This window comes from Mercenaria mercenaria, chromosome 10, assembly GCF_021730395.1.
Source record: "Mercenaria mercenaria strain notata chromosome 10, MADL_Memer_1, whole genome shotgun sequence".
In the NCBI taxonomy this organism is placed as follows: domain Eukaryota; kingdom Metazoa; phylum Mollusca; class Bivalvia; order Venerida; family Veneridae; genus Mercenaria; species Mercenaria mercenaria.
Genome location: NC_069370.1, coordinates 18255742 through 18314688, shown reverse-complemented (window position 1 = coordinate 18314688; position 58947 = coordinate 18255742). Strand labels below are relative to the sequence as shown.

Genomic DNA, 58947 nt, shown 5'->3' with positions numbered 1-58947 from the left:
GCTTGGGCATCTGGGACCATCCTAGCATCAGTTGCATGCAAAAAATCGGGGTCCGAAATTTCGACCCAAAACTGCTATTTTTCCTGATGCCCCTGGTAGGAAAATTCGCCGATTTGGGAGGGTCCTATTCACGTCACTTTCACTGCCTATATCGAAAAGTTAATTGGTGCTTGGGCATCTAGGACCATCCTAGCATCAGTTGCATGCAAAAAATCGGGGTCCGAAATTTCGACCCAAAACTGCTATTTTTCCTGATGCCCCTGGTAGGAAAATTCGCCGATTTGGGAGGGTCCTATTCACGTCACTTTCACTGCCTATATCGAAAAGTTAATTGGTGCTTGGGCATCTAGGACCATCCTAGCATCAGTTGCATGCAAAAAATCGGGGTCCGAAATTCCGACCCAAAACTGCTATTTTTCCTGATGCCCCTGGTAGGAAAATTCGCCGATTTGGGAGGGTCCTATTCACGTCACTTTCACTGCCTATATCGAAAAGTTAATTGGTGCTTGGGCATCTAGGACCATCCTAGCATCAGTTGCATGCAAAAAATCGGGGTCCGAAATTTCGACCCATTCTTCTGAAATATTTATTCTCTATAACGAAGTAATAAATCGAACAGAGACAACTGTAGTTGCAGATTTAGCCCTCGTTAAGCCGAATTTTAATTCGGATTTTGGCTTAAAATGAAGAAAACAAATTGTTTATGCAAACTGTGTGACTTTTATTCAATTTTGTCTATTTCTTTAGGCTCCTTACCCGGGCCAATATTCGTATTTAGCCTACCTCTACGTGTTGACTGTATTCGATTTACACTTCTTACGTGAGAACATTAAGATCAGAGTAAGAATGACACGCCGTACTTAGAATGAAAAAAAGATACTGGCGAATGCTTAATAAGATGTCTTTTACTACTGTGTACCCTTAATGTCAATCCAATTCATGACGGAATTTTCATCGGAAGTACCGACAGCGGAAGTAATTAGTGTCACAGATATGGAATTCCTAAGTGTATACTGTGCAAAGGCAGATTATTTTGTGAATGATAACATCAAAGAATTGGATAATATGTGCGGAATGGTGTTAGTGTTTTAATTCCACGGACTATTTATGAAATACCTTCTCACTAATTGTTTGCTCAATAGGTATATTATACGCAGCTTTTTATTTTAAGTTTACTTATATATGAATAATATTGATAATCCTAGCGATTTCTTTCAAATACTTATGTAATTTTTCAACAAATTTCTCTTTATTCGTGACATAAATTGATTTTTCGCAGACAATTTGCAATCCCTTTGTACATTGTAAGAGTAACGATATTTGATTCATTGAATTGAAACATGAGGAAGAATTGACCTCATGACCGATGTTGCAGAAAATCGATATCAGGGGGGACAACAGCTATATGGTATTGGTAAGGCTTATACCAATAAAAGAAACTGTTCTTTGTTTCATATAAAATTCAGCTACTTCAGAACAATTTTGTTACAGTTTCTAGATTTTCACTCCGTCGTAGACATATTTTCCACAAGATATCCATACATTTGCTTCAAGAAAACGAAAAGAAAAAGGGGTGTTGAATAGTATGTAGTGAAATGCAAGTCATCTGAAGTGAGGTAGATCTACCCTCATATTGCCGCATTTCAGAAAGCGGTCCGCAGAATAAACACCTTACTTTCGTTTTCAAGAAAACAACTCCAAAACATGCGAATATTAGCATGAAAAGTGTCCTATTTTATGTAAAATTCATTCCACGAGTGAAATATTATGCCCATTTGGCCCCCGATTTACGCGCAAATGCGCGAAAAATGGAAAAATTGAGATCTATTTATTTGGGACTTCTTTCCACTACACAACGGAAGCACATTTTTGACCGAATTACTGCAATATAACCGTAACAGGTTATAGCACACTAAATAGTTGTTGTTCTTTATTCTTTATAAAACTGACCTAATTCCAATGACCGCAGCACACATCAGGACCGATTTTAAATGTCTGTAACCTACATTTTCTTGAAGAATATTGTCAGTACTAACGAAAAATCAAAAGAAAAGTGGGGGTCATGTTTGATGCAAGAAAAATAATTTCAGTCAAACACACAAACTGCAAAATCAGCTAAAAAATAAGACCCCAAATTATACTGGTGGTGTATGATCTAAGTTTCCATGAAAAATTTTGTAATGTTGTTATTTCATTATGAAAATGCTACCTACATGTCAAGCATAGATCTGTCATGTGATTTTAGCAAAAAAATTGCAAAGAAAATAAGGAAAATAGCTCTACAGAGCAAAAAAAAAACTGAGGACTATTTGTATCCGCCATTATGCGACTACCATTTTTTTCGCGCCATTTTTCTTTTTAGTGTCTGCATGCCTAACAGGTGACCGGTATTGCGATGTTGATATTTATTGCTTTCCGGTATTGTCGCTTAGATGTTTATTTTAATATCAAGTGTTATAAAACAGAAGGCTTTCCATAAGATAATTAAACAAGCTTAAATTAATAATTGAAATGTCACTTGAGTTACAAACTATGGAGAAGAGATTTTTCATTAGAAATAAAACAAGTGATTTTTACCAAAAGAACATTTAATATGTAATTGTCTGAATCATAGCATTATAAACATGTTATTTTATAATAATTAAATTAAATTTTAATACTCCATATAACATATCTATCAGCAATAAAAACCACGTTTTCCTATAAAAATCATATTTTCATACATATTCTTATATAAGAAGAATGTATAATTCAACACTTAAATTGTAGGAAATCTAAAATAGGGCTTTGCTCTATTGCTCATTTTAACATAAAAAGCTGCATACTTAGTATAAAGTTACTGCAAGTCTGCAACTGTTCATATGTCTAACATATTTACATTGTGTAAACTTTGACAAATATCATTGTTAAAAATTGACATTTTCTACCTATGAAACCTCATTGCAATATCAGTGCATACACATCTTGTGTATTTCTTGACTATTAGTATTACTGTTTTGACATTGACTGTTTCAGTATAAATTCATACAGTTTTTCCTTTTTCCTAAGTTTTGTTTATATACCTGATTCATCCAATATCTGTTTGATATCATTTACTGACAATTCATTAGCATCACACATTGAAATGACCGATTTCTGGTATGAACAGTCTGCTTCTTTTAATGTCACATCTGTTTTGTAGTAATTCTTAACATATTGGCAAAATAGGAAATTTAATGAATCGGAAATTATGATATACTGCCAATTTCAGAATAGTGCGCCGATCCATACACATGGAGTGACTGGCTGATATCGATTTTCTTATTTTGTAACAGTCATTTACATAAACTCCGCCCAAGACGCGAGACAAGTTATGTACATTTATATGATTTAATATTATGTGCGTTTTTCCCGTTAATTGTCTAAACAACACATAAACTGAAAAGTCAGTCATGCAATGTATTTACGGTTTTTAAAAACTGATGATATTGCAGTTTTTAGCCGTGTCTCAGAATCAGTTTCAAGTCAAACATTTTTTACAATCTCTATCCAGAACGGTACAGAATAGATTTTCTTTAATTGATAAACATTTCCTTGTGACAAATTCATAAAAAAATCACTCACTACAAAATGCAAATTTAGTCAGCGGGTGCATATAAGTTTTAAGATCAAAAGATGTCTTTATACATGTAAAATTACACATGTCCTAAACAACATGTGTATTTCTGTCGCTAGGTCATGGACTTTTCATGTTGAAAGTACAATATTTGATTTAAACATAAATGCGCTGTTCATATACGTAACTCAAGTTATAAAGGTAATAAAGTTTTATGTGTTTGAGAATCTAGTAAGCATGCGATTGAATCAACTGGAATCATTTATTTTTGTACATTGAACATGTATTTACACCTAATCATCGATTCAACTTTCGGTCCTGTAGCCGTTGTACATGAAATCAAACGCCGAGTGGTTAAGGTCGCCAGCTTCAAATCACACCCCCCTTATCGAAGTGGGTTTGAGTCTCACTCGGGGCATTGAATTCTTCATGTGAGGAAGTCATTCAGCTGGCTTACGTACGGAAAGTCGGTGGTTCTACCCAGGTGTCCGCTCGTGACGAAATAATGCATGGTGGGGCACCTTGGGTCTTCCTACCATCAAAGCTGGAAAGTCGCCATAATTATGACCTATAAATGTGACGATGCAACGTTTAAACTCAAACAAAAATAAGTGCTGGACTCCTTCATTTAACTTTATATAATAGGGAATTAAAACTTGATTCGGGATTCATGACTAAGTAAGTTTCCTTGCCAAGAAACTTGCTCACGACGGAAAAATCTTTTTTTTTCTTGGGTTTAACGCCAGTTTTCAACAGTTCTTCCTGTATGTCGGGTGGGCAGTTTACCTAACCATCGCTCCTGGGAAGAACCAGTACAAGGCTCCCGTCCTCCGTAAGAATCTGCCAACCGTTCTCACATAAAAAGATATGGCCGGTGGCAAGGCTCGAACCCACCCCCGACATGTTACAGTGATTTCAAGTCATCGACTAACCACTCGAGTACAAGGGCGATCACACGATGGATGGTTACTACAATTCGGAATCTAGAAACAACATGGGTACATAGTTGCAGTAATGCCAGACTGAAGTCGACATAGAACTTCCAAATAGATTTATGTCGATGGGTTCGACTAACAGCTTATTTTTATCTCTACTTTTTTTTGTTTGACTAAGGTTTTTATGACATCGCATACCACATGTCTTCAGTAGGCAGTAATTATTTGACGGATTTCTATGAAATAATGTATATCTTTTCTTGTCGACGTTAATTCTTTGATTTGGTATTCTACAGTTTGAGTGAAAATATCGGTAAAAATGCAAGACTGGAAGTAGTAATCAGACTCAGATGGACGTATAGTTATAATGACCGCATCACTTTGTATTTTTTACCGACGATTGTTGCGTAAATTCATACCCAGGAAAGGAAATGCATATATGTTTAATGAAAATTGGCTGCGTGTTTATCTGCACCATTTAGCAATTTTTGAAGCAGTCTAAAAATAAAAGTGCTAAGACCGCACGCGATTTACCCGGTCGCACTCAGCGTGCGTTGTGGTCCGATACACATGTGTAGAAGAAATGACTTACTGAACTAGACTTAGTGCTATTGTATTATAGTAACCTGAAAGCATATTCAGTAAAGTAATATCAGTTAAAATAGCAATGCATCGAGTGGCGCCTGCGCAATAAACTTTTTATTACAAAATCGTGTGCATGGTCATAGATTTCCATTCTCTATGTAACAAGAGCCTAATGTTCTATTATTTGCAACAAGCTGCAACAGAACTATGTGCCTTTTAAAACAGAAGGGCACTACACATATTAGTACAACTAATTTGAAGCGATCCTAGGAAATACTGAGATATTTTTTTCAAATGGGCAATATCCCTACTCGCGTCAAACACTCGAAAGACCAAAATAATTGAACAATTTCCGATGAAATTTTCATCGCTGCCTGACGCTTTACATGCTATAAGTTAAAATGCCGATTATTTCACGAAATGGCCATAAATTCAAATAAAACTTACATGCATCGAAAGGGGATTCAATTCCTCATTGACTTGTGTAAAAAATATCAAAGAATGTCCAACATTACGAATTTTCTGGTGATTAAAACCTATGTATGTACTGTACACGATTAACGTTTACCGTGCTGACACACTAATATGCACTATTAGACCTTTATCACGGACACGGACATGGGAATGTAAATGTAAACGTACTCTGTACTTCGTTCAAATATGGGGGGTTTTCTCAAACATATTTTAGGAACTATATTTGATAACAAATAAAAGCGCATAGTGAGATAAAGGCTTAGTCCAGTAAAGTCGCATTTGTATAGGCTTACAGAAATTTATTTATTTATTTGGGTTTTACGGCGCACCAACACAGTATAGGTTATATGGCGCCAAACAGGACTACAAATTTTGGTTGCACATCGAAATAAAAACATGAGGTATGGAAAGGCTTACAGAAGGCTTACAGAAAGCACTCATTGTGGTAGAAAAAATACAGATCGTTCACCTATTTGTTATTGTGTGGGAAAGGGTAGGCTGTAAAAAAAAAAGAAACGCAAAGAAATGAAAAAGAAAGTAATATGAATAAAAAATACAATGAATAACTGAGGATAAGTGTAAAAGTGTATCGGGGGCGGGAGGCTGGGGGAGGGTGAGGGGTTTACGGTCTGTGTGTCTGGAATTATAATAAAAAAAATATTCAAATCTATCATGTTTTAGTGATCAGCGTGGGATCAGTGTGTTGGAGGAAAAATAAAAACTTAGAAACAAAGTAAGCTGCAACACGGCCTGTAAACACTGGTTTTGGTGGCAAATGAGGTGAATCGAAAAAAGAGCTAATGATACTTCCGAGGTGGCGCTAAGTTATAAAGAAAGTCTACTTTGTGTATCAACATGAAACAGAATTTCAGTTAAACGGGCAGTCGGTTCCATATATGTAGAGCGGTTTGCAGAGATTATTGTCTAACTTAAACAAAAGTTGAAATAGTACCGAAATAGTTTGGTAAGGAGGAAAATAGAAAAAATAAATTAGAAAAATAAATTATGTAGTTTACTGATTGTATTGTTTTAACTTGTCTATTTCCGTTTTTGAGATGCCAATGCCACTTGTGTAGGAGTTAAAAGTTGGAGGATACGAAATCTTTACCCCCTAAACAAAATCAAACCTTAAGTAATGCTTTTTGATTAAGAAGGTATCGAGAAGCGTGATATAAATATCTAACCAACATTATTGCAAAATATGAGATTTGATAATCATAGGGGCAGTAGAATGTGAAGTTTAGAAGGTGACCAACTTTTACCCAACGCCGGTGTGATAACAATATAGCGCTCCTATTCGTTTAAATTGATTGGGCCAAATAACTGTAAATAAAAAGGAGATATTACGGTAAAACTTTGTTGATAGGAAGTATATAAGATTGAAAGGCTCGGATGTATTGGCAAGTGCAGCTAATTTAAACTTATTTGATACTTAAAATAGAGACAAAGGTTTGAGGTTAAACTTGGGATAATACATGCATATAAAAACTCCAGCTTAAGATTCATTTCAGGTTGTTTAGATCAAGATTGCTGTGTCTAAAACGATAAATTTTGTTCTCCGAATTGCTATACTAATTTGATTGACCTAGTTTGACCAAACTTGGTTATTATGCAGAGGCATAGCTCTGGGCTATTTGAATTGGGGTCAAATTTATGGCACCTTAACAAAGAAACAGCCACCGGTAAATGAATATAGTTCTGGTTGAGACATATTGACACAAAACTTGGTGTATTGCTAATGTATATCAGGACCCACCTTAAGAATATCAACCGTTCAAAATTTGTTTTACTGATTGCGTTAATTGTTGTCAGACTGACAAATTAAATATCGTGAATTTACAAAACTAGATCAAAAGAATATTTTATCAGATGGCAGACAACAAGTAAAATTAAAGGAAAATGAAGTTTTATTAAACTGAACCTGGTAATTTTTCGTAAGATGTAGATATATGTGTTCCTCTATGTTCTTACACGGACAAGATTTATTCACAGCAGGGTATAACACTGTCAAGAATTATAGAAGTATGCTGTGTCCTTATTTTTGGGCAAAAACTTCGGTGTCTTAGAAAGTAAACGCATCTCTGCGGTTATGTTTTTCGGTTTTTATGTTTTGAGAAACCCCCCGGATTTTGACCATAGTACATAGTACGTCTACATTGTCCGTGTCCGTTGTAAAGGTCTATTATTACATACTCGTTTCTATTCCTCGTTAAGTTACAATGGTACCGGAAACGTCAATATTTTTCCATACACTGACGCCTGAATTTCATATCGGGTGCGTGACGTAATTCAGTGTTGGTTGTTGCACTATTTTTTTCTGTTTAGTTCAATATTGTCAATCCTATTCAGGCTATTGAATAAATTTATGATATTTACATTATATTTATACGTGTAGATGTGTATGTAATAAAAAGGTCATTATCTTTGCATCAGGAAATATGCACTCGTTCTTCAGCGGAAGAATATTGCGCTCCTAAAGTCGCGCAATATTTCCGCTGAAAAACTCGTGCATATTTAATAACCTATAAATATGCACAAACGATAAAACCAATAACTTTACATGACTGTGTTCTGTGATTTATCCTCCATTATTTTGGTCCTTCAAAGTTTGACGCATAGATTGCCCGTCACAAATATAAAACAATCTGAACGTCGAATTGTTTTGACTAATACATGTACTAGGTATTACCAAACGTTCACGAGTCTAGGGACAAAACTTCCAGTTTAATTTCGACATGATACTGCGTGTAGTTTTAAATAAATAAATGGATGAATATTACTTATAGTTCAATGTGTAAAGACAACATCGAGTATGCGATATTTTCCATGACCGACATTCGTGGACATTTTACGAAGACTGGATACATGTACATCAATTTAAAATAAATACATGAAACCTACGAGACAAAATCTGCGGTAGCAGTTTTGTGTTATTTCGTCGAGAGTTGCTATATAAATACATGTATACACATCAATGTTCAAATCTATAATCTACATAGATTTAAGTGTATATGCTGCACATGAATGTATTTATTATGCAGAATCAGAGCTATCTTGAAATAAATACCAGTGATATTTTGCTTTTGTAACTAACCCGTAACGATCAATAGAAAAATACTTTAGGGCGGAGCAAACTTCAAGCGTGATCAAATTAACCTCTCACCGATAACTAGCGTGACACCAACGTCATTTACTACCAGCGTTTGATGTAAACGCCCATTCGGCGAGCTTTTTTAAAATTGGCAGTATGTCTATAAAATTAAAAAAAAAAGAAAAAAAAAGAAAGATAGATCTAGTGGCAATCTACGGTGGCATAGAGGGGGCATAGGAAATATTTTATTTATCACGTGCGCACGTGTTAGCTTACACGTATAACTATCACGTTCGCACGTGGTAGCTAACACGTTCGCACGTGATAGCTATCACGTTCGCATAGGAAATATTTTATTTATCACGTGCGCACGTGATAGCTATCACGTTCACATAGGAAATATTTTATTTATCACGTTCGCGCGTGTTAGCTAACACGTGCGCACGTGATAAACAAAATATTTCCTATGTCCCCCTCTATGCCACCGTAGGCAATCAGCGTGGTACAGGTATTTTTCCGTATTCAAGCAGAAATTACTCATTTTAATATAACTACACATATTTCACCAACATATGAAAACTACGGTGGCATAGAGGGGACATAGGAAATATTTTATTTATCACGTGCGCATGTGTTAGCTTCCACGTGCGAACGTGTTAATTACACGTGCGCACGTGATAACTATCACGTTCGCACGTGTTAGCTATCACGTTCGCATAGGAAATATTGTTTTTATCACGTTCGCACGTGATAGCTATCACGTTTACATAGGAAATATTTTATTTTTCACGTGCGCACGTGATAAATAAAATATTTCCTATGTCCCCTCTATGCCACCGTACTTATCAGTGTCGTAAACGTCTGTGATAGTACATGGCCATTGGTAATCCCGCTCGAAAGTAATTGAGAAATATAGCCACATATACCAAATTATTCCTTGGTCTAAGACAAAAACAATATGTATGTATCTCTTCTGGGGACCGCGACTGGATCCGGAAATGACGTCATCAACATGGCGATCGATTATGAAAATAATGCTGCTAATAATATCTGAAATAAATTAGCAAAATTGCTTATAATATCGGATATTATGTCATTAAACAAGCCAATGGGACATTTCAAATATTTATATTTATACTTTCTCAGGAAAAAAGTATATTTAATTTATTTTAACTGTTAAATTTGTACCCCACCCACTTAATTTACAATGCATTTTACACGTCGCTTCTGCCTCTTGATATTAATTATTTTCGACTATTCTTTTGGTGTTAAACTTGAAATAAGAATATTTCAAAATTTACAAGAAAAATAACATAGATTCAGGGAATATATGTTACCAATATCTGCTTTTAACAAGTGCCTAGAAGGAAAGGAATTTGACGAAAATACTGTTCAAATCAGTGTCGGCAGAAGTAGTTGTTAATAAGTCTATATAAGATTATGTGCATATTAATTATTACACGCACTGTTTGCAATTTCATTTTGATTAATTTTAAGCATAATCAAGACCATTTTGACAGTAGAAGTTTAATAGATTTTTTTTTAATTAATGCAAATGTAAAATTCATGATAGTCTTCTTAATTACTCAGAATTACTGGCTAATTATATTCATTCAAACTTGACATCAACACTGAAAGTGTTCTACTTAATTCGTTTCCAGCCCCGCGATAACATAGATATCTATAATCAGTATTATGTATTACCCCTGCATTTAAAACGTTCTGAGTTTAATATGGGCTTTCCTTAATTACGTTCAGCTAATTGCAGAAGGAGGGGAATCAGGAGCAGGGAATAATCTTTCATTTTCTTTCTTTTTTTATTCTTTCTCTGCAGCTGAAAATATTTCTCAACAGTTCCGATTTGTGATATACACTGATTCATGTCAACTCATCTTTAAACCGTATCACTGCAGCAATACATGTATAGGTTAGAACATGATTAATATAAGAACAAAGTATTAAGCCTATAGACAGAAAGCTCAAAACGTAAAATAAAGGAACATAGTGCGACAACGCCTTGGAACGGTCAGTTGCAAAACACGCTTGTGTGATTAAAAGAGTAGTTTGGCAACAATGCTCAAACTCTACATCCCCTCCATATTCCAATGTTATAGCTAGATCAGTATACATAAAATTAAGCTCCCGACTGCTGAATGTCTTTTTTCACGCAAGGGAAACTAATGCCACGCTATTATGTGAAACACAAAAATGATAATGGTAATTACCTTTTTATTAATATAATTTACGTGACATTTATTGACTTAAGAAATGAACATATTGCATATTTATTTTTTTAAATTAATAATTTTCTTCCTAACGGTAACGGTGGTGATTTTATATTTCCATGAAGCGTTTCATACTTTGTATACTTAAAACATATATATTATTAGGTTATTAGTCCCCTATTGGTTGAAAACCAGTTTCAGGGACTATAGGAATGCGCTTTTCCGTCCGTCCGTCATTCCGTCCGTCCGCAATTTCGTGTCCGGTCCATAACTCTGTCATCCATGAACGGATTTCAATATTACTTGGCAAAAATGTTCCCCATGATGAGATGACGTGTCATGCGCAAAACCCAGACCACTAGCTTAAAAGTCAAGGTCACAGTTTGAGGTCAAAGGTCAACAGGGCTTTTTTCCTGTCCGGTCCATAACTCTGTCATCCATAAAGGGATTTTAATATTACTTGGCACAAATGTACCTTATAATAAGACGATATGTCATGCACAACTTTCAGACCCATACCTAAAAGGTCAAGGTCACACATGGCAGTCAAATGTAAACATGGCATGAACAGGGTCTGTTTCCTGTGCGGTCTATAAGTCTGTCATCCATGAAGGGATTTTAATAATACTTGGCACAAATGTTCCCCATGATGAGACGACGTGTCATGCGCAAAACTCGGACCCTAAGCTTAACGATCAAGGTCACAATTTGAGGTCAAAGATCAACAGAGCTTTTTTCCTTTCCGGTCCATAACTCTGTCATCCATAAAGGGATTTTAATATTACTTGGCACAAATGTACCTTACAATAAGACGATGTGTCATGCACAACTTTCAGACCCCTACCTCAAAGGTCAAGGTCACACATGGCAGTCAAATGTAAACATGGCATGAACATGGTCTGTTTCGTGTCCGGTCCATATCTCTGTCATCCATGAAGGGATTTTAATATTACTTGGCACAAATGTTCCCCATGATGTGACGACGTGTCATGCGCAAACCCTGGACCCGTAGCTGAAAGGTTAAGGTCACAATTCGAGGTCAAAGGTTAACAGAGCTTTTTTCCTGTCCGGTCCATAACTCTGTCATCCATAAAGGGAATTTAATATTACTTGGCACAAATGTACCTCATAATAAGACGATATGTCTTGCACAACTTTCAGACCCCTAGCTCAAAGGTCAAGGTCAGACTTGGCAGTCAAATGTAAACATGGCATGAACAAGGTCTGTTTCGTGTCCGGTCCATAACTCTGCCATCCATGAAGGTATTTTAATATTACTTGGCACAAATGTTTCCCATGATAAGATGACATGTCATGCGCAAATCTCTGACCCTACCTCAAAGGTCAAGGTCAGCATTGGAGGTCAAAAGTCAATAGGGATTTTTTTCTGTTCGGTCCAAAACTCTGACATCCATCGAGGAAATTTTAATATTACTTGGCATAAATGTTCCCCATGATGAGCCCTAACTTAAAGGTCAAGGTCGCACTTGGAGATCAAAGGTTAATGGGACATTTTTTCTGTCCGGTGTATAACTTTGTCATGCAAAACAGGATTTGAATATTACTTGGCTCAGATGTTCACCACTATGAGAGGGAGTGTTATGCACAAGAACCTGGGCCCTAGGTTGAAGGTCAAGGTCACACACAGATGCCAAATGTCAGATACAAGAATGACTTTGTCTGGAACACTTCTTCTTCATGCATGGAGGGATTTTGATGTAACTTGGCATAAATGTTCGCTGTCATGAGGCAGATTGTTGTGGGCAAGAACCAGGTCCCTAGGTCTAAGGTCAAGGTCACGCTTAGAGGTCAAATGCCAAATTCAAGAATGACTTTGTCCGGAGCATTTCTTCTTTATGTTTGGAGGGATTTTGATGTAATTGGCACAAATGTTCCCCACCATGAGGCACTCTTGTTTTCTAGAATTGTTTCCCTTTGTTTTTACTATAAATAGATTATATTGTAACTTACTTATTACAGGCCGTAGGGAAAAATCGAGACCAGTTTTCTGTGGTACAACATGCATGTTACATTCAATTTTTAGATGTATTTTGACCTATCTCTACCTGGTAAAGAGTTTTGTGTGGACTTATATGGACTTTTCTTTGATAATCGGCCAAAAATGCTATATGAAAACAACTATAGGGTTTTATATATACAAATTTTAATCCAATTCTTTTGTTTATAACATACTGTATATATAGTACAATATTGTTTATACATCATTGACAGATATCAGTTCATTATGCTATACTGCAGTAGAGAAAATTAGGTACCTTTCAGTAGGGGACTTTGTATTGCATGGCAATAATTTATTCACTTGTTAAACATTGTTCTGTACAATACGGAGATATATTTGGACGAGTATCAAGCTGAGAAACCCATACTGGACGAGCCGTGAGGCGAGTCCAATATGGTTTTCCCAGCTTGGTACAAGAAAATAACCGTTTTATTCTATATCTAATTATTTTAGTTTGAATAAAAATGATTCACTGAATATTGTATTTCTGCCTTTCTGATTTCAAGAAACATAATCAAGCTCTGTACATAGAGCGCCTACTTCACCCGATTTACAATCGGAACATTTTCACGCTCTTTGGGCCTTATCGTATGTTTAACATGGGACATTTTGGTCCGTCCAAATACAGAAAAATGTAGGTTTTTTAGTTGCGCGTTTATCCCGCTACCAAAGTTACAAGTGTATTTCTGACAATCATATAGCATCTTTATTTTATTTCGAATCACATCCAAAGATGTTCATGTGCAACACAAAGTCCCATTCATGAACAATGCGGATGAATTATCAATGAACAAGCAGTTATTATTCAGCCTGTATCAACTCACACTGACCATTTAGATTATATAAGATCTATCAATGATAAGGTATTCTAGCCCATGGTTACATCACAAGCTAGGTCAGGCGAGTTCATTTTAGATTGAATCTGTATTTGTTTCTCATTCATGTATATTCGTAGACTGGCATTTAAACAGAAAATACATCTACCAAAACCCGCAACCATCAGACATTTCAAGGCTTTGATTGTACGTGCGTCCAATAAGGCAATATATTGTACGGTCACGTGCTGCAGATGAACGTTTGCGATTGTATAGATAAAATGGATATAGAATAATGATATAAATCATGACATTTAGTAATGGACTTTTTGATGCAATTTACATATAAGAGGGCCAAAATGGCCCTATATTGCTCACCTGTTATCATTGCACTTAAGGAGAAGAAGTAGTTTCATGCCCGAAGGATTACATCAGAGAAGGATAGGAGAAAAATTTTGACTGATGAAGCCCAAAGGACAGGAACAACAAAGGGAAGAAATTAAAAATAAATCTAAGTCCTCAGAAAAAATATCTAAGTCCAAAGGACAGGAACATCAAAGGAAAGAATTTAACCAAAAGGAAAAAAAATCTTACAAGGTACAGATATATCAAAATACACCTAAAAATTGGTGGTACCATCCATGTTGTACCACAGAAAAGTGGTCTCGGTTTTTCCCTACGGCCGATAATAAAAAAGTTACTAAATAAGCTATTTATAGTAACATAAAAGGGAAGTAATTAAAAAAAATTATTGTAAGTCAAAAAAAGAAGGATCTGCCAAATAAAAACAATAGCACTGCAATCGAAGCAAATGCAGAGCAATATACATAAAAAACAAAGTCATATGACCTTTGACCTCTAAGTATGACCTTGACCTTGAAGTGAGCCATCCGAAATATGCGCTCTGCACGTCGTTTCGATGAGGTGAACATTTGTGTCAGGTTTCTTTGAAATCCTTCAAGGGGTTCAAGAGTTACAGAGTGGAAGGGAAATTGCTAACCAACAGACATACAGACAGACGGATACTGAGGCGATAACATAATATGTCCCTTCGGGCGTATAAAAAGGAGTGATACAAGTTGTGTGCAAGTTTCAAATCATAAATAAAGCTGCTATCAGGGGCCATAACTCTGGAACCCATAATGGAATCTGGCCATTTCAAGAAAGGAACCAAGATCTTGTGGTGATACAAGTTGTGTGCAAGTTTGGTTAAAATCAAATCATAAATGAAGCTGCAATTGTGCAGACAAGGTCAAAAAAGCTAATTTTGGCCCTTTCAGGGGCCATAACTCTGGAACCCATTATGGGATCTGGTCAGTTCAAAAAGGAACCGAGATCTTATGGTGACACAAGTTTTCTGCAAGTTTGATTAAATTCAAATCATAAATGAAGCTGCTATTGTGCAGACAAGGTCAAAATAGCTAATTCTGGCCCTATCAGGGGCCATAACTCTGGAACCCATAATGGAAGCTGGTCAGTTCAATAAAGGAACCAAGATCTTACGGTGATACAAAATTGTGTGCAAGTTTGGAAAAAATCAAATCATAAATGAAGCTGCTATTGTGCAGACAAAGTCAAAATAGCTAATTCTGGCCCTTCAGGGGCCATAACTCTGGAACCCATAATGGGATCTGGCCAGTTCAAGAAAGAAACCAAGATCTTATAGTGATACAAGTTGTGTGCAAATTTGGTTAAAATAAAATCATAAATGAAACCACTATCATGCAGACAAGAAATTGTTGATGCATGAAAATAGCAAATTCTGGCCCTTCAAGGGGCAATAACTCTAGGACCCATGATGGGATCTGGCCAGTTTTCGGAAGGAGCTGAGATATCATGCCAATACAAATTTTGTACAAGTTTGATCAAAATTGCTTGCAAAATGTGGTCTCTATCTTGTTCACAAGAAATTGTGGACGGACGGCGGACGAAGGGTGATCACAAAAGCTCACCCTGTCACTACGTGACATGTGAGCTAAAAATGTGTTACTAAAATATCAAATGTCACATTTCTATGTATTCTTTCCAACTCTGGTCTATTAAAATGACATTTTAGATCTTTTAAAGTAGCTTTTAAATTATCATTATATTAATTCAATTGCCAATATAAAACATCATCTTCATCTTCCGTCACAAAATAATATGAACAATAAACTCAATACAATAATGGATATTTATAAACTAGTGTTTGAATGTGATTACCCCACCCATCTTAATGTAGCATGATTTACAAAACACCAAGAACTCTTTAGCTAATTTGAGAGGTGTTTTCTCCAGATATAATATAATAATTCATATACAGTTAAAATTTCAAGTTAAGTCCAATTATCAGTATATTTAAAAATAAAAAATATGCTATTATGATGAAAAAATATGTTCGTTTCGTTGTTGTATTATTCTGTTGCAACAAAAAGTTGGGTTTTTTTAAATTATTTCTCGCCATTTTGAAATCATTTGATTTCAGACCTAAAGCTGTGCCATACTGACAGTAATTTACAATTATAGCAGATTCATAAAAAAGACATAATATATCATTTTTGATGCAAACGGTGACGAGGTGAGCTTACTGATATATAACGCCGGCGGGCGGTACCAAGAATGGCTGGTCCCTATAGAAAAAAGATTAAAAGCCCTGCTCCCGTCCTACCTTTAAACCTTGAATTGTCACTGAAAAAGCTTGAGAATCCAGACTATGAACAATGACGCCTGTCAAAATAGTGTCTATTTTATTTAATGTCTATATGAAATACCTGTGATTTTGCGTGCTAAAGTGTGGCACGTGGCCGTTAAGTGTTACCTATTGTAATCAGGGGTTGAATATACACAAAAGAATTTGAATAGCCTCGGAGCAGGGCTTTAAAGAACCGAAAACGTTGGATAAAAGCCTCCCGGACGAACAGTTGAAGGCTGAACGGATGAATAAACACGTCGCGATCTGCTCAAATGTATTTCTGATTATCTTTATATTTAAAACATTGTGTGTATGTAGTGTATATGTTACGCGCATATAGCCAATCTGCGCATTTGGTAAATCGCGCAGCGCAAATAACCAATTTGTTATCTGCGCAACGATTTGTAAATCGGGCAACCTTATATATTTCTTATATGCGCAGGGTAACTGTCTTGCGCGTTTGGTAAATGAGTCTTCTCTTTTAACATATGGATGATATCTCCCGATAAAATTGAATATCATTAGAGGGTTAGACGTGTAGGCCTACATAAAACTGTTTAATTTTAAAACTGACGATGATCAGGCACGCGTAAAAGTGTGAACTGACTGTGCTTAATTTGTAAAGAACAAGAAAAACATTTTGTTTTAAAGTAAATGAGCGTATTTATGCGGTAATTTTAATGAGATGCTCACGTCCCTGGTAGTTTATGGACTAAAAATTTCTGTTGACGACGGTATTAAGAGTCATTTGTCATAGGTGTTAAAAAATTTAAAATGATACAAAATATCGAAAGTATATTTAATAACACAGGTTTTTTTTTTATTTTTTTTTTTTAACTTTTAAACGCCGTAGCCTGTGCGGGATGTCGATCCAGCGCTTGTTGATGACAATATAATATAACAATATAAAACGGTATTATTCCGATCGTCTGTATGGCTTTACTCATTCGTCTGTGCTTGAGATTTTAATTTGAACTAGTCCAATTTATTTTATATCATGCCGATCTCGGAATTATTCAGTTTAAAACATTAAATTTATAACATTTTTGTATTGTATTTCATACAAAAGTGACAACTATCCTTTTTCAGAAATATATTCTCCCAATACTCGTTATGAATTGACAGAAAAGTTTAACTGGTAACTCATAATTGTAATACATTTATTCGTGTGGCACAGCAAAATTACATTCCTTATGTTTATTGACATTCCTACAGTCGCAAAACTGTACATGAATATTTGAGACTTGAACATTTTCGTCTGGCATGGACAGTTAATTACTTGCAACCTACATACAGAGCAATAAACAGATTTGTAGAACTCAAAATCAACGGTATTAATTAACTTTCTATACATAAATACAAGAGAATGTATGTTATATCATCAGTCAGTTGAATGCATCCTATATTAAGCTACTTTTGCAATGACCCTTTTAGTCTGTAAAAAATAAGACTTACATACGAGGACAGAAAATAAAATCTGTATTGTACACGGGGTCAATTTTCATGCTATCTGGACTACTTTCATTAATATTTATAATCCATAATGTTTAGCAGTTCTTTGTTGCAGGGGAGTTTAACTCCCTGAGGCCGATATCGTAACATACTTGCTGCGGCGGGATAAGAATTACCACCTGACGTCGAAGAATATTATCTAACCTTATCATAATCACACTCCCATACAGTCAGTTGAAATCATGCAGGGAAACATGATTAACTTGGGTGTAAACTGAAATATACATTGAAATTTTCACTTCGAAATATTTATAATTTTAACACACCTACTGCGTTTAATAGATATTTGAACATTAAATTCCCATAAATAGAAATGCACCATTAACACTGAATATTTACATCAGCATTACATAAATTTACACCCGATTTTGTGTGAATATCAGTGGTTTATTTTGAAGTATAATCTATTTCTAAACATGTACACAAATGTTGTTTGTCACGCGCTGAGACAGTTAAGTTGTAATATTTACATCCAACTTTGAATAATTATTAAAGTTACAAACATGCGTTTATTTACATATACTTATTTGTATTTTATGAAACATGCTTTGTTGTGTTATTTTTTATCCATTTGTATCGTATGTAATGAAAGTGTACCAATATTTCAGCCTTCTAAAACTTAACATTTTCCGACCATTCATTTATCTGATAATGGGATCGCATCGTCGAAATCATCATCCGAAGGAACTGATATTTCAGAATCAGCATGATAATAAATAAATATTTTCATCTTTTTAAGAAAGATCTCTGGCCGACGACATTATTTTACTCTTTTGAAATACAGTATGAACGAAACACAGCGGAGATCGTCTTTTTATTTCATTTACATTACCGCATAGTTACGGACATTTATTTTAACAAGGGAACTAATTATTAGCACAACTAGTAATTATTACATCAAAGAAATAATAGCCAGTATGCAAAGTAATTTTGCTTTTGTCAAGATTATCAAAAATTAACAAGTACTTATCGCAATCATCATGATCTCGGTGCCGCGACTATACTCGTCAATCGCCGTCCTGGGGAGTCCTGATAACGCGCGTATAGTCGCATATCGACGCTACAGGGTAGAAAATATAACGCCTATAGTCGCATTTCGGCCCCAGGGAGTTAAAGTTATTTTGGCTAAAATAAAAACAAAACAAGAAATAAGTAGAGGTATATATGTAAAGGATCATTACAACAGAAGTCTCATCTGGTAGGTATTGCGCGCTTCGTGAATATTGAAAATCTAAGGCATTTTTAAACTGTTTGATTGCCTGCTTATAAGATAACTTGCATTATTATATATCTATATAAATTCTGTAAAAATCGACTTGTTTCGCAATTAAATTTGTATTGTATGCTGCCGACAACTTTCATTAATAAACATGACCTGACACAATAGCACACATAAAAACGTCACTTAGTTCCATTTTAATATCGATAAACATGTGCATTTAAGGTTTTGTTCAGTTACAAAACAACAAGCAAAAAGGTAGAAGAATATAATAAAGGGGTCAATATAACAGTAGCTAGATCTGGGATTTTGCATTCGGCTGTTGTGGATTTTGCAAGGCTGGATCACTTTCGGTGCTCCTCGTGAGATCCGATCTGGCAAAAATCCCCTCGAGTCGAATACAGCATCCCAGATCGAGATACTATTTTAATAAGTAAACTCTATTTCATTTTTTTCATACCCAGCTATGAGCCTGTATGAGCCTATATAATGACTCAACAAGTTTTCTGTCAGCAATGGGATCCCGACATTTGCCCCCATCTCCACCCCCACCCACCCTCCAATGAAAAAGTGGACTGCTTGGCATTGACACCAGAAGAAATAGCTGATAGGACTTATGCTCCCTTTGTGCATATTTCTGAAACGGGCATTTGCCTCCTTCTACCTCCAAATTATTGTGTAGATCTAGTACCTTAGTAACAGATAAATATTGTGTTGTAGGTAGCAGTATCTTTGTTTCACCGTGAACTAGATTTGGGAAAACCGACAATAGCCAAACACAATATCCCAGATCATGCCATAATCATAATAACCTTACTATTATTTACTAAATACTAGATGTATGTAACTAATGTATAAAATAAATGTTCATAGAGACAAATGTGTTACCGCCAGTATACTGCGGTGCTTCGTCATACTATTGTATTCATAGGGAGTGCTCTGACAACGCTGGCTGAACATAATGTTAAACATCCTGTCGAAAAAGCCCAACATGGAATTTCAGGCTCCAAGACAGAAGTAGGCTTATCTTAGATAAGGCATTAAAGTTTCAATAGGCTGCGTATAAGATAACTTACATTATTTACCTGCATAAGGACTCAACAATGTTTCTACAAGCAATAGGATCTAAACATCTGCCCCCTCCTCACCGATGAAAAAGCGGATTGCTGGACATTTGTCCGCTCCCACCCCCACCTACCCCACCTCGAATAAAATGTGAAATGGTTGATAGGACATTTTCCCCTTATGATTTCGGACATTTGCCCCAAAGTTTTGTCCCCAGATGAATATGTAGGAAGTTAGTAAGTTACTAGCACAGATAAATATCGTAATGTACGGGTAGCTTTTTCAAATTTACAAGCTTGAATGATAGAAACATTTCACAAAATAATAAATTTTTAATGTTGTCATTAGCACTTTTATAATGTGTATGTGTGTGTGTGGGGTGGGGGTGGGGTGGGGAGAGGGAGCAAGTGTCCTACAACTTCCAGCAATATCCAGCGAGTGTCTACGGTTTTGTATGCTTGAAATCACTCAGAACGTCAACGTCAACAATGAGTGGTAACTTTTACAGCAAGTTTTAAAATAATTAAGTCCCTTTGAAAACTTAATTTGGTACAACCTTTCCACAATTTGGTTATTGCACGGAAAAATCATCAAGAATCCTTTCTAGAGAGTCCACTGCAACTGTACATCAATCAGCCATTTGGAAGAAGCTTCTGGAAAATAGCAACAGAAACGTAGGGGCAGAGTTTATTGATCAGTTCACAAGTCAATGCATTATAGGGTTTATGGCGACTTTGCAGTTTTCCGTGGAGGTGTTCGAGGGGCCATGGGAACCGTAGGTGCCCCTCCTGGAATAATTTCCGGCACAGACTGGCAACTCTGTAGAACCACTAGGCTTCCACCAGCCAGCCTTATGGCCTCCTCATATGCAAGTATTCTACACTAACATTACTTTTGTTCACAACACAAACCTGCAAGCAATGGAGAAGATGTTAAGGGAGATGCCACTCCAATACTGATATATGACAGAATGATGTAAGATGTTTAGCAACCCACTAATACTGGAATATCTAAGTGCTCAACTCAAAATGAAAGACTTGAAATGAACCGCCTCGATAGCCTAGTGGTAGAGCGTCTGCTTCGAGTGCGGGAGGTCGTGGGTTCATTCCCCGGCCGCGTCATACCAAAGACATCACAAGAGGGTGAAGATGACCCTGGATCGCTCACCTGAGTAATATGAGCTACATGTTTCAAATGTCAAACTGATGAATTTTAGAATTTTTTTGGAAGATTTTCTGATGTACAATCAAGTAACCCCTGTGTGTGTGTGTGGGGGGGGGGGGGGGGGGGGCATTTTACCCCGGGGGTCATGATTTGAACAAAGTTTGTAGAAGTCTATTAGGCAATGTTACATATCAAATATCTAAGATCTAGGCCTTCTTTTTAGCAAATTTATGAAGATTTCCCTATGTACAATCAAGTAACCCCTGGGGCTGGGTCAATTTGACCATGGGGGTCAAGATTTGGACAAATTTTGTAGAGGTCCACTAGGCAATGCTACATGTCAAATATCTAAGCTCTAGGCCTTCTGGTTTATTTTTAGAAAATTTTTGAAGATTTTCCTATGTAAAAACAAGTGACCCCTGGGGCGATATCAATTTTGACCCCGGGGTCATGGTTTGAACAAATCTTGTGAAGGTCCACTAGGCAATGCTACATGTCAAATATCTAAGCTCTATGCCTTCTGGTTTATTTTTAGAAAAATTCTTAAGATTTTCCTATGTAAAATCAAATGACACCTGGGGCAGGGTCAATTTTGACCCCGGTGGTCATGATTTGAACAAATCTTGTAAAGGTCCACTAGGCAATGCTACATGTCAAACATCTAAGCTCTAGGCTTTCTGGTTTATTTTTAGAAATTTTTTGAAGATTTTCCTATCTAAAATCAAGTGACACCTGGGGCGGGGTCAATTTTGACCCCGGTGGTCATGATTTGAACAAATCTTGTAAAGGTCCACTAGGCAATGCTACATGTCAAATATCTAAGCTCTAGGCCTTCTGGTTTATTTTTAGAAATTTTTTGAAGATTTTCCTATGTAAAATTAAGTGACCCCTGGGGCGGGGTCAATTTTGACTCCGGGGGTCATGATTTGAACAAATTTTGTAGAGGTGCACTAGGCAATGCTACATGTCAAATATCTAAGCTCTAGGCCTTCTGGTTTATTTTTTTTTTAATTTGAAGATTTTCCTATGTAAAATCAAGTGACCCCTGGGGCGGGGTCAATTTTGACCCTGGGGTCATGATTTGAACAATTTTAGTAGAGGTCCACTAGACAATGCTACATGTCAAATATCTAAGCTCTAGGGCTTCTGGTTTTTGAGAAGAAGTTTTTAAGATTTTCCTATGTAAAATCAAGTGACCCCTGGGGCGGGGTCATGATTTGAACAAATTTGGTAGAGGTCCACTAGGCAATGCTCACACCAATATCTAAGCTCTAGGGCATCTGGTTTTGAGAGAAATTTTTGAAGTTTTCCTTTCAGTTGCCATGGCAACCAGAGTTCTGCATGGAATTCAATTCTTTGAACATTTTGAAAGGGGCCACCCAAGGATCATTCTGTTAAGTTTGGAGTAATTATGCCCAGTGGTTTTCAAGATTTTTTTACAAATTGTTGACGCACGACGCACGACTGACGATGGACATCAAGCGGTCACAATAGCTCACCTTGTCACTTTGAGACAGGCGAGCTAAAAAATAGTTCCAGTACCTCCCTTGCTTGGCGCTCAGCATTAAAAGGGAAACTGGCCTCATCTCTCATACCCTCGTGGCGATGGATTCCATCAGGAATAAGGTGTCGAGAGTGATTAATATAAGTCGTAGAGCTTCCTTCACAATCGACCTAAAATATATTCTGTATAAACTAAAATGAAAGACAACTTAAAGTCTTGTTATCATCAATTTATTCCATTTTTTCCAGTTGTTTTTTGTTCCTCAATTCTGATAATATACAGGTTTGGTAAAATTGGACTGGTATGACAAATTTAATGATTTCAAAGTCCAAAAAGGGCTTAATTCAGCAAAATAGTTGACAGGTGTAGATGGCAATTATGATGAAGAAATGTTCAGTTTATTAAAAACCACATTTTGACAAAACATGTACGAACAGTACACAAAAAGGCCATAATTCAGCCAAAATACTTGACAGAGTTATGTACTCTTGCCTACAGGTAGCGGACGCTGTTATGATATTAAACAAGTGTTCCAAATTTGAAGCAAATATCTTTGATGATACATGGTATACAATATTTTACCATTTCATAAAAACTTCAACCAAAGCTTATGCCTGGGCGAGTAGTATAGCTCTCCATATTCTTTGAATAGTCAAACTCTGCTGGCTCGAATTAAGGTAATACACCACCCTTTTGCTCGAATCATTGTCAGTTGCCGGCAAAATATCCATACAATATATACGTATCGATGACTCAAACTACCCACAACTCGAACAAATTTTGCTTGTCCTGCAAAGTATGAGTGAGTGAAGTAAGATGTATACTGTTATGGCTTGTTCATTTTGGTCAGGAATAGGTCTCTTAAATCCTTTAATTATGGTTCAAACTTCTTTCCAAAATGTTACTTTTGATGTGCTTTAACTTATGCACTGGATGAAATATTTCTGTTTCTTTGTCATTTCTGCAAATTATGTCTGTCTTTAGCAACAATTCATCTGCAGAATAGTGCAATATCTCTTTCTAAAATATAAAGTCGAGCTTAGTTCGCTGAAATTCGGATAATTCATACATCATCCATTGCTCAAACTCATCATCAGGTCCGATCAAAATATATTTATATAGATGTATACTTATCAGGGCTCAAACTACCGATAACTCGTTTGCAGGTCCGGTCGAGTTTGAGCGAATGAAAACAGACTGTAAAGGCTTCTTTCTCATAAGGAATAGGTACCGTCTATAAAATGCTAACTTTAAATCTTTCAATAACGATCATGCCCTCTTTCTATATTGCTACTTTTGATATGCTTTAATTTCTGTAATCTACAAAATATTTCTATCTTTTTCTTTTTGGATTTAACGTCGCACCGACACACGATAGGTCACATGGCGACTTTCCAGCTTTAATGGTGGAGGAAGACCCCAGGTGCCCCTCCGTGCATTATTTCATCACGGGCGGGCACCTGGGTAGAACCACCGACCTTCCGTAAGCCAGCTGGATGGCTTCCTCACATGAAGAATTCAACACCCCGAGTGAGGCTCGAACCCACATCGATGAGGGGTAAGTGATTTGAAGTCAGCGACCTTAACCACTCGGCCACAGAGGCCCCTACAAAATATTTCTATTTGTTAGCAATTTATGCAAATTACAATATATTTGCTCAATCAACAAACTAAAGCCTTACTTCATTGTTCTCTACTACTTTTTCGTCTCTAAATTATCAATATCAAAATATCAAAACAAAAATGGAAAACATGCCGCAGTGTGATTTTAATATGTCTTAGCAACCATTATAGCGCATTCTGGTGATATTTTTGGCAGACCACTGACTGTGCTAGACAGTGTCTTTCTACATAAAACTCATTTGATTAGGGATTACAATGTCTCACCTAAATAAGAGTTTTGAGCACGGTCACACAAGTGTGTTACATATTTTACCATACTTATATAGCGGCCTTTTCATGAAAAACATTTTCAGAGGTACTGTCTTTTTAATACTAACTATAATTCCTTTAGTTATGGTTAAAACCTCTTCTCATAATGTAACTTCTGAAATGTTTTAGCTGTTGCAGTGGACAAAATGTGACTTGTTTTGCCATTTTGACCAAATTATGCCTGTCTCTAGTAACAGATTTACTCAGTCAAACAAATTAAATCATTACTTTACACATAGTCATTGTTTTGAGAATTTATCAGTATAAGAAAAGAAAAAATGGAAAACATGTTGCGACTTTAATAAGTTTAGCAACCATTAAGAGTGCATTCTCATGAATATCTGGCAATGCTCCCAGTAAAATAGGGTTATTGTAACAGTAGCTCGATCTGGGATGCTGTATTCGGCTCGAGTGGATTTTTGCCAGATTGGATCTCACGCAGAGTGTGACCAGACCTTGAGAAATCCAAGAGAGCCGAATACAAGACCCCAATCTAGCTACAGTTATAATGACCCTTTTATTATATATCTGCTTTTTTGTTGTTGTTGTTACTGAACGAAATCTTGAACGTTTATCGATATTAAAATGGTATTAAGTGAATTTTTCTTAGCGCTATTTATAGAACTGTGTCAGGTCATGCATATTAATGAGAGTAGTCCGGCAGCATACAATACGGAAGGTACAACATGGAATTTAAAAGGTACAATACGGAATTTTTCTGCCTGTTCATATTTAATTATGAAAAACAAACAAACTTTTTTTTACAGAATTTATATAGGTCAAGGGCTGGGTTTCATATTCAATCATTTGGACAGACGAAACATGCAGGTCACACGATCAGTTAGAACAAACAAGTTCAAATATTCCAACAATGTATTTTGTGCATTGCAAGATAAAGCCATTACAAAACATCATTTTTATCTCAACCTCACCGTTTGTTCAGTCTGGAGGAATTTCTAGGTTTAAGTGGTTCTAGTCTGGAGGGAATCCACCGTACATTATTCCTTTCTACTAGATCCACATTTAATATACAGCTGTTCTAATAATTACAGGTTAGATTAATATAACTGAAATCATCCCATTTTCTTGTACTTTGCCTACTATAGTCTGAAAATATATTTGTATCAACTTTCTGGAGTTTGATAACATCATGATTTACTTATATGCCACAACAAAATGTGTATTTTGCTGTTTAAATGACCTTGTAATTTTGAGGTCTGAAAGTAAAAATACCTAATACATCTTTAAAATTCAAAACAAGAGGGCCATGAAGGCCCTGTATCGCTCACCTAACCTAGGAATCATCAAGTTTAATATTCTGACCAAATTTCATTAGGATATGGTCATGAATGTGGCCTCTACAGTGTAAACTAGCTTTTTCTTTGATTTGACCTGGTGACCTAGTTTCTGACCCTAAATGACCCAGATTCAAACCGGAACTTGAGATCATCAAGAGTTAAATTCTGACCAAGTTTCATGAAGATACATACAGTCATAAATGTGGCCTCTACAGTGTTAACAAGCTTTTTCTTTTATTTGACCTGGTGACCTAGTTTTTGACCCCAGATGACCCAGTATCAAACTCGTCCAAGATTTTTTTGAGGGTAACATTCTGACCTAGTTTCATTAAGATTGGGCCAAAAGTGTGACCTCTAGTGTGTTAACAAGCTTTTCCTTTGATTTGACCCAGTGACCTAGTTTTTGACCCCATAAGACCAAGATTAGAACATAACCTAAAGATCATCAAGACTAACATTCTGACTAAGATTCATGAAGATACAGTCATAAATGTGGCTTCTAGAGTGTTAACAAGCTTTTCCTTTGATTTGACCTAGTGATCTAGTTTTTGACCCCATCTGACCCAGATTTGAACCTGACCTATATATCATCAAGATTAACATTCTGACCAAGTTTTATTAAGATATGGTCATAAATGTGGCCTCTAGAGTGTTTACTAGCTTTTCCTTTGATTTGACCCAGTGACCTAGTTTTTGACCCTAGATGACCCAGATTTAAACTGGACCTTGAGATCATCAAGATTAAAATTCTGACCAAGTTTCATGAAGATACATACAGTCATAAATGTGGCCTCTACAGTGTTAACAAACTTTTCCTTTGATTTGAACTGGTGACCTAGTTTTTGACCCCAGATGACCGAATATCAAACTCGTCCAAGATTTTATTGAGGGTTACATTCTGACCAAGTTTCATTAAGACTGGGCCAAAATTGTGACCTCTAGAGTGTTAACAAGCTTTTCCTTTGATTTGACCTGGTGACCTTGTTTTTGATCCCAGTTGACCCAATATCAAACTCGTCCAAGATTTTATTGAGGGTTACATTCTGACCAAGTTTCATTAAGATTGGGCCAAAATTGTGACCTCTAGAGTGTTAACAAGCTTTTCCTTTGATTTGACTTGGTGACCTTGTTTTTGACCCCAGATGACCCAATATCAAACTCGTCCAAGATTTTATTGAGGGTTACATTCTGACCAAGTTTCATTAAGTTTGGGCCAAAATTGTAACCTCTAGAGTGTTAACAAGCTTTTCCTTTGATTTGACCTGGTGACCTAGTTTTTGACCCCAGATGACCCAATATCAAACTAGTCCAAGATTTTACTGAGGGTAAGAATCTGACCTAGTTTCATAAAGATTGGGCCAAAATTGTGACCTCTAGAGTGTTAACAAGCTTTTCATTCGATTTGACCTGGTGACCTAGTTTTTTACCCCAGATGACCCAATATCAAACTCGTCTAAGATTTTATTGAGGGTTACATTCTGACCAAGTTTCATTAAGATTGGGCCAAAATTGTGACCTCTAGAGTGTTAACAGTCAAATTGTTTATGACAGACGGACGACTGACGACGGACGAACAACGGACACAGGGCGATCACATAAGCTCACCTTAAGCACTTTGTGCTCAGGTGAGCTAACAAAGATGGTACAACAACACATGAAAACAATGAGATTATAAATCAACAACATCTTAACATGTATGTAGAGGTAATCTAAGGGATTGATTGAAAGTGACCGCTATAGACATGTGTCCCCTATATCCCAGGCTGTCACTGAATGAAATCAGATCTGTTCAAAACCAGTATGCATCATGCTTATTTTTAACAACATGTAAGTTCTTCACTATAAAAATAAAAAAAGTCCATTTCATACTATATATAGTTTAAAAATATTAAGTAAAATATTCACAAGTTCCAACACTAAAAACACAAAGTCATCTGCAGAATGGTGCAATTTCTCTTTCTAAAATATAAAATAAAACTGACAAGTTAGATATTAACATTTTAGGACTTGAAAAATGCATTCATGAACATGACATTGTAAACTCATTTTTATTACTTTCTCCAGATTTACCAGGTGAGCTCATAAAAATGTGAAAATAAGGGGTATATTGTATTTAAAAATGCAGTGGAAAAGATGTTCTAAAATGCTGCAAAAATGCCCCAGAATGCAGGAAATGAAGCGCTGAAACTCTGATAATTCATACATTATCCATCTTCAAACTCACTGCCTTGTCCCAGCAAAACATCTATTTATAGACGTATACTTTGAACTACCCTTCAATAACGGTCAATACTTCTTACTATAATGTTAATTTTGACACGTTTTTACTCCTGCAATGGGCAAAATATTTCTATGTTTGCAATTTGTGTTTGCAAATTACAACAGATTTACTCAAATAATCTAAATCCTAATTTCACAGGTATTGCATTGTTCTTTACCCCTTTATCATCTGAGAATTTTATTAAATATCAGAACAAAAAATGTCAATCAATTTTTTAGCTAGCTCCTGACTGTGTTAGACAGGGGTACTCTCTATATATATAAATAAAGCTAATTCAACTGTGGATTGCAATGTCTCACCTAAATATGACCATTCTGAGCAAGGTCACACATAACAAACTTTAAGGCTTTTCATGAGAAACTAAAAGCCCTTCACATACAGGTGACCTGTAATGCAGGTTAGCTTGCATATCCATTTTTTTTCAAATGTTTTCTCAAAACATGTCACAGAATTAGTGTTCAACAAATTACTGTTTAAAAATCCTCTATCTCATCTTCTGTGTAAACCTCATCTCCTTCTCCACCGAAAGGTTCAGCGTTTTCGGCAACGCTTGCAGATCCTGCTAGATTTTCTTCTGCATTCTCAAGTAACTGCACAAATAATGATTTGACAAATGAATCCAGTTTGTTCTCTTTGTCCAGTTCCTCTATCTTGTCATTGTGAACCTGTGTATAAATAAAAGGTACAAAATATGAGACAATAATTTTATACAAGAAATAATGACAAATGATAAATAAGTAAATAATAAATGTTGTAAGCACAAAATGTAACCAAGCAGAATAATAGCAGACTCAGGTTTGATTGAGTTATGGAAAATGCAACACCTCTTACATCTTTTCGCACCGGATTAAGCGGAACTCTATTACACATGTATTGACTCCATGATTCAAAAGGACCAGAAAATACAACAAGAGCTGTCTGTTGACTGCGCACTCAACTATTCAAAGAATTGGTGGAAGTACGGGGCCTTTCAATTACGCAACACCAGGCAATTAACTGGCTAGTGCTCCTGGATTACATACCAGTATTAACCTGTTCTCCACAAATAACTGCCAACTTCTACACACGAATCAGAGGTGGAGGATGAATTGACTTCAGACACAATGTCTTTTACCAAATCATAACATACGCCTCAGCCAGCAAGCGAACTCAAAGACTCCACCATTCACAATTCTGCACCCTCCCTAATTGGGCGGGGCGGGCTATCTCTGATTCAAATTCGGCCTGGTAGCTCAGTTGGTAGAGCATCAGAACGGTATTCCAAGGCCCCGGATTGAGTCCCGGTCTGGCTGCACATTTTTCTCACCCTGTGACATTTGGCACCCATTTGGGGCCTGTGATGGGCTTGAATACTAAAGCGGGGAGAAATTGTGTAGGCGGCCAGGTAGCTCAGACTTTCAAGGTCCCGGTCTGGTTGCACATTTTCCCCCCGTTCTGATATTCAATTCATATACTTAACACATTTCCCCACCATTTTGAAATTAGTCCTCGAATTTCAGTGGTTACTTTTTATACATAAGCCATTACAGGTGTCAGAGACTAACCAGTGTAATGCCGTCATGGGCCCCATATTGTCACAAGGTGAGAAAAATGTGCTTCCAGACTGTGACTCAAACCCGGGGCCTCTGGAATACTATTCCGATGTTCCTACTGAGCCATCTACACTTTCTCCCCATTTTAATATTCAAGTTCTATATCGTGACACATTAGCTCTACAGACTGTAAGAACAATTCTATTTCATATCAGTTAAAGCTTTAAATTCCTTACATAGTTAAAAGCCCACTGTAACCTATATTGGCTACCTCTTCATGCAAATATTAGTAAAGTCGTGCTAGTTACCACTTCAGGCCTTCCATTGCCATTTAATAAGTGCGTATTTCTGAATTTACTTAGTATACAACAAGTACTTTACCCAGACAACAGTTAATCCTAGTTCTTGCAGCAGCCTTATATTGGTCATTTCTTCACCTAGCATATGATGTTTCTTGTTATTGCAGAATGAATCTTGAGTCATAACTAGAAATGCTATCTTGTCACTGAAAAAATAAAGTATATATACAATGTATAGCTGCAATATTAATAAAACAATACCTTTTTGTAGAACACATATGCCCTCACCAAAAAGATGGCCTGCCGGAGGTAAAATGGAATGCAATTTTCAGTCTCATGTATACTGTGACCTTGACCTTAACACTTAAAGATCACCAAAACTATAGGGCACATTTACTGACCATAACATCATGCTATGACATCGGAGGACTGCATGCTTAACCTTGACCCTGCTAAATTTCTAAAATTGGACTGGTTCATTATTCAGTACCACTTGTGTATCAAAGGGATATTCACTGAAAATTTACTGACCAAATAGCAAACATAGATGTGCAGGCTGATCTAGGTTTGCACTGGTCGCAAAGGCATAATGACATGCTGCCAGCAGGCTAAAGGTTCAGTACTGACCAGCCATTAACAAAAAACCAATTTCATCTCATCCTATGAGATTTTACTTATCTTGTTCAATCATCCACCCATTTTACAACTTCTGACCATTGAAGGTACAGGCCTTTCCATTGATTGAAACCCATTTTAATCTCAATGTTATTGTGACCTTTAATGCTGACGCAACCACCAAAACCACAATAAGGCAGTCTGAAAGACAGCTAAATCCCCCGCAACTGGTATGGATAGTGAAAGGGTAAACATTTGACCTCGAGCTGTGACCTTGACCTTGAACTGACATGACTGGCCCATGAATTCTGCACATCGTCTAGATGAGGTGATCATTTGGCCAATGTTTCATGAAAAGCCTAAAAGGTGTTTAGGAGATACAGAGCTCAAACCTTTGACCTTGAGTTGTGACCTTGACCTTGAGTTGACATGGCTGACTCATGAGTTCTTGATAAGGTGATCATTTGACCCAAGTTTAATGAAAATCCTTCAAGGGGTTTAGGAGATACAGAATGAACACAAAATGGAAGGCTCAAACCTTTGACCTCGAGTTGTAACCTTGACCTTGAGCCGGCATGGCTGACTCATCAATTCTGCACATCGTCTTGATGAGGTGATCATTTGATCCAAGTTTCATAATTATCCTTCAAGAGGTTTTAGAGATACAGAGCGGACATGAAATGGTAGCCTCAAACCTTTGACCTGGAGTTGTGACCTTGACCTTGAACCAACATGGCTGACTCATGGGTTCTGCACATCGTCTTGATGAGGTGATCATTTGACCAAAGTTTCATGAAAATCCTTCAAAGGGTTTAGGAGATACAGAGCGGACACAAAATGTTACGGAAGGACAGAAGGAGACCATTCCTATAACCCCCCACCACTTGTGGTGGGGAATTATTCACTGACTTACTGACTGAGGAGTCTGATGCAGGAAAATTAATCAGATATTAACATACAAACATACAGGCAAATCTATTTAAACCTATCAAGAGTTTGATTGGAAACAATAACAACCGTTTCAGATCTATTTTTAAAGTCCTTAACTGTAATAATAAAAAGGTCCTTAAAAATTCCAATTCTTCTACTTTTTTTTTACTTACTTGTCATGAAAACGGGCCGCCATGCCAGCTTTTTCAGCCAACACATTGTACTGCATCTCTAAATCTGCGAAAAGACAAAAGCATAAATTAAATTACATAGTATCTGACAACTACAGAAAATACAATACTATGAAGTCTTAACCCTTAACATGCTGGACACGACTGGTTTGCTGTTGCGACCAGTGTAGATCATGATCTGCACTGTTCGCTATTCAGCCAGTATCTTTTTGATAAGCACCCCTTTTAACAGTAAATGGTACTGTCTAAATTGGAAGATGGACAAGTTCATTATAGAAAATTAGCAGGGTAAGGTATAAGGAAGTGGACCCATACTGACTCTGCAATGTCACCATCAATATTTAACAGTTTGACTTAAATAATTCTTGTAAATTGCTTCACAGCAACTGAAACCTTATTTTTTTTCCCAAGGTATTGGTTGGAAACCTGTTTCCAGACAAAATTCAATGTTTTTTGTTCATTATTTTCTTAAACCATAGTACAGTTTCATCAAAATACATTCAGTGATTTTGAAGACGACATGCACGGCAGACACAGCTCGAGACCTTCTTGCTCAGGTGAGCTCAAAATGAATATGCCAATGACCAAGAGACTTATCATGCCTTATGTTGGCCAAGAAGCTTATCTTGCTTTATGTCGACCGAGAGGATTATCTTGCTTTATGTCGACCGAGAGGATTATCTTGCTTTTATGTAGACTTTTGCTTTATGCAGACCGAGAGGCTTATCTTGCTTCATGAAGACCGAGAGGCTTACCTTGCTTTATGTAGACTGAGAGGATTATCTTGCTTTATGTAGAACGAGGGGCTTATCTTGCTTTATGTCGACTGAGAGGATTATCTAGCTTTTATGTAGACTCTTGCTTTATGTAGACCGAGGGGCTTATCTTGCTTTATGTTGACCGAGAGGCTTATCTTGCTTTATGAAGACCGAGAGGCTTATCTTGCTTTATGAAGACCGTGAGGATTATCTTGCTTTATGAAGACCGAGGGGCTTATCTTGCTTTATGTTGACCAAGAGGATTATCTTGCTTTTATGTAGACTCTTGCTTTATGTAGACCGAGGGGCTGATCTTGCTTCATGAAGACTGAGCGGCTTACCTTGCTTTATGTAGACCGAGAGGATTATCTTGCTTTATGTAGAACAAGGGGCTTATCTTGCTTTATGTCAACTGAGAGGATTATCTAGCTTTTATGTAGACTCTTGCTTTATGTAGACCGAGGGGCTTATCTTGCTTTATGTTGACCGAGAGGCTTATCTTTTTTTATGTAGACCTAGAGGCTTATCTTGCTTTATGTAATCCGAGGGGCTTATCTTGCTTTATGTAGACCGAGAGGCTTATCTTGCTTTATGTAGACCGAGGGTCTTATCTTGCTTTATGCAGACCGAGAGACTTATCTTGCATTATGTAGACCGAGGGGCTTATCTTGCCCTATGTAGACCGAGAGGCCAATCTTGCTTTATGTAGACCGAGGGGCTTATCTTGCTTTATGTAGACTGAAAAGCTTATCTTGCTTTATGTAGACCGAGAGGCTTATCTTGCTTTATGTAGACCGAAAGGCTCATCATGCTTTATGTAGACCGAGAGGCTTTATTATCTTACTTTATTACAGGTCACAGGCTTTTATTGCTTAATGTAAGCTAGCTTTATACCGATAGCGGCTTTATTATCTTGCATTATGTCAGCAGTTTGGCTTCTCTTGCTTACTGTCGATCAAGAGACTTATCTTGCCTGATGCTGGCTAAGAGGCTCATCTTGCTTTATGTTGACTGAGAGGCTTATTTTGCTTTATGTTGACCGAGAGGCTTTATTTCTTGCTATACGTCAACCAAGTGGTTTATGTTGCTATATGTCGACCAAGTGGTTTATCTTGCTATATGTCGACTAAGTCATTTATCTTGCTTTATGTTGAATAAAAGGCTTATCTAAATGCTATATGTCAACCAAGTGGTTCATCTTGCTACAATATCTACCAAGTGGTTTATCTTGCTATATGTCAATCAAGTGGTTTATCTTTCTATAAATCAACTAAGTCGTTTATCTTGCTTTATGTTGAACAAAAGGCTTATATGAATGCTATATGTCAACCAAGTGGTTTATCTTGCTATATGTCAACCAAGTGGTTGATCTTGCTATATGTCAACAAAGTGGTTTATCTTGCTTTATTTTGAACAATAGTCTTACCTTGCTACATATGTCAATTAAGTGGTTTATCTTGGTATATGTCAACCAAGTGGTTTATCTTGGTATATGTCAATCAAGTGGTTTATCTTGCTATATGTCAACCAAGTGGTTTACCTTGGTATATGTCAATCAAGTGGTTTATCTTGCTATATGTCAATCAAGTGTTTTATCTTTGTAGATCAACCAAGTGGTTTATCTTGCTTTATTTTGAACAATAGTCTTACCTTGCTACATATGTCAATCAAGTGGTTTATCTTGGTATATGTCAACCAAGTGGTTTATCTTGGTATATGTCAACCAAGTGGTTTATCTTGCTATATGTCAATCAAGTGGTTTATCTTGGTATATGTCAATCAAGTGGTTTATCTTTGTATATCAACCAAGTGGTTTATCTTGCTTTATTTTGAACAATAGTCTTACCTTGCTATATGTCAATCAAGTGGTTTATTTTGATATATGTCAATCAAGTGGTTTATCTTTGTATATCAACCAAGTGGTTTATCTTGCTTTATTTTGAACAATAGTCTTACCTTGCAACATATGTCAACCAAGTGGTTTATCTTGGTATATGTCAACCAAGTGGTTTATCTTGCTTTATTTTGAACAAGCCTTATCTTGCTTGATGTCAACCAAGTGTCTTATATTGCTTTATGTCAACTGAAAGGCTTATCTTGCTTTATGTTGTCTGAAAGGCTTATCCTTCATTCTGTCAACCAAAGGGCCTATCTTGCTTTAAATCAACCATCTTTCTTTATATAAGCTGACAGTCTTATCTTGCTTTATGTGGACTGAAAGGCTTATCTTGCTTTGTGTCAACTAAGACACTTATCTTGCTTTATATCGACCAAGGGGCTTATCTTGTCTGATGACAACAGAAAGGCTTAAGCTCTTTAGTGTTATCAAACTAACTTACAACAGCCAGAACCTGTAGGTCTATGTTTTTCCTGGATGTGTGATGGATCCCCCAGGATTCTGGTGAATACTGGTAGTATCACTGCATGAGTACCTGAAGACAGATAACAAATATAAAGTAAAGTTGTAGTTCTGCATGTTCAAATGATCTGTTTTTCTACAAAGTAGAATTTAACTTAAGAAATCAAGGTAAGTTAAGAAAAACTGGCCAGTAAAAACTAGAGCTACAGCTGAATTTTGTTTGCTCGAACTCAATAGGTCAGGCAAAATTTGTTTGAGTTATCAGTAGCTTCAGCAATCGAAAAATATATGTTACTATATCAGGGTTCCAATAAAGCAGAGAAATTATTATTATTATTTTTTTTTTTTTTTTGATTTAACGTCGCACCAACATGCTTTATTTCATCACGAGCGGGCACCTAGGTAAAACCACCGACCTTCCGTAAGCCAGCTGGATGGCGGCAGTGAAATTAAAATTAAAATTCCCTGACGTTTCCCTGACCAATTTTCCCTGACAGAAACACTTTGTGTTCACAGAAGACTAGCTGGTCATAGATCAATAAAAAATGTTGACCTCAATCCTCCCTATCAGCTAAATTTTACCACCTTTCTTGTTATAATGATAACAAGGGTGTAAAGAAAGTTTTTTTCCAGTTAAACAAACTGCTGTATCATTGTAGTGAGATGTAACAGACAATAAGAAAGGTCCATATTATTTACTGAAAGACTATCTATGACCATGTTTTGGGTTTTACTACTGGATAAGTTCAGACAAATGAATGACATTCTGTGAAAGTTTGCCCTTATTCATACATGATTTCTATAGAAAACAGCACTTTTTTCACTAAAATTTAATGTTACTGCAGTAGGCTCCTAATGCAGCCTTAATAACACACTCATATATGCTGCAATATACATGTATTAAGAAGAAATTTGTTTTGTTCGCTCACCTGTCACAAAGTGACAAGGTGAGCTTTTGTGATCGCGCGGCGTCCGTCGTCCGTCGTCCGTGCGTGCGTGCGTGCGTCCGTAAACTTTTGCTTGTGACCACTCTAGAGGTCACATTTTTCATGGGATCTTTATGAAAGTTGGTCAGAATGTTCATCTTGATGATATCTAGGTCAAGTTCGAAACTGGGTCACGTGCCATCAAAAACTAGGTCAGTAGGTCTAAAAATAGAAAAACCTTGTGACCTCTCTAGAGGCCATATATTTCACAAGATCTTCATGAAAATTGGTCAGAATGTTCACCTTGATGATATCTAGGTCAAGTTCGAAACTGGGTCACGTTCCATCAAAAACTAGGTCAGTAGGTCTAAAAATAGAAAAACCTTGTGACCTCTCTAGAGGCCATATATTTCACAAGATCTTCATGAAAATTGGTCAGAATGTTCACCTTGATGATATCTAGGTCAAGTTCGAAACTGGGTCACGTGGGGTTAAAAACTAGGTCAGTAGGTCAAATAATAGAAAACCTTGTGACCTCTCTAAAGGCCATATTTTTCATGGGATCTGTATGAAAGTTGGTCTGAATGTTCATCTTGATGATATCTAGGTCAAGTTCGAAACTGGGTCACGTGCGGTCAAAAACTAGGTCAGTAGGGCTAAAAATATAAAAACCTTGTGACCTCTCTAGAGGCCATATATTTCATGAGATCTTCATGAAAATTGGTCAGAATGTTCATCTTGATGATATCTAGGTCAAGTTCGAAAGTGGGTCACGTGCCATCAAAAACTAGGTCAGTAGGTCAAATAATAGAAAAACCTTGTGACCTCTCTAGAGGCCATATTTTTCATGGGATCTGTATGAAAGTTGGTCAGAATGTTCATCTTGATGATATCTAGGTCAAGTTCGAAAGTGGGTCACGTGCCATCAAAAACTAGGTCAGTAGGTCAAATAATAGAAAAACCTTGTGACCTCTCTAAAGGCCATATTTTTCATGGGATCTGTATGAAAATTGATCTGAATGTTCATCTTGATGATATCTAGGTCAAGTTCGAAACAGGGTCATGTGCGGTCAAAAACTAGGTCAGTAGGTCTAAAAATAGAAAAACCTTGTGACCTCTCTAGAGGCCATACTTGTGAATGGATCTCCATAAAAATTGGTCAGAATGTTCACCTTGATGATATCTAGGTCAAGTTTGAAACAGGGTCACGTGCCTTAAAAAACTAGGTCAGTAGGTCAAATAATAGAAAAACCTTGTGACCTCTCTAGAGGCCATACTTTTCATGGGATCTGTATGAAAGTTGGTCTGAATGTTCATCTTGATGATATCTAGGTCAAGTTCGAAACTGGGTCAACTGCTTTCAAAAACTAGGTCAGTAGGTCTAAAATTATTAAAATCTTTTGACCTCTCTAGAGGCCATATTTTTCAATGGATCTTCATGAAAATTGATCTGAATATTCACCTTGATGATATCTAGGTCAGTTTCGAAACTGGGTCACATGCGGTCAAAAACTAGGCCAGTAGGTATAAAAATAGAAAAACCTTGTGACCTCTCTAGAGGCCATATTTTTCATGAGATCTTCATGAAAATTAGCGAGAATGTTCACCTTGATGATATCTATGTAAAGTTCAAAACAGGGTCACGTACCTTCGAAAACTAGGTCAATAGGTCAAATAATAGAAAATCCTTGTGACCTCTCTAGAGACCATATTTTTCAATGGATCTTCATGAAAATTGGTCAGAATTTTTATCTTGATAATATCTAGGTCAGGTTCAAAACTGGGTCACATGAGCTCAAAAACTAGGTCACTATGTCAAATAATAGAAAAAACGACGTCATACTCAAAACTGGGTCATGTGGGAAGAGGTGAGCGATTCAGGACCATCATGGTCCTCTTGTTTTATATTACAGCAGTTCAGTTTGCATTGTAAAAATAATAAGGCTTTCATTTTTTTATTGTTTGGTTTACAAACCGCAGGATGACACATGGTCATAGGAGGAGGGGAAAAAAAATAAAATAAAAAAACAGAATCAGACCTTTTTTTTCTCCGTCATGTCCGCAGGAAACAGACCTTTGAAAAGAATATGGGTAAATTCTACATAACATCACACAGGCTGCATGTTATATTCTTCTTTCCCATATTTGATGCTTTTTCCTTCAAAAATATCTGTGACCTTGGTTATATTTGATTAAAAACTAGAAGATGCTTTTGCAAAAAAGCGCATGTCTCCCCCAATGCAAAGTGGTATAGGCAAGAAGTCAATAGGAGTCAGGAGCGAAAGTCAAAGAGACACTGATGGTTGGCTGCAATAGGGATCATCTACTTGGCATGTCCAGTCATCCTGCTAAGTTTCAACACTCTTGGCCTAGTGGTTCTCAAGTCACTGTTCAGGCTCCTGTGACCTTGACCTTTGATCAAGTGACCCCAAAATAAATAGGGGTCATCTACTCTGCATGTCCAATCATCCTATTAAGTTTCAACATTCTAGGTCAAGTGGTTCTCAAGTTATTTTCCAGAAATGATTTCACATGACCAGGCCCCTGTGACCTTGACCTTTAATAGACTGACCCAAAAATCAATAGGGGTCATCTACTCTGCATGTTCAGTTATCCTATGAAGTTTCAACATTCTGGATCAAGAGGTTCTCAAGTTATTGATCGGAAAAGGTTATCAATGTTCAGGCCCCTGTGACCTTGACCTTTAACAGAATAACCCCAAAATCGATAGGGGTCATCTACTCTGCATGAGCAATCATCCTATGAAGTTTCAACATTCTGGGTTGAGTGGTTCTCAAGTTACTGACCGGAAATTGTTTTCCATGTTCAGGCCCCTGTGACCTTGACCTTTAATAGAGTGACCCCAAAATTAATTGGGGTCATTTATTATGTATGTCCAATTATCCTATAAAGATTTAACATTCTGGGTCAAGAGGTTCTCAAGTTATTGATCAGAAACGGTTTTCCATGTTCAGACCCCTGTGACCTTGACCTTTAACAGAGTGACCCCAAAATCAATAGGGGTCATCTACTCTGCATGACCAATCATCCTATTAAGTTTCAACATTCCGGGTCGAGTTGTTCTGAAGTTACTGACCGGAAATGGTTTTCAATGTTCAGGCTCCTGTGACCTTGACCTTTAACAGAGTGACCCCAAAATCGATAGGGGTCATCTACTTTGCATGTACAATCATCCTATAAAGTTTCAACATTCTGGGTCAAGTGGTACTCAAGTTATTGATTGGAAATGGTTCTCAATGTTCAGGCCCCTGTGACCTTTACCCTTTAACAGAGTGACCCCAAAAACAATAAGGGTCATCTACTCTACATGACCAATCATCCTATGTAGTTTCAACATTCTGGGTAAAGTGGTTCTCTAGTTATTGATCGGAAATGGTTTTCAATGTTCAGGCCCCTGTGACCTTGACCATTGACGGAGCGACCCCAAAATCAATAGGGGTCATCTACTCTTCATGACCAATCATCCTATTAAGTTTCAACATTCTGGGTCAAGTGGTTCTCTAGTTATTGATCGGAAATCATTTTCAATGTTCAGGCCCGTGACCTTGACCTTTGACGGAGTGACCCCAAAATCAATAGGGGTCATCTACTCTTCATGACCAATCATCCTATTAAGTTTCAACATTCTGGGTCAAGTGGTTCTCTAGTTATTGATCGGAAATGGTTTTCAATGTTCAGGCCCCTGTGACCTTGACCTTTGACGGAGTGACACCAAAATCAATAGGGGTCATCTACTCTTCATGACCAATCATCCTATTAAGTTTCAACATTCTGGGTCAAGTGGTTCTCTAGTTATTGATCGGAAATGGTTTTCAATGTTCAGGCCCCTGTGACCTTGACCTTTGACAGAGTGACCCCAAAAACAATAGGGGTCGTCTACTACAGCAGCCCTACAACCCTATGAAGTTTGAAGGTTCTAGGTCAAATGGTTCTCCAGTTATTGCTCCGAAATGAAGTGTGACGTACGGACGGACGGACAGGGCAAAAACAATATGTCTCCCCCAGAGGGGGGGGGGGGGGGGGGGGGGGGGGGGGAGAGACATAATGAGCCTTGGGGTTTGTCATAGCTGCTTAAGAAAAGATTTTGTCTTAGTATTTCTGTAAAATTACATTAATATACAGCTGGGCAGTTAGCTTAACATTTTTCTTGAAAGGACAATATTATATACACAAAAATTATTCTCACAAATTAAATAAGTTGAAAATCATTTAATTTTGTGGGCATGAAATTTTGTGGTTTATGTCAAAACGGCAATTTCTTGGGGATATAAAGTCGTGGATTTCAACTTTTGAACATAAAATGAATGGGAATTTTACTTGTTTGTTGGGAATAAATTCTGTGGATTGATTCAACCATGAAACTTAGTCCCTCACAAATATCAATGATTTCACAGTATTTGAAAACTTTCAAATAGTCAAGCTACATGGATGAAGTTAAGGTTCCTAAGTATGACCGTCAGAAAAATTATCAAAGAATCCAATTTTTACACAAGAACTTGTGCTGATATGACACTATTCAAAACAAACTTGCACTTGTTTCCAGTAAACACCTGAGAAAATTAAAAGACTGCAATCAGAAATACCTGTATCACCAATTCTCCAATCCATTTCCTCATCAACTGGAAGGGTAGTTTGAGGTAAAAATTTTCGTATAGTGAATACCATCTCAATGATTCTTATACACCTTGTTGCTTTCAGTCGATCTTCAACCTTCATTTCTGAAAATAACCAAACTGTATGCATTATTTAAGAAAAAAATATATGAAAAATAGTGATTTGTTGCTGAATAAAATCAGTGTTTGTCATTCATATTCATTGTGAAGAATTTATATCTTGAAGGCAGAATCCAAACGAAACAATAATTATTATTCAGATGGACAATCAATGTTTTTATCAATGGTCAAGTCACTGTTCAAGATATATTATTTCGATTCTTATATGTTATCACGGCTAGCTATGTACATCACTGAAAACACTTACAAAATATTTGCGTGAATTCTGTGGTTTTCATTCCCTGCCTGCCGCTATGTTTGATGCTATGGCGTAATACTTGGAACATACAAACAGCACATGTGTTGCATAGTAACACCCAGTTTAAGTTTTCTTTGTTTAACCTTTAGCCTTCTGGCATCAAACAATCCTGCCTTTGCGACCAATGCAGACCAAGATCAACCTGCACATCTGGATTCTGTACGGTACCAGAACAAACCTGTTCTCGCAAGTAACTGCTAACTTTCCCACATGAATCAGAGATGAAGGACGCATGATTTCAGACACAATCATCATGGAGAACATATGGCCCAGCCGAGGATCAAACTCATAACCCCTCTGTCCATATATATGCTCTCCCTATTGAGCTAAGCGGGCAGGTAAACATCATTTTGAAAAATAAATGGTATTGCCCAAAGTGAATGATGGACCAGTCCACTTGTTTTGTTTGTTTGTTTTGGGTTTAACGCTGTTTTTCAACAGTATTTCAGTCATGTAACGGCGTGCAGTTAACCTAACCAGTTTTCCTGGATTCTGTACTAGTACAAACCTGTTCTCCGCAAGTAACTGCCAACTTCCCCATGTGAATCAGAGGTGGAGGACTAATTTTAATGATTTCAGACACAATGTCTTTAACAGACAGGGAGAACATACGCCCCGCCCGAGGATCCTGCGATCTGTAGACCATCGCTCTACCTAATGTGCTAAGTGGGCGGGCCCAGTCCATTTAAGAAACTTAACAAGTTTAAGGTTAATATGGAAATAAATCAGGTCATGTTAGAATGATGTATTCAACATTGATCATTATACAAGAGTTAAAAAAAAGTAAATGCTCTTTGCTTATCATTGTAAAATAGACAATCATGTTTTCTCCTCAGAGGCCTAAAAGCACTGGTATAACTGTTTTTAAAAGTATAGAAACTTTTTCTTGGTACCGCTTCCTATTAAAAATTGGGCAAAAGTGTGCTGTAAGTTGAGTATCATGGTTAAGCATTCACCAACCTTAAAACTAATCATTTAGGATCTCAGTGGGATTGGAACCGAGACCCACCTATTCCACAGCACAAAAAAAAGCTTTAGCTCAACGCTCTGGAACACTGTATCATGGTGGAATTTTCCATGTATGAAGATTAATTAAACCATGCTGAATTTGAACTTGACCCCTATAAAATCCTACCCTTGGTTTTTACATAAGCTACCTATAGGCCAAGTTTAATTTCAATATATCAATGCAAAGTAGTAATTGAGTGGAAACTGTTTTTTTCACTCTATTTTTAGCAACAGTGACCTTGACCTTGACCAAGTGGTCACATATGCAATCCCAAACTCCATCTAAGCAAGCTACCTTTTTACCACGTTTCATCTGAATCAGTCACATCTAACTCAAGTTATTGACCAGAAACCAAAAGTTAATGCCACCGGCCCTCCAATGACATTGGTAAATCTAACAACCAGTTCTTTTTAAACCTGGTAGTCACTCCTGCATATATTAACAGTACCTCTAACTCATTTATATTCTACATGAAAATGTCTTTGTAATACACTAGTGTAATTAAGGTAATGTATTAGGCCCATAATAGCGTACCTCCTTTTTGAAGAGTATTCAATTTCTACCTTAAACCTACTTTGACTGCAATTTTCGGGGGGCGTAGGTTCAAGCCCCACTGGGACCAAATTTTTTCCCCTTATTTTCATTTTTTTCTTGTAAGTTTTTACTTCTTTCAAGACTTTTTATTGATTTATTGTACAAAAGTGGAAAAAATTCATTTGATAAGCGAAATCTTGCTGTTCAAAGTGAATTTACATTTGAAACAGAAGGGGTAGAGTTAGACATCTTTTAAAATACTGAGTTACATGCGGTAAAAGTTCTCTATTTTGCCTTTATTCTTTAGATTACATATTGTGGAAGAAATGTAGGTAGGTTTTACTTCTGCCCCAAGGTTATTTTTGAATGAAGTGGGCAAAATTCAAAACAGACCCGCAGGATTCGATCTTAATTTTTCAATTTTGGAGTTAGAATTCTGTCTCATTAAATCCGTTTACTCGAGGCACCCTAGAAATAATGATACTGACAGTTTTTATTTTAAGTTTTATAATTGTTTACCAATAGTTTGATGTTTCTTTCATTAAAAAATAATGGCATAATGAATTCTTTGCAAACGTTTTGGACAAAGGCCCCCGCTTTGAAATCTGTCTCTACTTGAGCTTGAGGAAATACCATAAATTACACAAAATTTATAAAAAACAGCACGATAAAAGTTTTTAAAAATTTGCAATTAAGTGTGAAGCATGGTCAACTTTAAGAATATACCCAGAAAATGCCATTTTTTAAACATTACTATTAGGGGCCTAATACCTTAAGCTTTGACGTCAACGTCATTTATAGTATAGATGTTGGTCAAATTGACCCGTTTATATAGTAAAAGAAAGTAGAATTTTTGATGTTTCGACAGGAAAAGCTTAATTGTGATAAAAAGAATATTACATTTGTGACTTTCAACATTGAATTTATTAAACTTATCGAAAAAAATTGTTTAATTCAACTTGTTTAAAATAAATTCAATATGAAAAGACACTCGTGTAATATCCCCTATTTCTCAATGTTAAGATGCCACAGTACTTTATGCCTATACTTCTGAAACAAAGCATTGAAAATTGAAAAAACAAACCAGTTACAATGCCAAGGAACAACGGTGCAAAAATATATTCGCTGAAGTTGACAGCAACTTTGTCTATATAAATTAGATGTACAAACATCTCCAACAGCATGAGAATGTCAATGTTGTAAAAGTTCTCCCTCAAATGCAACTCTACCTGAAAAATGAAAAAAACAAAATTATAATGCTGCTAAGGTATCTGTCCTCCTTACATGTACATGTATTTCATGTATAGTCTATGTACTTACAAAGAGAGAAACAGCTTTCAATTAGAGAAGTCAAAACCTTTAAATGTATACCAGTATGTAGTTATTTATAATCAAATGATGAAAATTATGGAACTCTGACTTGTCTGCTATACATAAATCAAATCATGCAGGGCTATTTTTCTTCTAAAGTAGGGGCAGTTTTTGCCTCTTCCCCTTAAAAAGTTTCCTTTTTCCTAACACTCAGCCCGTCCCTAGATTTGCCACCTAATGCCACTCTTTGCCACTTATTTCCATGAAAAACAGGTGGCAATTGGTGGAAATAGGTGACATTAGTTGGCGTTTGGTGTAATTCAGCTCTTTTTTCACCTAAGTGGTAAATTTGCCACCAAAAGCCACCTTATTTTGGTGGCATTAAGGTGGCATTAGGTGTAAATTTGAACATAGTTTTTCTTTATGGTGGTAGAAAGGTGTAAATTGGTGGAAAGTAGAACATAGTTTTTTTTTCATGGTGAAAATCGAGTGGCGTTTAGTGGAAAATAGGGACTTAGCAAATTTTCTTGGTGGCAAATAGGTGGAAAAAAAACTTAGAAATTTTTGTGATGTTTGATTTAAAAGAGAACTGTAAGAAATTGGATTACCCTGTACAAAAATCTTCACATGGACTCGGGTTGGAATCAAGTTATAATGGACACTAAACTTCAAACTTCAGGCCAAATTGACACAGAACCTGACTTTGCTAAAACTGCACATTGACAACAGCTCGTAGAACACAAAATGCTCCCCGCCCCCACTTGATGCATTCAGTAACTGTACAAGAAACAGAAATCATTTGGTCACTGTGCACTGGATGTTTGATGTACTACCTTTAAATCAATAATTATGGGCCATTTACCAGTCATAAATGACTTCTGCATCAAATGTGATCTTAGACCAAAGCATTCTCTAGTTATTGGGCAAAAAAAGTTCTAGTGTTCTGGGACAATGCGACCTAGACCTTTGACCATTGACTGACCTCAAAATCAGTAGGGGTCCTCTGCCGGTCATGATCAACCTCCCTATTTAGTTTCATCATCCTAGGTCAGAGTTCTCAAATTAACATCCGGAAACAGCTCTTAACTGTTCCAGCTCACTGTGACCTTGATCTTTGACCTACTGAACTAAAAATCTATAGGAGTTATCTGCTAGCTATGTTCAACCTTCCCATTCACTTTCATGATCCTAGGCTCAAGAGTATTAGAGTTATCATCTGGAAACTGTTTAACTGTTCCAGGGCACTGTGATTTTGACCTACTGGCCTCCAAGTCAATATGGGTCACTGCTGGTCATGACCAACCTACATATAAAGTTTCATGATCTTAGGCCCAAGCATTCTTGAGTTATCATCCGGAAACCAATTGGTCAACATACCAAAAGACCGACAGACTGACCAACATCTGCAAAACAGTATACCCAGGCTCCGTCTTCAAAGGGTTCATTAAAATGAGAATAAGTCTATGCTGACTCTAGCTGGACAAAAATAATATTCAGAATGGTATATAGAAAATTCTAATTTTCGTTCTTTTGTGAGACAGAATATTTATTGCTTATTATAGCTTTGCATTACATTCAATGAAAGACGGAAAAGGTGGAAAATAGGTGGCAACTAGTGGAAATTGGCTGTACTAGCTGAATCTGAAAAGATAATTTTTAAATGTGTCTGTAGTGTATTATTTCTGCATGACGAGGGTTCAACGCAATAAGGGCGTATCTACATATAGTTATTATATGTAGATACGCCCTTATTGCGTTGAACCCTCGATTATTATTGAGTGAAAGTTGGTTAAAGATAAGATTAATGATAGATCAAGTTACAAGCTCCCACACTAATGTATACAAACAACCCCAGGTGGAATTTTGGTCAGTTAAGATTTATATATGCAGGCAAACATCAGGTCAGATGCAAAGAAATAGTTCTTGTCTATTCTCTTCATTAATTGAAAAAAAAGAAGTGTTTATAAAAAGGATGTTTTTACAATAGCTTTTCAACTTAAGGATTTGACACCTTCTTTAGCTGACCAAGAAAGTGTATGTGTGGGATCAATTTATCTGTGTAGTAATACCAAATTTTGAAATCTGGCATTTGATGAGTCAGCCTGGGAGAAACTGGAAACACATTGTGAGAGGTAACAATATTATACTGTTTATTTTTTTTTTAATTATTACTGTCTTTAACATTGTCTTAATTACTTACTCTTAACAAATACTTGAATTTGAAACAACATTTACCAAACTGTTAAGTCAACAAATCTCCTTTTATGTCTCAGGAAGTTTGGCAGATGGATAAATCCCAGATATATTTTCTGGAATATAGCTCAATCATATTTATAACACTGTTTGTAAAATTGTATCATTTTGTAATTATTTACATTATTGATTAGCACTTAGGATACAATATGTACTTTAAACTGTTCATACCAGGTACCTTCTGTGAAAAAAGTGCAATTTTGTGACATGATATGCCTGCCTGACTGTATATACCTGAGCAGCATACAGCTTATTACTGCATAAAAGAAACATATCAAGATAATTTTGAATCAGGTAAATATGATATGTTTTATAAAAGCTAATGTTTAAATAACCCTTAATTTTTAAAGAAATACACCAATTAATAGAAATTCCTGGCATATTATATGATAAATATTAATTATAAATGTGATGAAAAACCCAAGTGCTATTAATACCTTTTGCCAAAGGCGGAGGGATATTATTTTTGGCGGTGTCCTTTCTTTTTTATCTGTCTGTCGGATTAACTGAAAATGCTTGTAATTGGAAAAATATTTTTATAGCTTTGTCTATAGAATCACTAAACCTAATGTAATTATTATAAGCTCATTAACACTGCTTAACACTGCTCAATTATTTACCTAGTAAAAGAAGTATTTCCCCTTGATTTGGTAAAAAATAGGGATTTTTCCTGCATCTATTGATGGATCTTCATGAAACTTTACAAAAATGTAGACCACTACCGGACAGCATTGCATGTGCAATTTCCATCAGGATCACTTCATTAACCAAAGTAATTGCCATTTAATTGTTTTTCAATCCATAAATTCCTACATAAGTAATCCATTGATAAATATTCATGAAATTTGACACAAGGTGTAAATCACCTTAGAGCAATGGTGCTTCCACATCTTTCATCAATTCTCAAGTTCTTGTTATTGATTCAACATGCATATATTTCCACATAACAATGTAACCGTTTGAGTGAATAGAATTTTTTCTACAATGTAGATTTTGAAGAAACTTCTCACAGTTATAATAAAGATGTTGCATATTACTGTGAAATCATTTTTATTCGCGTAGGTCAAATTTTCGCGTATTTCGCGCTAGAACCGATGCGTGAATTTAAGACCGCGCTGTTATTATTTTTTAATTTATTTTTTCATTTATAAATTGAAAATGTGTGAATTAAAGCCCGCGTGAAACAGTCCTTTTTACGTTTGCTTGAAATTTCATGCCAGCGAATTTAAATGATTTCACAGTATTTGACATAGATTAAGTTTGTAGAGTTCTTTGTTATGTCAGTGAGTTACAGTTTAGTCTTTCAATTTCATATGTTTTCTAAAGGAAATTTACAATTTTCTGCAAAATTATTCAGAATGTTAGAAAAATATATCTATTAATAGATGACATTGTATGGTTTGCTGTTACAGATTGTGTGCTGGAAAAATGGCCTTACATCCAAAGGAGTGAAATTTGGAGAGTCATTCGCCATCTACTTAAGCCATCCTGGAATATGAAAAAATAAGACTGCATTGACAACATCCTGATCCTCGTGTTCAGATCTTTTGTGATTTCTTGTGAAGAGTCTTTGATTTTTCATAAAAATAAAAAATATATTAATATAATTTGATTTTTGCTTACTACTGAGTTTTTTCAGATTCAGCAGGTGCAGCCGATTTCCACTAGTTGTCATGTATTTTCCTACTATTGCCAGCTATTTGGTGGCATTTAGTGGAAAATAGGACTGCCACCATAGTGGCGTTTTGGTGAAATTTTGTCCGCTTACTGCCACCTGTTAGGTGGCAATTGGTGGAAGTAAGTGGCGTTTAGTGGAAAATATTTTTACACCATAATGGTGGCATTTTAGTGGTAATTTGTCTAAATACTCCACTTACTGCCACCATGAAGGTGGCTATTGGTGGAATTAAGTGGCAAACAAATTTTCCACCATAATGGTGGCATATTGGTGTAAAACTGTCTAAATACTCAACTTATTGCCACCTAAAGGTGTACACAAGTGGAAAGAGGTGGAATTTAGTGGAAAACGGGTTTGCCACTGTCCTGTTCATTTTTTCACCATTTTGGTGGCATTTTAGGTGGCATTTTGGTGGAAAATTGTCTAAATACTCCACCACTGAAAAGGGTGGCATTATAGTGGCAAATCTAGGGACGGGCGACATAACATAGCGTCTTTTATTACCTTGACTGAAAAACCAAGCCACCCTTTCCCAGCATTTTGCATTGTTCTGAAAAGTGACATGTTATCAGAAACTCACTTAACTAAGGGTGTCATCATTCTGTACAACTTTTGAACAAACCCTTCTTAAATCTTAAGTCGGAAACTAGAGCCTGAAAATCTATATTCTAAAGCATTTAATGGGTTGCACCATGTGAAAACCAATATACTGCCTTTGTGACCAGCATGGATCCAGACCAGCCTGCTCAGAATCCATGCTGTTCGCTTTCAAACCTTATTGCAATTAGAGAAACGGTTAGCGAACAGTACAGGGTCCATGCTGGTCGCAAATACATCATGTTGGTTTTCTCATGGTGCAGCTCAAACCTTAATTTTCTATTGACTTATACAGGGAAATTATCTGGACAGTACAGAGCCTGAAATCAGTAGCAGTTTTGAAAAATCTCAGGTATTCAGATATACAAGCATGATTTAACATTGTACCGCTTTACATATGTGTTTGTTTACAACATATTTACATATTCATTGGAAAGCCCACTGACCTACATAAATTTCACCGCCCGATCATGTTATAAAACAGTCAAGTCAAATTAGTAGCATCAGATCATATTTCACTTGTTTTCATCCTATTTTCCATTTAATATTCATTAATAACCTAAAAGGAATGGGATAATTATTTCTGAACCATTTCTATGGCACAAATATTTCAAAACAACAGCAATTTCGTAGTTCCCTCCCTCCCCCACCCCCCACTGATTTGGAAATGAGGCCAGGGACTTTAAAATTGGGGAAAAAATGCGTGATAAAATGTCTACAACGAGAATTGTAAAAAAGAGATTTTTATCATTGAAATGTTACATTCAAGACGAAATATGTTATATATCCATGAAATCTGCATACTGGCTTGCGTTTCAAATGTTTCTTTGATAAGTACAGTCTTTGCTGAAAAATATACCTTTGGGAATTTTAGCTTTTATTTTGGGTAAAAAAAACAACAAGGATGTCATTTGTCACTGGGATTGGGGCTAAATATCTGCCCCAAAAAGACCTTATTTAAACACTGTTCTGGAAGAAACAAGGAGCAGCGTTTAATAAATGCTTATCCATAGACGATAGTTTTGCTAAAAAATCCTGACTACTGTCAAACAAACGTAGGAATTGTCTCTGTAGGATTGAAATATTTATTGACGTCGTAAAAACTTAGATAGAACATATTTGCTAATAACTTCTTTTAAAAATTTCTAGTAAAAAGGGGCAAATTCTGTTAAACGTAGTTATGGGAATTTGATCTCCTGCGTAACTTGATAGTATAAAACTGATTTTAGTTCCATTCCTGTAAAGTAAATAGATCTTACATTGTAAACAGTCCTGCTAAAATTTGACTCTTAAGTTCAACAATTAGTTGTTCAAATGATTCCTATTAAAGTGATTGCACTGCTTTAAGAACTTCAAATGCAAGGTAAGTGTAGACTAGTAGAATCTTCTAACAAATTTGATAAAATTCAATATTTTAAGCTTCAGCAAAGGATAATATGCTTCTCTCGTGGGGTAATCAGAAATTGTGACGTTTAATCTGAAGAACTGTTTAATTCTTTCGATGAATATCTAAATAACAAACATCACACACTTCTAACCGATCTAGATTATCTATCAGCACTTTATCTAAAACTGAAAATATTCTTTCATGATTTTTTGGGGCATTACAGTACAACCGTCTTAACAAACTACATGAAATACTCTGAGGTCTATTAGATATGTAGTTCCAAATACTTCCTGTAAGTCTCTCAAATCGGCTAATCTGACCGTTAACAAATATACTCTGGTCGACCTGTTTAAGTACATCTAGGAAGTCAAGCAATTCACTGATGCTGTATTTTTGATTATCCATTGATACCATGAACCTACTGAAAATTTTCTTATAACACTTCACGGAAAAATCTTTCAGAATATATGAGTAATGTATCAATTTCATCAAATCTTTCTTTTCTAAATTATTTACACGCTGAGCAAAAACCTCAAACAGTTCATCGATAGCCTGTGAATCTTCACAAAAACTGAATATACTATTACCTGGTTTCGTTACTTCACAGAGTTTAAATAGGGCTTGTCGCCCACTAAATCCTGACACTAAATAATATGGTACCTCGAGTTTTAAACAGAGCCTATCATATGCCTCAGAAGTTTGGTATGGATGTTCTACTTCGCAATACCAATCTACAGGTGTAGGGTAGAATAATACACCTGAAAAGGAATGGTGCTTGTTCAAGAACAATGACGGTACCATGGCTCGTATAATTGCGGGAATTCCAGTTGTCTCAACTTCCAGTTGCACCATTTCCTTTAATTCCGATTTCTTTTCCCTCAACCGAGCAAGCTGTTCTTCCTCAGCCTTAGCACCTACATTAAGAAGTTGCATCATGTCCTCATAAAGATTTTGTTTGTCTGTTTTCTCCTCAATATCTACCAATGAAGACTGCTGATGTCGCTTTTTTCCACGGGAGTAGGGCCGGACAGATCTCATTTGCATCCAAAAAATGAATTGGCTGGACCTTGACTTATCCAACAACCCAACCAAACTGTGATCTTTCAGGCAGGTTCGAATCATTGAATAACTAAAATTTTGCGTCTTCAGAAACCTATACATCTTAAATATTGAAATTCTAATATCTGTTATTCTTTAGGTCTACAGACATCATCTCAGGTACTGGTAAATCACCGCCATTATTAACTGTATGACATCGTGTTAATCTGAAAAATAAATCTTTCGATTCATTTTCTTCAAAAAAAAAAGGACAATCAAAAACTATGAAGTAGAAAGATCCACACATACAGTAATGAAAAATGGTTAAAACTTGCAAAAGATTATATTCATGGTAAGCCTATTCCAAGGCTGTCAAGTTTGTGGCTATGGAATTAAACATTTTCCAGAATAAAACATTTCATAACATAACTCTCACATAAATTTATACTTCTTAAAAAGAACTGTCTAGCGACAACCTGTTGAACTGTTTCAACAATTCCACTTAATATTAGCTTACATACAAAAGCTTCTTCAGAATTTTCTATGCTGAAAACAGGGCATAATTTTGAAAAATGTAAGTCAGAGATATGGAACCTAGTGACGACTTATAAAACAACCACTTTGAACGTATTAAGTAAAACAGATACATTTCTCAGTGGAAAAGGACCATTACTTGGACAACATGTAAGCTAGAATTACAAAACAAGCATGGTCTCCTCAAAGTGTGTGGAGTCTGAAAAAAATTTGCTTCAGTAGTTTCTAAGAAACTTCTGTCCAAAATGGTTTGAACATTGTCTGCGTGATACAGAGCTGAGGAAATTTAGTGCTAGCTACATGGCAAACGAAGGTAGTGTTTTTTTTAATAATATTATATTGCCTGTTGTATATACAGTAATTTGTATAACTGCAGTCTGCTTTCTCTCGGGTTTTTCTACATGTATGTAAGTTGACTCGATGACACATTCATGCAGGTTTGTTTATCTTGTTACATAGGTCTATGTACATAAAGTCAACTGTTCCTGTCTGTCTAAAATGTCTTTAATTCTTGGAGAAATTTCAACTTTAGCCATTCAATACAAATTTTAGCCCCACTGAACTACAATAACATGATACTTTCACTTTGAAGAACAGTATATAGTTTCCAATCTGCACTATTTTTGGTCTTAAAAATCCTACAGTATACCCTGTATGCAACAAAATAAAGTTTGGAACGGGATTGGGTGCTTTTAATTTGTTTTGTGGACACATTTTTTGTTTTGTGGACACATTTTTTTTTAAGGAATCAGTATCTAGTCAGACAGTAACTGGACATCTAGCCTGCATTTTAGCCATCCGGGAACCGGACGCCTTGCCTATCCATCAGGGATTTTCTAGCTGTTGGGTAATCAATTTATTTATGAATTGTGTATGTTTCTGTTAAATTATTTAACTTAAACTTAGATGGTAAGTTACTAACCTTCAAATGATCAATTATGTGTTAAAAACGCTGCTTATAAAGTCACGTTTTTTTGTTTAAAAGCGTTTCTATTTTGTAGTAGTCGACAAATAGAAGTTTCAAAAATAAAGTGTTGCGTCACAATATTTGGTACAGAAAAAGGAATGAGAAATTATAAAAATACCTTTTGCTTGTGACATGCCTTAAACACGATCACAAAAATAAGAATTTTTTTAAAATGTCATGAAATATTTCTACGCCATTACCATATTTGTCACACCTTTACATTTAATTGTTGTTGTGGAACAGAAATTTAAAACATATCGAATTTTTGGCCTGAATTAAGCTTAGTATTTGTGTACAGGTAAATACTATATTTGACAAATAAAATACGATAAATTAATTCATTAAGCTATTCTAAATAAATTGATAACCTTATGGCTAGAAAAAGCCTAGACTAAATAATAAGACCTCAGGTACTAGACCGATTTTACCTTCTGAGTGATATTACACATTGTCTACCTAAATTAGAGGATTTTGGAATTGGGAAAATGCTCTCAGAAATTGTCTTAATTGGGACAATTTGCAAATTACCAAAATCTATGTAAAGATATTTTTTGAGTAAAATATTATTGAATTGCATTTAACAGTATAACTGATGTTCTAATAAACCAAAATATACATACAAATTAGCAAAACTGTCTTAACACAGCAAAAAACTAAAAGGTAACACTTAATTCAGAATTTGGAAAAAAACAGACTTTTTGCTTTGGGATTACCTCCTTTTACCAGAGGTAGATTTACAATTTAAAGGAAAAAAGCCCTGAATATAACGATTCATCTCTTGAGTACAATTATTTGGACTGAAAAAACCCTAGCAGTTTGTCAGTTACTCGATGGCTAGAATGCAGGCTAAGAGTCCAGTTACCCAACAGCTAGGCACTTCCTTTTTTGAAATCAATCAATTTAGGCTTTCCAAGAGTTACCTTTCCTGTGGTTTAAGTTACTGCTCGAATAGGTACTTCACAAATCCTTCAGACCAGCTAGCTTTGACATTAGCATAACAAACAGGTTGCTGATTAGATTTTACAAAAGGCAGTGGCTAGTGAACCGTCACCGGTGCAGCAAACCCGAGGTCTTGTGCAGCGTCATTTTGTTATATAATAAAGCCTTTATGTGAAGTATAATTACAGGGCACTAGACAACTTTTGGGGACAAGTACCCATACCCTCCGGAAGGGGAATTTTTTGTCATTTTAAAACAAAAAGGGGAAATCTAGCCATAAATATTACTTCTTTTTCACATTTATTAATACTGTTTTCAATCATTTCCATCAAATGTACACTTACTAATACTGATTTCACTCATTTCTAACAAATGTAACTATATTGCAACAGTTACCTTCCTTAGAGGCACTATAATATAATCACTTGAAAGACAGTTGATGTTCTCTTGTTTTCGAGGGGAATTTTCTTCCGAGAAAGGGGAAAAAAATATGCTATCTTACGGCCAAACAAGTGAAAGCATTAAACATAATACATGCTTAGCAAATAACATTTTAAAACGGCAAAGTAGTTTTCACTCTGTTATAATCAGGAACATGATCCCAACTTTGTTAATTACTGTACATCATGAAATAAACATTTATCTTTCCTCATAATAATGTAATTGCGACTTTCAATGCCAAAATAAAAATGCACCTCGGTGATAAGATAGTGCCGACAACGATTTCCACATTCACTTGTACTAGTTTATATCATACCAAATAATATGGCAGACAGTATATAGCGATGACACTTTGTCACCATGGTAAACGCAGATAAATGCTAGAGCATGACTTGCTGAAATCATAAAATTAATAAAGTTAATCAGGCCTCGACCTTAACTTTTTTCAGCAGTTGCCAGCAGGTCCACCAACTGCTAAAATCTAGTAGACCTGCTCTAGACTTCAGTGGACCTCCAATTCTAGCACATAAATTGTGATATTGTAGATGTCATAACTCCATATGACTCAAAGAAACAGGAGTTATTTCTTAAATAATTTAAAATGGAAGAACTGTAGCAATCTGATATCCAGAAAAATGTCCCAAAATATGGACACAATGATCATCATCCACCCGACTTTTGTTGAAAGCGAAAAAAAACATTAACAATTATCTGTAATTATTCTGTTGATAAACTAAGTAATTGGCCTTGTTTTCATCATCAATTAACACCCCCCTCAAAGAGCTAAAAGAAGTGTGTCGGTTATTATGTCATCTGAAGCGGAGATCAAAGTGGTATAGTTGCCAGAGATTGTCATGGCATTACGTCATGTTTTCACGCCATGTGACACATCACTATCTGATCGTACTTTCTCGGTTCCTTAAATTGTTGAGAGGAAATAAATAAAAAGCTTTTCTTTAATTTTTTAAAAGCGAATGTGCAATATCCCAAATAAACTGACATGTAACTGTGTCGAACGATGATATTGGACATCCTACCTCTGTGACCTATTTGCCCTCAAGGAATTTACATTATTGTTTGAGAAGAATATCTAACAAAGTGTCGTGTCAAAAAATACATGTACAAAGATTCATTTAAAATTTATTAAAAACCGCAATGACACCATACAGCTTTATTTTAAAACCACATTTCTATTTACGTTCACGAGGTCACGTAACCTATTCTGCCACACTAACAATCTGTTTGCCAAAAATCGTTTTACTCCAGGTATTTAAATTGCTGCCGCATTTTCGTTATTTAAGATTTTTTAACTGTGTTTTTTGTACTTTCTGGTCAAAAGTCTGAATTTTATTACCACAGTACGTATCGTTTATTTACTTTAAGAAAGAAATAAATAATCAAGATCGCGCTGTTTGAAATTTTACAAATCATTATATGAAAATTTGATCGTTTTTAAAAAAAATTGCCTACATTTTTGTTGATATCTTATTAAAATTGTATAGAATTCAAGCTGTATTACTTCTCAAAGCGGTGCTGAAAATCTGAAGCGATTATATTAACAAGAGCTGTCAGAGGACAGCAACGCTAGACTATTCAACAGCCTTGTCGATTGAATGAATACATGTCGAAAAAGGGGCATATTTTAGTAAAAAAGCAAAATAGGGTTATGGAACCTGCATAGTGTTTATCAGCTCATGACAGTGGACAAGTGTGTGAAGTTTCAATCCATTCCCATTAGTTGGTACTGAGATACCAGCTTACATACAAGAATTTAACCCAAAACTTGAAAAAGGGGCATAATTTTGTAAAATGCGAAGTTGAGTTATTGACCCTTTGCACTGCATGTCATATCATGACAGTGAACAAGTGTGTGAAGTTTCAATCTTTTCCCATTAGTGGATACTGAGATACTAGCTTACATACAAAAACTTAACCAAAAATTTCAAAGTCGAAAAAGGGGCATAATTTTGTAAAAAAGCAAAATAAAGTTATGGGACCTGCTTTGTACATGTCAGATTATGACAGTGAACAAGTGTGTGAAGTTTCAATCCATTCCAATTAGTGAGTACTGAGGTACCAGCTTACGTACAAAACCTTAACCAAAAAATTCTGAGTCGAAAAAGGGGCATAATTTTGTAAAAAAGCAAAATAGAGTTATGGAACCTGTGCAATGTAAGTCAGTTTATCACAGTTAATAAGTGTGTGAAGTTTCAATCCATTCCCACAAGTGGTTACTGAGATACCGGCTTACATACAAAACCTTAACCAAAAATTTCTAAGTCAAAAAAGGGGCATAATTTTGTAAAAAAGCAAAATAGAGTTATGTAACCTGTGCAATGTCAGTCAGTTTATCACAGTGAATAAGTGTATGAAGCTGAGACACCAGCTTACATACAAAAACTTAACCAAATCGGGACGCGGACGCAGACGCATGGGCGAGTCCAATAGGTCTACTATAATTCTATGAATAGTCGGGCTAAAAAATGTATGCACTACACGTTTTTTTGTGTACGTGTCAATAAACAAAAGTAACGGCGATATAAAATTACCAGCATGACGTTTTGATATCTTTCCGCTTCGCGGGGAAATTCCAGTCAATCCAATTTCTGAATTTGGTAAAGTTACGACGTAAAAACCACTCGCCCGATCGGTCGAGTATACAGCGAAGTCCATTCGTCCTATCCCGACTTGAACTCGCCAGTGCTTATAATTGTAGAATGCCGTCTTAAGGCAAATTCAACTTTCGATTTGTAAATTTGCCGATTTGGGTACGATTTTTTCTTTTTTTTTTTTGCACTTTTATTTCATTTGCAGACCGTAAAAATTGGTTGACCGTCGGTCTACCCAACTTTTGATAGTTTGTGGACCTGCCGATATTTTGGTTGCGTTGGTCCAACGGTCCACCGCTAAGGTCGAGGCCTGTAAAATATGCATGATGCTTATCAAAAGAAACTATGTGAAATTCTGTAGCTTTATGCATAGAAATAAACTTTCAGTTCCCTATCCTATGCACGTACTTTAGCTAGAGAACCAATTCCGGATGTATAAGTTTGACCGGTTCCGGATCTCTAACCACTGCCTATTTCATATACAGTGTAGTGATAGTAAGTTTATAGGCCACTTGTTGGGTTAACCCTTTAGCGACCTTGTTAGGAGTGTCCGCCTGCAGATCTCGAGGTAGGAGGTTCAAACCCAAGTCGGGATCTTGGTATTTTCTCTCCCAGGGTTTACTTTAATGGTGTCAGAAATGTTTGAGACTCATGCGGTGGGCATGGAGTGTCACTCTGGAGAGGTAGTAGTAGTAAGCTCTGAAAAGTAAAGGGGGAGAAGTGTAGTGATAGTAGGTTTATAGGCCACTTCCAAAAGCCTTGCTGTTGGGTTAACCCTTTGGCAGTGGCTACGATTACGGTACCGTAATCCTAGCCTTCGGTTCTAGGATTACGGAAGTTCCGTATTCCTAGAAAACACTATGAGAATAGGCTAGGATTACGGAAGTATTTAAGAGGCATCAAATTTATGTTTGGACATGCATAAATGACATTGTACACTTACTCATTTTCACTTAATTTCACTTATATTTCGTGCTATCGATCGGCCATTTTGGGTTAGTATAATCTTAATGGGGGTGAGCGGAAATATAGAATTATCTTTGTTTCTTATATACCTGCATTTTTATCATCAAGTCAACACAAATGGTCTTTAATAACATACAATATGGTTATAAATCATAAAATTCAAAGTATAGATTTTTTTTTAAATCTATAACTTTGACATTCATATTACTAATATATTTCCGCGCGCCACCATTAAGATTATACTACCCCAAAATGGCGGATAGAAAACACGAAATAATAAGGCAGGCATGAAAAATTAAGTGAAATAAGTAAGTTTACAGCATCATTTATGCGTGTCCTAATATATACTTTATGCCTTTAAAAATACTTCCGTAATCCTAGCCTATCCTCATAGGGTTTTCTAAGAATACGGAACTTCCGTAATCCTAGAACCGGAGGCTAGGATTACGGTACCGTAATCATAGCCACTGCCTAACCCTTTAGCGACGTTGTTAGAGTGTCAACCTACAGATCTCGAGGCTCGAGCCCCAGTAGGGACCTTGGTATTTTCTCTCCCAGGGTTTACTTTAACAACAAAAATGATGGTGTAATAGACCTCAGGTATGCTGCACTGGTGACGGTTCACAAGCCACTACCTTTACAAAAAAATCTAACCTTATTTTAGTTATTATATCCTGCAGCATAGTGGAGAATAGTTCTGAAATTTAGTGGTGACCAACCTAAAGTGACCCCAAAATTGATCACGAAAACACATGGAAGGGACATTTTACTCAGGTGACTTCAGAAACAAAGTGAAAATTAAAGAGTCAAAGGAATTTATAGAAAATGTAATGCATGAAATATAGGCCATTTGCTAACGAACCACTTCATTTGTAGAAAACACATTTTCTCGCCGCTTTCTCTCTCGGTGCATCATTTTTTCTGAGCATTTATGACAATTTGAAAAATGTGAAAACGGAACGAAATGACCGGAAAAATAAAGAAACTAAAATGTTAAAAATGATTTAAGGCCCGTCAAACTTTAAACAACCAGAACTAGCCACTGATTGTGAAATACTATGGATGAAACTGGAAATGACAAAGCATTCAAGAGCGGTATGACTGAATAGCGAAATCTAGTAGATTTCGCGAAATCTAATCAAATTAGCGAAATCTAGACATAAAATTTAAACTAATGAATATTTTTAAAAATCGTTTAAATCTTTTATTAAAGATATAAATTTACGTGTGTATGCCAATTTTCAAGAAAATATATTTATATTTAAGGTGTTTTTGAAGCGAAAAACGTATACGGGTCTAGATTTCGTCCGATTCTACATGCGCGGAAATCTCAAGTGTCAGGCAAAATCAAGATATAAAATCTAAAGTGATGAAATTTCTTTCTAAATCTTTTTAGGTTTTTATTAAGAATATATTTATAAGTTTGCATGTCAATTTTCAAGAAAAAATATTTATATATAAGGTGGTTTTGAAACGAAAAACGTATACGGGTGATGATTTCGCCAGAGTTTATATGGGCAGAAATTTCAAGTGATAAGTAAAATCAAGACATAAAATTTAAAGTGATGATTTTTAAAAAAAATCCTTTAAAGGTTTTATTCAGAATATATTTCTACGTGTGCATGTCAATTTTCAA

At 36.1% G+C, this 58947-nt stretch overlaps 2 protein-coding genes and 1 long non-coding RNA gene across 4 annotated transcripts; 1 reads left to right on the top strand and 2 right to left on the bottom strand.

The window, feature by feature from the left end:
* Nucleotides 1-25666: 25666 nt before the first annotated feature.
* LOC123559852 (uncharacterized) lies at nt 25667-43889 on the bottom strand. The gene is made up of 6 exons (XM_053552379.1): nt 43676-43889; nt 40601-40735; nt 35051-35143; nt 31936-31999; nt 30300-30423; nt 25667-29051 (listed from the first exon to the last, which is right to left on the bottom strand). The coding sequence occupies exons 1-6, from the start codon at nt 43773-43775 to the stop codon at nt 28860-28862; spliced, it is 708 nt and encodes a 235-aa protein (XP_053408354.1). The 5' UTR covers nt 43776-43889; the 3' UTR covers nt 25667-28859.
* A 1815-nt stretch (nt 43890-45704) lies between these two features.
* On the top strand, nt 45705-47767 carry LOC128546313 (uncharacterized). 2 transcript variants are annotated; one of them, XR_008365933.1, is made up of 3 exons: nt 45705-46034; nt 46330-46449; nt 47568-47767. It is a non-coding gene; the product is annotated as an uncharacterized LOC128546313 (long non-coding RNA). The 2 variants fall into 2 exon arrangements; XR_008365932.1 differs by lacking the exon at nt 45705-46034 and having other exon boundaries at nt 46160-46449.
* A 2152-nt stretch (nt 47768-49919) lies between these two features.
* LOC128546357 (uncharacterized) lies at nt 49920-58307 on the bottom strand. The gene is made up of 2 exons (XM_053516794.1): nt 58174-58307; nt 49920-51082 (listed from the first exon to the last, which is right to left on the bottom strand). Exon 2 carries the CDS (start codon nt 50976-50978, stop codon nt 49920-49922), a length of 1059 nt encoding a protein of 352 aa, XP_053372769.1. The 5' UTR covers nt 50979-51082; nt 58174-58307.
* Nucleotides 58308-58947: the final 640 nt, after the last annotated feature.

Bases quoted from the DNA above. Each gene is read 5' to 3' on its own strand.
- LOC123559852 (XM_053552379.1), bottom strand. From the start codon at position 43,775: ATGCTGTTGGAGATGTTTGTACATCTAATTTATATAGACAAAGTTGCT. The intron at 32,000-35,050 runs GTAAGTTAGTTT...GTCTTTTCGCAG, and splicing joins ACCTACAGGTTCTGGCTGTT to ATTTAGAGATGCAGTACAAT. The intron at 29,052-30,299 runs GTAAAGTACTTG...ATTTATACACAG, and splicing joins TAGGATTAACTGTTGTCTGG to GTTCACAATGACAAGATAGA.
- LOC128546357 (XM_053516794.1), bottom strand. From the start codon at position 50,978: ATGTATAGGTTTCTGAAGACGCAAAATTTTAGTTATTCAATGATTCGA.